This window comes from Mesoplodon bidens (assembly GCF_964165515.1).
Source record: "Mesoplodon bidens genome assembly, chromosome: 8".
NCBI classification, from domain to species: domain Eukaryota; kingdom Metazoa; phylum Chordata; class Mammalia; order Artiodactyla; family Ziphiidae; genus Mesoplodon; species Mesoplodon bidens.
The window spans coordinates 69,598,395-69,670,483 of record NC_138165.1 but is presented as its reverse complement, the minus strand read 5'-3'; the positions used below and the strand labels follow the sequence as shown (position 1 = coordinate 69,670,483).

The 72,089-nt window shown below is 39.9% G+C and overlaps 1 protein-coding gene across 1 annotated transcript; it reads right to left on the bottom strand.

Annotated features, from left to right (window-relative positions):
* Positions 1 to 23,127: 23,127 nt before the first annotated feature.
* Positions 23,128 to 38,663, bottom strand: LOC308621317 (endonuclease V-like; the record flags this gene model as incomplete). Its single annotated transcript, XM_081241754.1, has 3 exons — positions 23,128 to 23,502; positions 23,638 to 23,853; positions 38,370 to 38,663. 3 exons carry the CDS (start codon positions 38,661 to 38,663, stop codon positions 23,128 to 23,130), a joined length of 885 nt encoding a protein of 294 aa, XP_081097880.1.
* Between the last annotated feature and the right edge of the window lie 33,426 nt (positions 38,664 to 72,089).

Here is a 72,089-nt window from a genome sequence, read left to right as displayed (position 1 = left end):
TCTTATTCAACATAGTTTTGGAAGTTTTAGCCACAGCAATCAGAGAAGAAAAGGAAATAAAAGGAATCCAAATCGGAAAAGAAGAAGTAAAGCCGTCACTGTTTGCAGATGACATGATACTATACATAGAGAATCCTAAAGATGCTACCAGAAAACTACTAGAGCTAATCAATGAATTTGGTAAAGTTGCAGGATACAAAATTAATGCACAGAAATCTCTGGCATTCCTATATACTAATGATGAAAAATCTGAAAGTGAAATCAAGAAAACACTCCCATTTACCATTGCAACAAAAAGAATAAAATATCTAGGAATAAACCTACCTAAGGAGACAAAAGACCTGTATGCAGAAAATTATAAGACACTGATGAAAGAAATTCAAGATAATACAAATAGATGGAGAGATGTACCATGTTCTTGGATTGGAAGAATCAACATTGTGAAAATGACTCTACTACCCAAAGCAATCTACAGATTCAATGCAATCCCTATCAAACTACCACTGGCATTTTTCACAGAACTAGAGCAAAAAATTTCACAATTTGTATGGAAACACAAAAGACCCCGAAAAGCCAAAGCAATCTTGAGAACGGAAAATGAAGCTGGAGGAATCAGGCTCCCTGACTTCAGACTATACTACAAAGCTACCGTAATCAAGACAGTATGGTACTGGCACAAAAACAGAAAGATAGATCAATGGAACAGGATAGAAAGCCCAGAGATAAACCCACGGACATATGGTCACCTTATCTTTGATAAAGGAGGCAGGAATGTACAGTGGAGAAAGGACAGTCTCTTCAATAAGTGGTGCTGGGAAAACTGGATAGGGACATGTAAAAAATGTATGAGATTAGATCACTCCCTAACACCATACACAAAAATAAGCTCAAAATGGATTAAAGACCTAAATGTAAGGCCAGACACTATCAAACTCTTAGAGGAAAACATAGGCAGAACACTGTATGACATAAATCACAGCAAGATCCTTTTTGACCCACCTCCTAGAGAAATGGAAATAAAGACAAACATAAACACATGGGACCTAATGAAACTTAAAAGCTTTTGCACAGCAAAGGAAACCATAAACAAGACCAAAAGACAACCCTCAGAATGGGAGAAAATATTTGTAAATGAAGCAACTGACAAAGGATTAATCTCCAAAATTTATAAGCAGCTCATGCAGCTCAATAACAAAAAAACAAACAACCCAATCCAAAAATGGGCAGAAGACCTAAATAGACATTTCTCCACAGAAGATATACAGAGTGCCAACAAACACATGAAAGGATGCTCAACATCTTTGCTCATTAGAGAAATGCAAATCAAAACTACAATGAGATATCATCTGACACCAGTCAGAATGGCCATCATCAAAAAATCTACAAACAGTAAATGCTGGAGAGGGTGTGGAAAAAAAGGAACCCTCTTGCACTGCTGGTGGGAATGTGAATTGGTACAGCCACTATGGAGAACGGTATGGAGGTTCCTTAAAAAACTACAAATAGAACTACCATATGACCCAGCAATCCCACTACTGGGCATATACCCTGATAAAACCATAATTCAAAAAGAGACATGTACCAAAATGTTCATAGCAGCCCTATTTACACTAGCCCGGAGATGGAAACAACCTAAGTGTCCATCATCGGATGAATGGGTAAAGAAGATGTGGCACATATATACAATGGAATATTACTCAGCCATAAAAAGAAATGAAATTGAGCTATTTGTAATGAGGTGGATGGACCTAGAGTCTGTCATACAGAGTGAAGTAAGTCAGAAAGAGAAAGACAAATACTGTATGCTGACACATATATATGGAATTTAAGAAAAAAAATGTCATGAAGAACATAGGGGTAAGACAGGAATAAAGACACAGACCTACTAGAGAATGGACTGAGGATATGGGGAGGGGGAAGGGTAAGCTGTGACAAAGTGAAAGAGCGGCATGGACATATATACACTACCAAACGTAAGGTAGATAGCTAGTGGGAAGCAGCCACATAGCACAGGGAGATAAGCTCGGTGCTTTGTGACTGCCTGGAGGGGTGGGATAGGGAGGGTGGGAGGGAGACGCAAAAGGGAGGGGATATGGGAACATATGTATATGTATAACCTATTAAATTTGTTATAAAGCAAAAAATTAAAAAAATAAAAATAAAAATAAAATTAAAAAATTAAAAAAATAAAATCTTCCAACAAACAAAAGCCCAGGACCAGATGGCTTCACAGGCGAATTCTATCAAACATTTAGAGAAGAGCTAACACCTATCCTTCTCAAACTCTTCCAAAATATAGCAGAGGGAGGAGCACTCCCAAACTCATTCTACGAGGCCACCATCACCTTGATACCAAAACCAGGCAAGGATGTCACAAAGAAAGAAAACTACAGGCCAATATCACTGATGAACATAGATGCAAAAATCCTCAACAAAATACTAGCAAACAGAATCCAACAGCACATTAAAAGGATCATACACCATGATCAAGTGGGGTTTATTCCAGGAATGCAAGGATTCTTCAATATACGCAAATCAATCAACGTGATACACCATATTAACAAATTGAAGGAGAAAAACCATATGATCATCTCAATAGATGCAGAGAAAGCTTTTGACAAAATTCAACACCCATTTATGATAAAAACCCTGCAGAAAGTAGGCATAGAGGGAACTTTCCTCAGCATAATAAAGGCCATATATGACAAACGCACAGCCAACATCATCCTCAATGGTGAAAAACTGAAACCATTTCCACTAAGATCAGGAACAAGACAAGGCTGCCCACTCTCACCATTCTTATTCAACTTAGTTTTGGAAGTTTTAGCCACAGCAATCAGAGAAGAAAAGGAAATAAAAGGAATCCAAATTGGAGAAGAAGAAGTAAAGCTGTCACTGTTTGTAGATGACATGATACTATACATAGAGAATCCTAAAGATGCTGCCAGAAAACTACTGGAGCTAATCAATGAATTTGGTAAAGTAGCAGGCTACAAAATTAATGCACAGAAATCTCTGGCATTCCTGTACACTAATGATGAAATATCTGAAAGTGAAATCAAGAAAACACTCCCATTTACCATTGCAACAAAAAGAATAAAATATCTAGGAATAAACCTACCTAAGGAGACAAAAGACCTGTATGCAGAAAATTATAAGACACTGATGAAAGAAATTAAAGATGATACAAATAGATGGAGAGATATACCATGCTCCTGGATTGGAAGAATCAATATTGTGAAAATGACTCTACTACCCAAAGCAATCTACAGATTCAATGCAATCCCTATCAAACTACCACTGTCATTTTTCACAGAACTAGAACAAAAAATTTCAAAATTTGTTTGGAAACACAAAAGACCCCGAATAGCCAAAGCAATCTTGAGAATGAAAAATGGAGCTGGAGGAATCAGGCTCCCTGACTTCAGACTATACTACAAAGCTACCGTAATCAAGACAGTGTGGTACTGGCACAAAAACTGAAAGATAGATCAATGGAACAGGATAGAAAGCCCAGAGATAAACCCACGCACATATGGTCAACTTATCTTTGATAAAGGAGGCAGGAATGTACAGTGGAGAAAGGACAGTCTCTTCAATAAGTGGTGCTGGGCAAACTGGACAGGGACATGTAAAAGTATGAGATTAGCACTCTCCCTAACACCATACACAAAAATAAGCTCAAAATGGATTAAAGACCTAAATATAAGGCCAGAAACTATCAAACATAGGCAGAACACTCTATGACATTAATCAGAGCAAGGTCCTTTCGGACCCACCTCCTAGAGAAATGGAAATAAAAACAAAGATAAACAAATGGGACCTAATGAAACTTAAAAGCTTTTGCACAGCAAAGGAAACCATAAACAAGACCAAAAGACAACCCTCAGAATGGGAGAAAATGTTTGCAAATGAAGCAACTGACAAAGGATTAATCTCCAAAATTTATAAGCAGCTCGTGCAGCTCAATAGCAAAAAAACAAACAAGCCAATCCAAAAATGGGCAAAAGACTTAAATAGGCATTTCTCCAAAGAAGATATACAGACTGCCAACAAACACATGAAAGAATGCTCAACATCATTAATCATTAGAGAAATGCAAATCAAAACTACAATGAGATATCATCTGACACCAGTCAGAATGGCCATCATCAAAAAATCTACAAACAATAAATGCTGGACAGGGTGTGGAGAAAAGGGAACCGTCTTGCACTGCTGGTGGGAATGTGAATTGGTACAGCCACTATGGAGAACAGAATAGAGGTTCCTTAAAAAACTAAAAATAGAACTACCATATGACCCAGCACTCCCACTACTAGGCATATGCCCTGAGAAAACCATAATTCAAAAAGAGACATGTACCAAAATGTTCATTGCAGCTCTATTCACAATAGTCCAGAGATGGAAACAACCGAAGTGTCCATCATCGGATGAATGGATAAAGAAGATGTGGCACATATATACAATGGAATATTACTCGCCATAAAAAGAAACGAAACTGAGCTATTTGTAATGAGGTGTATGGACCTAGAGTCTGTCATACAGAGTGAAGTAAGTCACAAAGAGAAAGACAAATACCGTATGCTATCACATATATATGGAATTTAAGAAAAAAAAATGTCGGGCTTCCCTGGTGGCGCAGTGGTTGAGAGTCCGCCTGCCGATGCAGGGGACACGGGTTCGTGCCCCAGTCCAGGAAGATCCCACGTGCCGCGTCACGGCTAGGCCCGTGAGCCATGGCCGCTGAGCCTGCTCGTCCGGAGCCCGTGCTCCGCAATGGGAGAGGCCACAACAGTGAGAGGCCCACGTACCGCAAAAAAAAAAGACCCCCCCCAAAAAAAAATGAGATTGTTACAAAAGAAAAAAAATGTCATGAAGAGCCTAGGGGTAAAACAGGAATAAAGACACTGACCTAGTTGAGAATGGACTTGAGGATATGGGGAGGGGGAAGGGTAAGCTGTGACAAAGCGAAAGAGAGGCATGGACATATATACACTACCAAATGTAAGGTAGATAGCTAGTGGGAAGCAGCCGCATAGCACAGGGAGATCAGCTGGGTGCTTTGTGACTGCCTGGAGGGGTGGGATAGGGAGGGTGGGAGGGAGGGAGACACAAGAGGGAAGGGATGTGGGAACAGATGTATATGTATGACTGATTCACTTTGTTATAAAGCAGAAACTAATTAAAAAAAAGACTACATTATGTGAATTTGGGAGAGGACACAATTCAATCTGTAATAAAAGTATGTGTATGTGTTGGGCAGGGTCTGAGGGAGAAAGTATGTGAAGATACTTGAATACAGAACTTAGCTAATTCACATTATGCCTTTGGTTGGCCCTGCCTGTTCAGTGACCTTGTGCATGAAGAAGCTTAGCTAGTTTAGGTGTGACTCGTGAAATCAAGAAAGTTAGCTGATCAGGAGGATCATGTGAATGTCAGAACTAAGAGAGTCAGGCAGCAGTCACATTCAGAGCAGTCAGGAGGTCAGGAATCCAAGCAGATAAGACAAGGGTAGAGAAACAGAGCTTTTAGAAGACATGAGAAGGCAAGAGATAAGATATCTAAAGAAGCATTTTTTCTCATCTTTTATTATGAAAATGTTCAGACATATAAAAAAACTTAAAAGAATTGCACAAGAAACACCCATACACCCAGCACCTAGATTCTACAGTTAATATGTTTCTATATTTGTTTTATCACCTCTCTATGCATCCTTGTATCTATACTAATCGTGCCTTTTTATTTTCTGTATTTCTGAAGCTTTGACTAACAAATTCCTAGAGATAGTACGTGACTAGTCTGCAAACTTGCCTTTCGTTTGCTAACTAACCAATCCAGAGCCCACATCCCCACCACCTCCTCTGTGGGGCTTTCACCCTCAGGGCTGCTATTTCCCTGTCATAATCACCCCAGGGCCAGGTACCAGGCAATTAGAGCCCCTACATCTCAGAGGATGCTGAAATTAATCAAACCAGCAATCCTAAACCTGCTTACCCTTCCTCGCAATTCTTTTCCGTGGAAGCCACAATCAAGGCTCTTGCCCACGTTTTCCCTGGCTCTGTCTGCCACCTAACCAGCCCTGGTACTTCTCCTTGTGGCCTGTGTGGCATGTCATGTCCCCTCCTCTTAGGAACTGTAAGGAGCAAACTATTTTTTCAGTGGCAGTTATCTCTTGGTCTATTGGCCTCACCATACCTGAATAATAATAAAACTTACATTTTAAAACAATATTCATTAATCTTACTCATTTGATGCATTTGCTTGTTTTTTTAAGTCATCTTTATTGAAGTATAATTTACCTTCAATAAAATTCACCTATTTAAAGCATACAATTGAGTTTTGTTAAAAACAAAATCAAAACCAAAAAAACTGTCCGAAACTACCACCATGATCACAATATAGAACATTTATGTTACCTAAAAAATGTACTCATATTCCTTTAGAGCCAATCTCATCTTCCCCATCAGCCCCTGAAAACCACTCATCAGCTTTCTGTCATTTATAGTTTTGCATTTTCTAGAATTTTGTATCAATGGTGTGTGCTCTTTTCTGTCCAGCTTCTTTAAATGAGCACAATAACACTTTTTTTTTTTTTTTTTTTTTGCGGTACACGGGCCTCTCACTGTTGTGGCCTCTCCCATTGTGGAGCACAGGCTCCGGACGCACAGGCCCAGCGGCCATGGCTCACGGGACCAGCCACTCCACGGCATGTGGGATCTTCCCGGACCGGGGCACAAACCCGTGTCCCCTGCATCGGCAGGCGGACTCTCAACCACTGCGCTGCCAGGGAAGCCCCCAATAACACTTTTGAGATTCATCCATTTTGTTGCTTGTATCAACAATTTATTCCTTTTTATTGCTGTGTAGTATTCCTTTGTATGGATATACCATAATTTATCCATTCACCAGTTGATAGACATTTGGATTGTTTCCAATTTTGGGTTATTATGAATAAAGTTATAAACACTAAGTACAAATCTTTGTATGGACATAGTTTTTCCTTTTCTCGTGAGTATATAAGACTAAGATTGCTGGCTCATATAGTAAATGCATGTTTAATGTTACATGAAACTGTAAAACTATTTTCCAAAGTAGCTGTACCATTTTGCATTTCCACAGAAATATATGAGTTCCAAAGACTCTGCATTATTGACAAGATTTGGTATTATTTGTCTTTGTAACTTGGGCCTTCTGATGCATGTGTAGTGCTGTCCTGTTGTGGTTTTATTGCATTTCCCTAATGACTAATGACGTTGAGCATCTTTTAGATGTACTTATTTTCCATTAGAATACTTTTTTGTGTGAAATATGTCCATTTCTTTTTCCATTTTTCATTTTTTTTAAAGAGAGGCATCTTTTTTAAATTAATTAATTAATTTATTTATTTATTTTTGGCTGTGTTGGGTCTTCGTTTCTGTGCGAGGGCTTTCTCTAGTTGCGGCAAGTGGGGGCCACTCTTCATCGCAGTGTGCGGGCCTCTCACTGTCGCAGCCTCTCTTGTTGCGGAGCACAAGATCCAGACGCGCAGGCTCAGTAGTTGTGGCTCATGGGCCTAGTTGCTCCACGGCATGTGGGATCTTCCCAGACCAGGGTTCGAACCCGTGTCCCCTGCATTGGCAGGCAGGCTCTCAACCACTGCGCCACCAGGGAAGCCCTCCATTTTTAAATTTGGCTCTTTGCCTTATTAAGCTGTAAGAGTGCTTTGAATATCCTGGGTAAAAATCCTTTATCAGATATATGTTTTGCAAAAATTTTTTCCCAGTTAAGAAGCAATTCTTAAGTAGGAAGTATCTGAGTTCAGAGGCAACAAAGTGTCCCAAGTCCAGTCAGTTGGGTGACTGAGGTCAACAAGTCAGCAATGAGAGTGCTGAATTATGAATCTCATTCAGAGGCAGAAGGTCTGGCCCTGCCATGGTTCTTTTACATACTTCTGGTTAGGAAGAACCACTTGCAGTGTATGAACAGCCCATTGTACATAGTTTGGGGTGACTCTGTCTGGAAGGAAAGAAATTATATGGAAAGGAAGGTAATGTCCATTTGCAGCAACATGAGTGGACTTAGAGATTATCATACTAAGTGAAGTAAGTCAGAAGGAGAAAGACAAATACCATATGATATCACTTATATATGGAATCTAAACTATGACACAAATGAACCTATCTACGAAACAGAAACAGACTCACAGACATAGAGAACAGACTTGTGGTTGCCAAGGGGGAGGAGAGGTGGAGGAGGTATGGATTGGGAGTTTTGGGTTAACAGATGCAAACTATTATGTATGGAATGAATGGGCAACAAGGTCCTACAGTATAGCACAGGGAACTATATTCAGTGTCCTGTGATGAACCATAATGGAAAAGAATATAAAAAAGAACGTATATATACATACTGCTGAATCACCCTGCTGTGCAGTAGAAGTTAACACAACGTTGTAAATCAACTATACTTCAATAAAAAATAAATAAATAAATAAGGAAGGCAATGTCAATTCTGGCCACCAGCAAGGATTAGAATACCCTTTTATGGCATTTGCTGCAGGGCATTTGGGGAGCAAGGAGAAAGAAGAAGTCAGGAAAAAGAGGGGATTGGTAAGAAACTAACAGGAACTTGGGGGGAAATGGGAATGCTGGCCACAGTATCCATGGAGAAGGTTAGCTTTCAGAGAGCAAGTCCTAATAAGAGAAAAGCAAATTCAGACACATTCTGGGCAAACATTGGTAGTCCAAGGAAAGGCTAAGTCCAAGGTTAATGGAATGGTTAGATGAGGGAACATATTCAGAAGTCTAGAACAGAGAAGGTAGAAGGATCAAGGAAGACAGGATACTTCCAGGAAATCTGTGGGGAAACAGAGCAGGAAGGAAGAAGAGGAAGACTTAGCTTCAAGGCACTAAAACACTGGTAGAAGGAAGAAGTGTTAGTCAGGTGGCTCAGAAAAGAAAGGGCCCCTCCTCGGGTACCTGTGATCTTGAGAAATACAGAGAAACCCCTGGCAGAAGATCCTAGAGAGGTAACTTTACCTTCCCACAGTGGTATTAGCCTGCTTCTCAGTTAAGTGACTTTTCAGTTAAGTCACTGCCTATTATGACTGTTTCCAAACCCCATTACTTTGTGGGATTAAAGAGGACTATTGGGCTTCCCTGGTGGCGCAGTGGTTGAGAGTCCGCCTTCCGATGCAGGGGACGCAGGTTCGTGCCCCGGTCCGGGAGGATCCCACATGCCGCGGAGCCACTGGGCCCGTGAGCCATGGCCGCTGAGCCTGCGCGTCCGGAGCCTGTGCTCCGCAACAGGAGAGGCCACAACAGTGAGAGGCCCGCGTACGGCAAAAAAAAAAAAAAGACTATCAGTGTGCAAATTTACTGACTTTTTAATTCCAGGAGAGGGGCAGTGACAGGCTAACTATTTGCCTGTTAGAAACGTCAAGAATGAGGCCAGGGTCTGGGGAAGAAACTGAATGGCAGTTTGGGACAAGGGGAGCAAATCCATGACAGTGTGCTGGCCAACCTGGTCTTTTATTACGACGTCAAGGAAGGATGGACCCTGAGGGGTCATAGCTCTGTGACTAGCATTCGTATGCTACTTGTATGTTTTGATTCACCTTCCAGAAATGTTTTAATAGAAAACTTAGTGAGTTTTGTAGACAGAGCCTTAGCAAACATCCTACTCTGCAGTGTCTTAGGGCTGACTTTGTACACATGGAAGTCAGCCAGATCTCATGGGTGGGTCATTAAACTAGAATTATTTTCTTGGCACACTAGTACCTTAATGTGTGACCTTTACCTAAGGCAAGCCATCCACCTGTCAAGAGGAATGACCCCAGGGGTAAGGCCTTGCTGCCTCCACTTAAAAGGCTATTCTTCAAGAAAGAGGCAATATAATCCCTTCTTGTTTCTACTTGTTTAAAGAGAATATTATGAGGATTCTAAAGATAATATCTGTGGAGGACTTTGAGCTGTTTCAATAAAAATGTTGTATAAATATAACTGAAGGAATTGTGGTAGACAAACATTGCGATATTGTAGATCAGCTTTGTATCTATATTCAGAATTTTTTAAACTTGGTTTGTGTTCAGAGGTCTGCACAGGTATAGATAGCAAGTGCGTATTTAACTCAGTCCCATCCTTTAAAACAAGGGCATGGAGCAGATTTTCATCAAAGCTCAGGGACCTGAACTGTAGGCTTCCCTCACAGTGAGAAGTAAAGCTAAGTGATTCCTGTGTGACAAATATTCTAATGAGAACTTTATATGTAGTTTGAATTATTATAATACATCTTTCAGTGAAATGATTGTCAACCAATATTATTTCAAGTGTTATTTCAATGTTACTTCAAGTTCTATACGTTTTACATAATTATCAATATAAAGGGCTTGGAATTTTCATGAAACATTCTAAGACATGATTTTGGTTCTAACAGTTTATCCTTGACATTAGTATTTAACTCAGAGAATGAGATCAAAGTGCTAAAACGGGATGTTCATGAACTTTGAAGGAGAAAAGATCATTGGGATTTCAAGTGTATGTGTGTGTGTGTTTCCTTTAAATTTTAAACATGAGGTGGTTATATAAAGGAGATTTCTAAAAGAGGAAAGGATGAAAATGGGCTGAACATTTCAAACAAAGTTCAGTGTGAAATCAGTAGTATATTCAGTGGGGCTGACAGGGCACAAAGTTGTGGAGGAGAAAGGAGAACAAGAAAATCAGGAAGCAGTAAAAATAATGATTGGTGTCAGGCGGTAACAATAAAATAAAAAAACTTGAATCTGACGGAAAAAACCATAGGTAGCTATAAAAGGGGCATTTGAAATAGGAAATGATGTGAGAGAAGAAGATAATTTTAGTATAGTTAAATGAGGTAGCAGCTATTGGTGTGAAGAGAGAGGATTAATTTTAAATGTGTCTCAGAAGTAAGAGAAAAAATGTTTTGAGGGGTGGGGGAGGATTGATGAGAAAAACCTGTTTGACTGTTATATGGTTATTTCAAGCAAAAGTTTTCCTAGAGTGTTATGGCCATTTTTGGACACGGGGCTCTCATAGGAGCATTGATGAACTGGAGGTCATTCAAGACATCAGTGTGGTGAAAAATGCGTCAATGGTGCCTCCACCTAGGGAGTTAAGGTGACATGGCAGCTCTTCTTGAACACCTGCCAATGGGAGAAAGATCACACTTGGCTCTAAATTGTTCAAAAGAAAGAAATAGACCCATGGAAAGTTAGAGGGAAGCAGATCTTGCTGAATGTAATGTTCTGCCAATTAGATGTGCCCCTGTAACAGAATGGGCTATTATAAAGTAATGTTTCCCATCTTTGCAAGTATTCAAGCAGAGGATATTCAATAACCCGACTAACTAATAATAGAATGGTTTCTTTTATCTTAAAATGTCCTTTCTGACTGGAGGAACATGTGGTTTGTGGACAGTGAATTCAGGTCCTAACAGCCATGATGCTGTGCTCTGATCTTCTTCCCTGGGGACTACTTTCCCAGCACCCCACCCCCACCCCCGGCCAGGAGGAAAGGAAGACAGACATGCTTGTGATGACTGTCATTTTGTCACATTCCACTGGCTGGTGTGTTCAGTGTCAGCTACTGCTTTTTATTTCTCCTTACCTATTATTAATTCTGGGCCCCCAGCAAAAGTTTCTGAAGGCCTTTTCTCCTCCTTATTAATTATAACATGATATCAGGCAGGGTCCAAGCAGAAACAGACAAGCAGTCAAACTGGGTAATTTGAGGAGAGTTTAATAAAGGACCTGCTTACAAAAGTGTGGGCAGGGTTTACAGAAACTAGCAAGGTATGGTGCAGTCCCCCAGGACTTGTGTAATGGGAGCCTTTACCACCCCAGGCCTGAAGATCAAGGGCTGGAGCTGTTTCAGACCCTGGAGAGGGTGGTTATATGGAGAGGACTGCCTGAAAGGAAAGTTTGCAGCCAATGCACAGCAAGAGAGCCAAGGGAAGAAATAGCCCAACCTCACTCTTCTGCTGCTGCCTCCCACTGCCAAACCTGACAATGAACTGGGCAGGAAGGGAGTAGGCTGACATCTGTATGGGTTAGCCTCCTGGGGCACAGAGCAGGGTGGAGCTGAGGAGAGACTGAGTCTGGAGGGGCTAATGGAAGAAACCACAGAAAGTAAATTCTTTTTTAAAGTATGGCTGGTGCTTGAGCAGTATTTGTACTGTTAGGAATGCAGCAATGTGTCTTGGAAGAGCTCAGGACCTCAACCCTCTGCTAACCACCATGAGCCCATGCCTGCCAAGGTTACAGCTCTCTGCAGGGATTTTCCTGATAGTCAGTGTTTAGTGCCCTCCACCTTCAAGGAAAGGGCACATAGTGATTTTATAGAAAGGAGGACATGCATGTAGAAGTCCTTCATTTTAGTTAAGTATTGGTTTCCCCATCTTGGAGCAGAAGAGAAATGCCTAGACAGAAAGGCAGGCTTTCTATGAAGTAATTGAAGCCAAAGCTTGAGACCTCTTGCTTGCTTGGATCTCTGTGAGCATTGGGCGTTGAGAATGTTCTAAGTAGAGAGAGAAGTCAGATTGCGTTTCTATGTAAACTTTTCTGGTAAATTGCCTAGAGAAGTCGGAAAAAAGGGATCTTGGGCCTCCCTGGTGGCGCAGTGGTTGAGAGTCCGCCTGCCGATGCAGGGGATACGGGTTCGTGCCCCGGTCTGGGAGGATCCCATATGCCGCGGAGCGGCTGGGCCCGTGAGCCATGGCCGCTGGGCCTGCGCGTCCGGAGCCTGTGCTCCGCAACGGGAGAGGCCACAACAGTGAGAGGCCCGCGTACCACAAAAAAAAAAAAAAAAAAAAAAAAAAAAAAAAAGGGATCTGGACTTCCAAGCCTCCTGTAATTTGTCAAGAATCCTTTTCTTATCCTATAAATATTCAATTTTGTACCTAACTTTCTATTTGTAATTTTATATTCTTTTTCTTAAAAAGGATCAACCAAATAATATCAGCTTTAGCCCCCAGAAGACTGGGATCCACTTTACCTGCCTGGAATTTTAATTATACTCAAACTAGGTCAGATGTCAGTTTATAATGTAGGGATGTGGGTGGCTTCGGTATGGAGAGTCAAAGGGACTTTGTATGGAAGCACGTGGAAAGTATATGCACAAGAGAGAACGAGCATATGTGCAGGTGGTACCTGTGGATAAAAGAGTGGCTCCCAGCTACTAGCAAATGAGCATCGAGGAATCAAAGTTTACCCTTTGCCACCTTTTCACTGCTGCTCCATCTCTCCCTTTCACGTTAGTGTTCCTTGAACACACATTTTACCTGAGACATCCATCTCTTAACCACATCTAGGGCTTTGAGTCTCTTTACAACTTTGTTCCCCTTCCCCTTGCACCACTTCCATCCCTAGAAGCTGCCATTCTCAACTAGAGAGGGCAAGTAAATTGCCCAAGGTTATAGATTGGTAAGGGTCTCAGCAGTGTTTGAACTCAGGTGTCTCTATCTTGGAATCTGTATTCTTAACCACTGTGCTAGTGCTTCTCAGAACATGGCCCATTGACCAGCTGCATCAGGGTCACCTGGGGGTGCCTGTTAAAGTGCAGATTCCTGGGTCCCACTTCATATCTGCTTAAATGATGAAAAACAGCCTGTTTTATGAAGATCTAGTGAAGGAATATTCTAAGCAGAGAGAACAGCACCTGATGAGATGGGAATCAGCAAGGACCAGAATGAAGGCCAGTGAGGCTGGAGCACAAGGAGACCAGAGAGACGGAGAGGGCCAGATCATGGGGATCCAGAGGCTTTGGATATTTCATTTAGTTAAACAGGAAGCTCCAGGTCAGTTGTAAGAAGAGATGAGTAATAATCCCTGCCTTACATTTTAACAGATGGCAGCTGCCCACTAAAGAGCTGTAGAGTTGTGGAGTTGTTGCAGGGAAGCAGCTGCCCAGCCAGAGCATCTCTCTGCATCAAGAGAGGCCATGGATGAATTCTTGTCATTGAAATGGGAGCAGGAGCAATTTATGCATCACTCTTGGGCAAAAGTATCAAAGGAGTAGATGTGCCTGCTTCATTTCCTCTTCCCCCTTCTACCAGCTAGATGGATGTTAACTTCATGTATTGAAGATAATTGTGCTTTGCCCTGTCCCCACCTGGCACTGACAAGGAACTCTTATATGGGACTATTAGGTGAGCTAGAAATAAAACGCATGTTACTCAGATTTGGGGGTTTCCTTGTTACAGTAGCTACTGTTACCTTAAACAATGCAAGTCACATGACTTACGCTTTGCCAGGATCATGTTGGCTGCTGTATGGAGAACAGCTTGGAAGTGCTAGGGGGTGGCAGCAAAGGTGGGAGCAGGGAGACCAGTTAAGTAGTCCTAATGGGACTGATGATGACTTAGATTTGGTTGGCGGCATCGGAGTGGTGTAAAGTGGAGATACTAGGTATATTTTGGAAGAATTTTCTCTGAAACCAGCAAGGTATATGGATGGATTGGATGTTGGGTGTACCAGTAGAGCAAAACCAAGGATTGTGTGGTTTGTAGCTTGAACTCGCTGAAAAAACAGATTCCATTTTTTCAGATGGAGACCAGAACTCTCAAAAATCTCCTCTGCTTACAGTTCTCTTAGTCAACTCAGTTCGCTCTGAACGATCCAGCCGTGGCCCTTAGACCACATTATTTATCACTTGTGGTCTCATCCATACTCTAAAGACCCCACGTATATTTCATGTGTTGATGCTAAAAGAAAAACTTGGCCTACACTCTCTCAGCCTGAACAACTGACAACTTGATTAAAAGAAACTTGTAAACATGAAAAATGACAATTTTAACCTCACATGGGTTTGATTTACTTTTCTCATTCTTTTTTTTTTCCCGGTACGCGAGCCTCTCACTGCCGTGGCCTCTCCCGTTGCGGAGCATACTTTTCTCATTATTATCATGCTGGAGGACAGATAGAGAAGGATTGTGTCTTTCATGTCTGCAGTTGGGAAATAAGGTAATGGTGCTAATCATAGGGTTTCTGTTAGTTCTGGGCTGACCTTGAGTGGAGCATGGTTACAACACACTTTATGACCATAACAGCTCTGACAGGATTTATGTTTATTGCTTCCTTTCCCCTCTGTGTCCTCTGAATGTGAGTCTACTCAGTGTCACAGTGTCTCAGGGCAGGACTCTGTCTATCTCATTCTGCACTGGGCTTCCCTTGCCATGGTGCCTCTGACAGAGCTGAGTAACTAGGACCTTTGAAAAAAAATGCCCTGTGAAAGAGAGACAAGGTACAGGAAAGAGAAGTAATATGAATGAAAGAGAGAGATGAGTAGGTGTGAAAAAAGGGGGAAAAAGATATGATAGTTGGTCATTTATTTATCAGTTAACCAAAGAGAGTATATATCAGGGTTTTACTTTAAGACCTTTGCTTCACTGTTGTACGAGTTCAGTCGGGAAGCATTAGATACGGCCCTTAATCTTAGGAGGTTTGCCGTCCAATCATGGATACTCAATGCAGATGGAACAATGATTCTCTAACAGGATTAGACCACACTAGTAATGCTTTAGGGCTTGGAGATGAAGCTGCTTTGTCAGCCCGGAGTGGTCAGCCTATGATAGTTTTCCCCATGGGCCCCAGGAGGGATGGCTATTTCATTTGGAACATGGTCATGGGAGGAGCCCTGTGTCTACCTGGGGACAGTAAAAGAGAACCCCTAGAAAGGTCAGATACCTGGAGCTGGTCCCAAAAGACAGGATTTGCATGTGAATACATATTATGTTTTAGGGGAAGTCCTGTAGTTTGTTCCTTCACTTCCGACTGCCATTATTAGCACTTGAGTCCTCTGTGATCATCACTGCCATCCATAAGCATGTGTAAGTGGAACTAAACCAAATCCCTAGCTGTGAGATAGTTTGTCCCTTCAGTCATAGGGAAGAAGAAGATTGAGGGTGAAAGGAGAAGGTAAAGAAAGGGGAAGCTCATTAAATATCCCTTGAAAAGCTATTTCTGCTGATCCATCACTTCCTATTCTCCCATCCATGCCCTTGTCTCTTCCTTTCTCATATACTCTATAATTCTCTGTTTCTAGCCCAGTCACTGAGAATTGAATATGAGTGGTTCTGTAACCAACCAAGTGAGAGAAATGAGCAGTAGTATTGACTATATAAAGACTTTTGTTCATTCATTCATTCACTCATGGTGTCTAATCCAAAGATGAAGACACAATCCTTGTCGTCAAACTGCTCTCCCTGTTAAAACCATAATAGTTAATGAGGTAGCAGAAGTGTGAGAACAAGGTACTCTGGATGCGACAAGGAGTGACCAATTAGTCCTATGGGTGTGTCTTTTCGTTTGTGTGTCTGTGTGTTGTATGCAAGCAGACTATGACAAAAGGCAAGTTTCACAAAGGACATGATATTAGAGGACTTTTGAAAGACGGGTCAGAGGAGGAAAGGCAGAGGAGAGGAAGGATAGGAAATAGCTTGTGAAAAGACATTATAGTCTATTAAGTCAAGGAATTCTGTCCTTAGGATATTCTTGGCTGAAGAAATCAGGATGTATCATCATACCATAATATAATGATCTACCAATAGCAGTAATGACCTATATTGTAACCGTGGAATCTCCCACTGGTGTCATTAGTGATGTGAGCTGGAAACCTGAACATATCCTGTCATAAAGTTATTTGTAACATAAGGCAGGGTTTACACTTTTTTTTATCTGCTTTAGTTTTATTTTCAACCAATAATTTGTTAAATGTACCATTTACCAGGTATAATGTAGTTGATTTGCTACAAATGAAAAGTTGGAAAAATTGATGGTAAATAATCTACACAAAACTCAGATAAAACCATTTGAGTCTCCCACTAGATGGCATAGGAAGAACTTAGAATAGCATAATACCTAATTCTCATACTAGGCTCAATAAAAAGTTTTTATTTCTACGGTTGCATAATTCTGAGCATTTACTCCTAAAAGCAAATACTCTATAAATAATATCTCTATAATTATATTTCTTTATTAACAATGATTTAAAGTAGGTAATAAATGTATGTGGTTTAAAATTCATAGCAAATAGGAGAATATGGTGAAAGTTTATTAAACTCTTTTTTGAAATAGATTAAGACCATCCTTTTTTCATCAAACTGCTTTTTTTAATTCATTCTTAGTTTTTGTAGGCTAGCATTTTTCGAGATGGGTTCTTGGGAAGCCCAAGTCAGAGTTTATCTGAGTGGCATCACTCTCACAGATTCCTGACTTGGGAAAGAAAATAAAAGTTAATAATTCTGTATTATTGTGACCCTTGAAGACAAGGCACTATCATCCATGACCTACAGACTTTTTAGAGCCATCAAGAGTGAAGCAATACATATTTACTGATTAGGAGTAAGGGATAATTATCATGTGACCTGTGTAAGTCAGTCCACATTACTTTAAGAACACTAATAATTATTGCCCAAGGTAAAAAGAAACCCTACCAACACTATTCTCTAACACTTGGCCGTTAATAACAGTACCTGTCTAATCCCCATACAATTACTCAAAACATGGAGTCCTAATAAATTTCCTCTTCACATGAACCTCACCCAAACCCTAGTCTAACTCTACGAATGTTGATGGAATGTGATGTTTGATAAGCTACCATAAGTGAATTGTGTGTAGCCAAAGCTGTATCTGGAAAATACACATCAGGGCACAAACTTCTCCAAACTCCTAGTCCTGAGTTACCTGGAGTAGAGCTACATTGGATGGGAACCCAAGTCTTGGAATGACTTCTTAGTCATGACTACAAAGACAAATAAATTTATCTTCCAATTAAACTCCAATTAAACTAATCAATTGATATAACTGGTAGTATAGCACCACAAGGATTCCATTCAATACATATTTATTGAATGCCTTCTTTGTGCAACACTGTGCTGACTCCCGAGCTAACTTCAACAATCTGGCTCTATAACGTTGGGGCAGCAGATAAGGAGGAAGGAATAGTGTCCCCTTCAATAGTGGTCTTTTACTGCAGCAAGAGCCTCATAAATCACTGTGGTTTGTCACACTAGAATCAAAAGGCCACTTAACTTGAACCACAGTGCCCCCTGGCCATTATAAGTGATATTCTACTTAACCAGTGAAGAGTTCTCACTGAATGTAGAGTACTGCTCAATTCTATTCCAGTAGTTACAGCAAGTGGGAGCAGAACAACTGATTTCTGCTGGATCTCAGGGCAGTGCTCCTAAAGCAAGATTTTTTTCACACTGTGTTAAAAAATGGATCCCTTATCGAATCAAGTATCTTTTCCAACCACAGTGCTATAAGACTAGATATCAATTACAGGAGAAAAAACTGTAAAAAATACAAACACATAGAGGCTAAACAATACACTACTAAATAACCAAGAGATCACTGAAGAAATCAAAAAGGAAGTCAAAAAATACCTAGAAACAAATGACAATGAAAACATGATGACCCAAAACCTATGGGATGCAGCAAAAGCAGTTCTAAGAGGGAAATTTATAGCAATACAATCCTACCTCAAGAAACAAGAAAAATCTCAAATAAACAACCTAACCTTACACCTCAAGCAATTAGAGAAAGAAGAACAAAAAAACCCCAAAGTTAGCAGAAGGAAATAAATCATAAAGATCAGATCAGAAATAAATGAAAAAGAAATAGAGGAAATGATAACAAAGATCAATAAAACTAAAAGCTAGTTCTTTGAGAAGATAAACAAAATTAATAAACCATTAGCCAGGGTCATCAAGAAAAAAAGGAAAAAGACTCAAATCAACAGAATTACAAACAAAAAAGGAGAAGTAACAACTGACACTGCATAAGTACAAAGGGTCATGAGAGATTACTACAAGCAACTATATGCCAATAAAATGAACAACCTGGAAGAAATGGACAAATTCTTAGAAAAGTATAACCTTCCAAGACTGAAACAGGAAGAAAGAGAAAATATAAACAGACCAATCACAAGCACTGAAATTGAAACTGTGATTAAAAATCTTCCAACAAACAAAAGCCCAGGACCAGATGGCTTCATTGGTGAATTCTATCAAACATTTAGACAAGCGCTAACACCTGTCCTTCTCAAACTCTTCCAAAATATAACAGAGGGAGGAACACTCCAAAACTCATTCTACAAGGCCACCATCACTGATACCAAAACCAGACAAAGATGTCACAAAAAAAGAAAACTACAGGCCAATATCACTGATGAACATAGATGCAGAAATCCTCAACAAAATACTAGGAAACAGAATCCAACAGCACATTAAAAGGATCCTACACCATGACCAATTGGGGTTTATCCCAGGAATGCAAGGATTCTTCAATATATGCAAATCAATCAATGTGATAAACCATATTAACAAATTGAAGGAGAAAAACCATATGATCATCTCAATAGATGCAGAAAAAGCTTTTGACAAAATTCAACACCTATTTATGATAAAAACCCTCCAGAAAGTAGGCACAGTGGGAACTTACCTCAACATAATAAAGGCCATATATGACAAACCCACAGCCAACATCATTCTCAATGGTGAAAAACTGAAACCATTTCCACTAAGATCAGGAAGAAGACAAGGTTGCCCACTCTCACCACTATTATTGAGCATACTTTTGGAAGTTTTAACCACAGCAATCAGAGAAAAAAAAGAAATAAAAGGAATCCAAATCAGAAAAGAGAAGTCAAACTGTCACTGTTTGCAGATGATGTGATACTATACATGGAGAATCCTTAAGATGCTACCAGAAAACTACTAGAGCTAATCAATTAATTTGGCAAAGTAGCAGGATACAAAATTAATGCACAGAAATCTCTTGCATTCCTATTCACTAATGATGAAAAATCTGAAAGAGAAATTAAGGAAACACTCCCATTTACCATTGCAACAAAAAGAATAAAATATCTAGGAATAAACCTACCTAAGGAGACAAAAGACCTGTATGCAGAAAACTATAAGACACTGATGACAGAAATTAAAGATGATACAAACAGATGGAGAGATATTCCATGTTCTTGGATTAAGAATCAACATTGTGAAAGTGACTATACAACCCAACGCAATCTACAGATTCAGTGCAATCCCTATCAAACTACCACTGGCATTTTTCACAGAACTAGAACAAAAAATCTTAAAATTTCTATGGAAACACAAAAGACCCCGAATAGCCAAAGCAATCTTGAGTAAGAAAAACAGAGCTGGAGGAATCAGACTCCCTGACTTCAGACTATACTACAAAGGTACAGTAATCAAGAAAGTATGGTACTGGAACAAAAACAGAAATACAGATCAGTGGAACAGGATAGAAATCCCAGAGATAAACCTATGCACACATGGTCACCTTATCTTTGATAAAGGAGGCGAGAATATACAATGGAGAAAAGACAGCCTCTTCAATAAGTGGTGCTGGGAAAAATGGACAGCTACATGTAAAAGAATGAAATTAGAATACTCCCTAACACCATGCACAAAAATAACTCAAAATGGATTAAAGACCTAAATGTAAGGCCAGACACTGTAAAACTCTTAGAGGAAAACATAGGAAGAACACTCTATGACATAAATCACAGCAAGATCTTTTTTGACCCACCTCCTAGAGAAAGGGAAATAAAAACAAAAATAAATAAATGGGACCTAATGAAGCTTAAAAGCTTTTGCACAGCAAAGGAAAACATAAACAAGATGAAAAGACAACCTTCAGAATGGGAAAAAATATTTTCAAACGAAGCAACTGACAAAGGATCAATTTCCAAAATATACAAGCAGCTCATGCAGCTCAATATGAAAAAAAAAACCAACCCAATCCAAAAATGGCAGAAGACCTAAATAGACATTTCTCCAAAGAAGATATACAGATTGCCAACAAACACATGAAAGGATGCTCAACATCACTAATCATTAGAAAAGTGCAAATCAAAATTACAGTGTGGTATCACCTCACACCAGTCAGAATGGCCATCATTAAAAAATCTACAAACAATAAATGCTGGACAGGGTGTGGAGAAAAGGGAACCCTCTTGCACTGTTGGTAAGAATGTAAATTGATACAGCCACTATGGAGAACAGTATGGAGGTTCCCTAAAAGACTAAAAATAGAACTACCATATGACCCAGCAATCCCACTACTGAGAAAACCATAATTCAAAAAGAGTCATGTACCACAATGTTCATTTCAGCACTATTTACAATAGCCAGGACATGGAAGCAACCTAAATGTCCATCAACAGATGAATGGGTAAAGAAGATGTGACACATATATACAATGGAATATTACTCAACCATAAAAAGAAATGGAATTGAGTTATTTGTAGTTATGTGGATGGACCTAGAGTCTGTCATACAGAGTGAAGTAAGTCAGAAAGAGAAAAAAAAATACCGTATGCTAACACATATATATGGAATCTTAAAAAAAAAAAAGTGCTTCTGAAGAACCTAGGGACAGGACAGGAATAAAGACGCAGATGTAGAGAATGGACTTGAGGACATGGGTAGGGGAAAGGGTAAGCTGGGACGAAGTGAGAGAGTGGCATGGACATATATACACTGCCAAATGTAAAATAGATAGCTAGTGGGAAGCAGTCGCATAGCACAGGGAGATCAGCTTGGTGCTTTGTGACCACCTAGAGGGGTGAGATAGGGAGGGTGGGAGGGAGATGCAAGAGGGAGGGGATATGGGGATATATGTATACATATAGCTGATTCACTGTTATACAGCAGAAACTAACACACCACTGTAAAGCAATTATACTCCAATAAAGATGTTAAAAAGAAAAAGATGCCTTTCTTCAGAATCTCCTGGAGTACTTGTTTTAATGCAGATCCCCGGGCCCAACAGGATATCACTGAATCACAACACTGGATTGCTTGACCAGGAAGCCAGAGCCGAAAACATGAGTGAACCCATTTCCAAGCACACTTGAGACCACCACGGACACTCCACGAATCACAGGGAGATTTGAAGAACTCAAGATGTGAGTTCCTAAGCATGTCCAGAAACATCACAATTTGGGCCTTGTCATTAATGTGATCTCATTTTCTGTTGTTTATCTTAGACAAGGATCAATTTATAAGTGTCTTCTCTGAGAATGAACAGAGGGAATTAATTGACTGAAGGCACTGAGTATGGTTTCTACTTAAACAATTTTTTTACAGGAAAGTACTTAGCTGAGATGCTTCATTTAATCATTAAGGTTTTTTTTTTGTTTTTATTTTTATGGGAGTAGTGGCTCTGTATTAGTTGTGTTCTGCTGCATAAAAATATTATTCCAGAACAAAGGTGAGATACTCAGAAACCGTGAGATAGGAACCTGGAAGCAGACTGGCTAGGTGGTTCTGTCCCAGGGTCGCTCCTGAGGTTTCAGTCAGATGACAGCCAGGGCTGGGGGCATCTAAAGGCTTGAGCAGGGCTGGAGGCTGTCCAAGATGACTTCCTCACATGGTGACTGGCAGGTGGGCTCAGTTCTCTGCCATGTGGACTTCACAGAGCAGTTTACAGCACAGCAGCTGACTTCTCTCAAAGTGAATGATGAGGGGGGAGAAAGAAGGAGGGGGCACCATCCAGACAAAATTCCCTATGTGTTTTAGGCCTAGTATCAGAAGTGACACACCCTCACATACCCACACCTCCATTGGTCATACAGATGGACCAGGTTCAGTGTGGCCATAGGGCTACACCAGCCCTAGGAGGCCATCTTGGAAGCTGGCTACCACAGGCTCTGAGAAAAAAATAAATTCAAGATGGCCTGACGCTTTTAATGTACCAATTTATATTTCCATTGCAGGGTTTGGTAATAAGGAATGGATACAGAGAAAATAAACCAAACCCAAAACATGAGGCAGTTATCAAGTGCAGGAAAAATAAGAGGTTGTACAAAAAAGGAGAGGTAATCACATTACATTACTCAGCTATGAGTAGTATGTGCAAAAAAAGAATAACGCAGACATTGAATTCTGATTCAATGAAAATGAGAAGATGGGTGGAAGGAAAGTGTATAAGAGGCTGTGTGAGAGGGAACAAACTCTCAAGCCCCATGATAGAAAGTCAATGGATAATTTCTAAATCTGCGGGCTCTTCTGAGAGTCCCTGGGGGCACGGCTTTGGCCTCTGTGCTTTCTTGCTCCTTTCGGCCGCAAGGCAGGGGCCCCTTGGACTCCCAGGGTCCTGCGGATCTAGTCTGGGGAGCAGATGTCAGCCTGGTGCAGGGGCTCCAGGATCTGAAACTTGCAGCAGCCATGGGTCAGGCGCACGGCTGCCTCCAGGCTCATTTTGTGCCCCACAGAGACATAGAGGGGTTTGGTGCTGTGGTCGTGGCTCTTCAGCGCCATGCCCAGGATGGTCCTGGAACCTCCCATCAGAGGAAATGAATCTCCTCCAGCCTTTAGGAGCCGTATCGTCTCCTTGTGCAGAGCGTTGTTCTCCAGCCCGTCCACCTGCAGGAGTTTCTTGGCCACCCCGATGCTGGACAGGTATGTGAGGACACCAAGGTGGCAGGCCACCCCAAAGCCTCGGTGGTGGAGCACCCCATTTCCATCCACAAAAAGGACCTGGGGCATGAGGCGGGACTCCTTCTGCTGCAGGCACTGTACCACGTCCACCAGGAAGGGCACCTCTTGGAAGGCCAGGAAGCCTGACACATAGGGGTCTGTCAGGCTCACCATGCGACAGTTCTCATACATCACCTCAAGCTCAGGGTAGCTGAGCACCACCAGGGAGGCACAGGTGCTGACACCGTCGCCCTTCACAAAGGACACGTCCACGCCCTGGACCCTCTGCAGGCCCGAAAAGGCGGGGTCCCATTGCCACGCCTCCGTGTCCCAGTCCACGACAAGGGTCTTCAACAGGGCTTGCTCCCGTTTCCAGAGAGACAGTGTTTCCTCTGGCAGCCTCCCAGCTGCCTTTCAGGCCGTGGCGCGGCCCTCCATCATTATGTTTTAATACCAGCAAAGGGTGATGAGGCTCTTCCACTGCCTGGTTTTCCCTAACTCATTAAAGCATGGAACTATCAGAAGTCAAAATGCAGAGAAACACCAACATGGAGTCCCCACATGTGCTGGTAAATGTTGTTGCTTCAAAGCAGAATTAAGTTTAGGGAACTTGTATAGAAAGAAGGTCAGAAACTGAGTTTTTTTCTTTTATGTTTGTTGGTGTGTGTGTGTGTGTGTGTGTGTGTGTGTGTGTGTGTGTGTGTGTAAAGGACATAGTTTCTGCAATAAGTCCAACATTATGCTGGAAATTTAAATGTTTTATTTCCTAATTGTCATAATAGCTCTGCTGGGTAGTAATTATTGTGTTACCCCATTATACAGTGTAGGAACCTGAAGCTTGAGTAACTTGCCCAAGGTCATATAGCAAGGAAGGTCACAAGGCAAAGAAAGATCTTGAACCTCCAAAGTTCATGATGTTTCCATTATACCATGCTTATAAAGAAACATGGAAAGAAATTAATACATAAAAGAAAGATATTAAATATTAAAACTCCCATGACAATTTTTTCCTTTGCAATCTCAGAATTATCCAGTAGGCTGTACCCCTGAATCAGTTTTCTACCGAAACCCCAAGCCATTAAACAGTGATTTTCTTAAGTGCTTCAGGGTTTTTTTTTTTTTTTTTTTTAATTTTATTTAGTTTTGGCTGTGTTGGGTCTTTGTCGCTGCGTGCGGGCTTTCTCTAGTTGCGGCTAGCCGGAGCTACTCTTCTTTGTGGCGTGCAGGCTTCTCATTGCGGTGGCTTCTCTTGTTGTGGAGCAGGGGCTCTAGGCACATGGGCTTCAGTAGTTGCAGCACACTGGCTCAGTAGTTGTGGCTCGCGGGCTCTAGAGCGCAGGCTCAGTAGTTGTGGCGCGTGGGCTTAGTTGCTCTGCGACATGTGGGGTCTTCCCAGACCAGGGCTCAAACCCGTGTCCCCTGCGTTGGCAGGCGGATTCTTAACCACTGCACCACCAGGGAAGTCCCCAGTTGTTTTTTTTATATATAAATTATTTTAAATGAAGTCTGTAACAATAATTTACAAATTTTTATATGTACACCTGAAAGTCAAAAGAAAATATTGTTTTTCATGCATTGGTTTTAGGTCCTTAACTGATATTTTAGATTAAAATAGTACCCTATTAAAATTGTTTGTGAAAATTACTGATGCTTCCACAGCTAGGGACAAAGGTTTATTTTATTCCACCCCTGTGAAAGCCAAGCCCTTTTATCACAGGCTGCCATACAGGCTTAGCTTGATTTGCAGAATTGTGATAAGTTTATCAGTATGGCTCCAAATGTAGCCAAGGCACAGTTATTTTAGAATCACGTAAGACTGTGGTTCTCAAAACATGGTCCCCAACCAGCAGCATCAGCATCACCTGGGATCTTGTTAGGTAAACTCTCAGGCCCCACTCCAGACCTGTGAATCAGAAACTCTAGATTCTGAGGTCCAGAAATCTGTATTTTAACAAGCCCTCAGAGTGATTCTGATACACACTAAAGTCTGAGGACCACCAAACTAGGATAGTTATTGAAAGTAGAGATTTCTGCTTCTCACCCAGACTGAATCAGAATTTCTGGGGTCTAGAAATTTATATTTTAAAACAAATATACTAGTGATTCTTAGACACAAAAAAGTTTGAGAACCACACTGGTCCATGTGGTGTGATTTGAGAGAACAAGAAAGGATCCTTCCCTTAACATCTCTCTCCACTTATTGATCAAAAGTTAATTACTTTGTAGAATTAAGCAAGGATATCTTCATTAGTTTCTAAATTCATTAAGTCATAAATATTTTAGAGTGAATTTATGTTATTATCTTAATGGGAGAACTAGGAGAGTGGGCAATTAAAAGGGAGGATGTTACAAAGAGAGGCTACAAAAGCATAACTTGAATACTTTGCCTTATAGTCACCTAAGATCTGAATTCAGATACAGTACCTCATATTTTTCATTAGGGGGATGTCAGTTTCTGTGTAACATCTTCAGCATCACATCCTTTGGCCAATTCCCACCCCCGAAAAAGAGAACCTAAGTCTACTTGGCAGTAATCAAGCAATACTTATATTCTGAGTATAGGTAATAATGTATTGTGGTGTTTATTTGGTGTGGGGGTTTTTTGTTTTTTAGTGTAAATAGAACCTATATATTCAAGGGCAAAAAAACCAAAACATAAGCACATAGGGAAATTAATCTCATTTACTTTGTAATATCACTTAAACTCTTTTCAAACAGTATATACTCAGCCAACTGACCAGACTAGGTTCTATTTGACTTCCTGTTGCTTCAAAACAAATACAGATACAACATGGATGATCCTCAAAAACATTACATGTGAGAGAATGCAGACACAAAAGGACACATGTTGTATGGTTCCGTTTATGTGAAATATCCAGAATAGGCAAATCCATAGAGATGGCAGATTAGCCATTGTCAGGGGCTAGGGGAGGGGGTAATGTGGAGTGACTGCTTTTTGAGCAGGGGTGATGAAAATGTTCTAGAACTAGATCGGTAGTAATGGTTGCACAACATTGTGAAAGCACTAAATTGTACACTTTAAAATGACAAATTTTATGTTATGTGTGTTTTCCACAATAAGAAACAAATACATACACAAAATAAAATCTTCCCTCAAAGGATGAAGATTGATAGTACTCAGGATATAGAAAAAGATGAGCCGTTGGAGTAGAAGGGAATTCTAATAATATACGCCAAAGTGTTTTAAGCAGTGACAGTAAATTTGGGAAGAGTCAGGTTACAATGTTAAAAGCCAGCTCTCACTTAGATATATCCTTTGGCTTGCCAAAATCTAAAGTAAAAGCAAACAAAGCTAAAAATCCCTTAAAATCTCCCCACAAACAGCTACAGCACAGCATATGTTGATATAATTGTGATTAACACATTCATAGGCCAATCAGAGTCCCAAGAGGTCTTCTTACTGGGTGGGGCTTCCTAGGCAGCAGCCCACAACTGGTTTCTCACGTATCTCCACGGAAGGACATGGAGTGGGTTTCATGACTTATCCCTACCCTGACCCCTTTGCCACCAAGCCCCCAGGGCAAATATGGTCCCTCCTATGAAGAAATGTAAGAATGAAATCTTACACTGGCATTAATATAATGCCTATCAGTGTCTATGTAACTAAAAATAAAGGCTATTCTCACTTTAATTTACTCCTTCAGAGAACTCAGAGATATTTACAGCTGTGACCTCAATTCTTGCCCTTTTCTATTCTCCCTCCTACTGTCTAGAAATCAAATTGCCCTCCTAAAAATTCATCATGTCCCATCAGGTTTAGATTAAAAACTTTGTGTCTGAACGCTTCAACTGAAAAACTGGAGAAGGTTGTGAACTGCTTTGGAATGAGACAAAATGGTGTCTGCTGTGCCTTCTGAAGAAGGGCTGCTCTTTGTGTGGGCGATTTTGTGAAATTCTGTGTCACCCACGCTACCCATTACAATGCTCAAAACATTCACATATCTGATGCAGAGGAAATGTAGCTGGTGCTGTATTTATTCCTGTTACCTCCTGTCTTGAAGCAAAATGCCAGTGCTTCATGCAGCCCGGAGTGGTAAACATCAGCTGGGAAGAAGGCTTTATTTAGGGAATTTATCACAAAATGAATTTCTGAAGACCAATATTAAGAAAGTGGAAGCACTGTTTACAAAGTATACCATTGGTGAAAATGGATATTTTTAATGGTGAATTTCTGATGCATTCATGAGCAGCATCACTTCTATTGTGGTCTCCTATATTTGTAAATGATACACAGATTACTCCACTTTGGATGCCCACCAACTGTGTGCATTCATAAAACAGATTTTTGTGCTGTTAAGGAGACATAATACAGGCTGAGGATTTGATACAGTGCTAATAAAATTAAATTTTTAAAAAGACCTGCCAGATGGGTAAGATGTTTGCCCTATATTAGTGACTATCATTTTGATGTGAAATCCACTTTAATGAACACCTGACAAAGAAACCTTTTAAAGGAATGATTATCTTTGACATGAATATATTCAGCTACTGTTTATACAATGAAATCTTAACTAGCTGGTAAAAATGGCACAATATTACGATGAGTATAGATAACACTATATAAAGAAAATGTAAAGGCTGCCTGAAGAGTTAATGACTAATTCTCTTGTCTGAGCTGGTGCTTCAGTGACGATTTGCTCTGAGAAAAGCTTATGTTTATGGTATTTTGGGTGCAGTCTGTACATTTGAATTATACCTAGGGCCTCATCAATGCTGTGTATAAATTACAGAAATTACCAAAGCAAGAAAGCTTTATGTTTGCATTCTATTTTCAAATACAAGGTAAGATAATTATAATTTATTACCCAGTAACTGTATTTTATGTCTTAAAATTGAAAAATAAGGTATAAAATGGAAAGTATTTGAGTATGAAGGTAATGATACTTAAAAATGTTGACCTCATTGCATTTTTCACCTTTAGATGACATGCTAAAGCAAAGGTAAATGACTATTTTATTACATAGTGCTCTAATTATGTTCAGAGGGAAGGAATGAAAACTATAAATGGTTATAAAATATAGGCCATAATGACAGGTTAAGTTATTATTAGCCTGAAGAAAAGAAGGCTAAGTTTCGAATTTGTGAGTCCACAACTAAAGAAAAGATATGTAAGCAGGCAATCTATTCATTGTTCTTCATTTCCACAGAAGACAGCAGTTACATTAAATTGGTTAAGTAAAGAACATTCTCAGCAGTGTGGCAAAGAATAACAAAAGAAAATACAAAATACTTCTCCTTGATGATTTTGAACAAAGAGGACATGTACTATAGGTAAAAATTTCCCTAGTGGCTGAGATTTGAATGATATGCTTCTTGCTGATCATGTGATTCTATGGAAACCTATTCTCTAAAATAATGCAATACTGTGTTGTCCCAAGCAGGTGGAAATGTCTTTTGTGTTTAATGTAAATTAAATGGTTTTAGCATTGAACTACACTAATTTAGGAAGTTCCCACTGGTCATCAGTGAAATCCAAATGAGGACTGTGCATTCTCATTGTCTCCCAGTTAATCATAGAGGAGGACATCCGGGAGAAGTTGGGAAATGTAAACAAAAAGATTGAAAAATGGATAAGGACATTAAATAAAACTATTTTAGAACAATGATTTTCAGTCTTGGTTGCAATTATAAACATTTGGGGAAGGTTTTTCAAAAATACCAATGCCTGAGTCCTGCTGGCTTGGGCTACGACCCTGGCATAGGTCTTTTTAGAGCCAGGTATGAAAATCACTGTTTAGGACTTTTAAGGATCTTCAGTGCTCATAAAATCAAGCAAAGTATGATGTAATAAAATCTCAACACCATCTATTGTTTCAGAGTATTTTTTAAACATAAAATACAAATAAATTCTATCAACTGCCCATCTAGCCACAGACCCATGATTGGTATGATTTAGTAGAAGTGTATGATGTAGTACTAAGAAGAAGAGCAATGAATCAGAACAGGTGCAACCTAGCCCTGGCTCCACCATTGGTGGGATGTGTGACTCTGGACAAGTTACTTTTTCACTCTGGACTTTAATTTCTTCATTCATAAAGTGAGGGAACTAAATGGCCTTCAGGTCTCTTCTGGTTTCCTGATTCTCTGGCAATATGTGATGATTGTGCAGCTTTTTGCAGGAATCTGTGCTTAAAACATATTTTCCAGTTTGAAAGTTATAGCAACAGCCTTACAATAGAGGGTATCAAGGTATCTTACTAATTCTATTTCAGTATATTTCTAATAACCAGTTTTTTAAATTGAGGTATTGTTGGTTTATAATATTATATTAGTTTCAGGTGTACAACATAGTGATTCAGAATTTTTATAGGTTATACTCCATTTAAAGTTATTATAAAATATTGGCTATATTCCCTGTGCTGTACAATGTATCCTTTTTCTTATTTATTTTATACATAGTAGTTTGTACCTCTTGAAACCCTACCCTTATCTTGCCCCTCCCCACTTCCCTCTCACCACTGGTAACCACTAGTTTGTACTCTATATCTGTGAGTCTGTTTCTGTTTTGTTATATTCATTCATTTGTTTTATTTTTTAGATTCCACATACAAGTGATAACATACAGTATTTGTCTATCTCTATCTGACTTATTTCACTAGGCATAGTACCCTCCAGGTCCATCCATGTTGTTGCAAATGGCAAACTTTCATTCTTTTTGTATGGCTGAGTAGTATTTCATTCCGTTTTGGGGGTGTGTGTGTGTGTGTATCACATCTTCTTTATCCATTCATCTGTTGATGGATACTTAAGTTGCTTCCATATCCTGGCTATTGTAAATAATGCTGCTATGAACATTGGGGTGCATGTATCTTTTTAAATTGTTTTTGTTTTCTTCGGATATATACCTTGGAATGAAATTGCTGGATCATCTGGTAGTTCTACTTTTAGTGTTTTTGAGGAACTTCTGTACTGTTTTCCATAGGAACTGCACTAATTTGTATTCCTACCAACAGTGTACAAGGGTTCCCTTTTCTCCACATCCTTGCCAACATTTGTTATTTATGGTCTTTTAGACATTCTGACAGGTGTGAGGTGATATCTCATTGTGGTTTTGATTTGCATTTCTCTAGTGATTAGCAGTGTTGAGCATCTTTTCACATGTGTGTTGGCCATCTGTATGTCTTCTTTGGAAAAATGTCTATTCAGGTCTTATGCCCATTTTTTAATAGGGTTGTTTGAGGTTTTTTGATATTGAGTTGTATGAGCTGTTTGTATATTTTGGATATTAACCTCTTATTGGTCATCATTTGCAAATATTTTCTTCCATCCAGTAGGTTGTGTTTTCATTTTGCTGATGGTTTCCTTTGCTGTGCAAAAGCTTTTAAGTTTAATCAGATCCCACTTGTTTATTTTTGCTTTTGTTTCCTTTGCCTTAGGAAACAGATCCAAAAAATATTGCTACAATTTATGTCAAAGAGTGTTCTGCCTATGTTTTCTTCTAGGAGTTTTTTGGTTTCCAGTTTCACAACCAGTTTTAAATGACTATTGACCTAAGTCAACTCATCAAGTTGAAGACAATATTATGACAGACTTTATGCATGTGTAACTCAGCAAATATTTTTTTTTTTTTTTTTTTTTTTTTCTTTTTGCGGTATGTGGGCCTCTCACTGCTGTGGCCTCTCCCGTTGCGGAGCACAGGCTCCGGACGCGCAGGCCCAGCGGCCATGGCTCACGGGCCCAGCCACTCCGCGGCATATGGGATCCTCCCAGACCGGGGCACGAACCCGTATCCCCTGCATCGGCAGGCGGACTCTCAACCACTGCGCCACCAGGGAGGCCCTCAGCAAATATTTTTGAGCACCTATTGTGTTCCAGACACTGTTCTAGAAACTGTGATGATGCAAAGATAATAGAGACACAGTCCTTATTGTCAATAAGTTGATGGTTCTGTAGAAAAGACAAAATGAAGAATGGAGTCCAAGTTTTTTAACCTTTAAAAAGCACATACTTTTCTATCAATATTCCCACAAACAATAGCAATAGCCCTTGGGGAGAATTGTGGGAAATCTGTTCTTTTACTGGATTTGCTTCCCAAATAAGTTCTATAAATCTCCAAGGAACACTTCCATGTTCCACAATCTGTCCCAATGATCACTGACCAATTGACTAGCCATCTTGATCTGGACGTTATAGCTCCATATTCCACAGTTTATTTTTTGATGTCCTGTAAGTGCCTTTTAGTGCTGCTGCTGCTCTTCTTTGCTTCACACTAGATGTGTGCACAAAGTTCTCCCTTAATTCCGCAGAGCACAGCCAAGCCTACTGAAATACTTAACGCTTAACTGAAGGCTTAGGGATAATTCAAGCACAACATAGAAAGTACCTTTTAACTCAGCTGCCATTAAAAGAGACCTGCTACTCTTAGGATCTTCCATCAATATTAAATATAAATAAATTGATATTGTATGTCAGAGACTGTTCCATGTGGCAGGTCACCCCAGGCATCTACACATTGTGGAGTTTCTACACTTACCTCTCCTTTGTCTATTAACTAGGAAGAAGTCTGCCCTCTCCCAGTCCATGCCCAGGCCTACCTCATCTCCCACCCAAGGATGATTGACAGTGGAAACACCCAATTCCTTCATCCTCACCCAGCAGGTACTCTTTAGCCTCAGGGGAATAGACAAGACAATGCCACAGTTTAGAAGACATACTTCAAAGTCTGGGTTATTCAATAAAAAAACCCATGGGTGCATTGCCAAGAGTTCAGCCATGGTAAAGCTGTTCCAAGGCCATCCCAGATCTTCACTCTAACATGACGTTAAGTGAAAGCCCGAAATGGACTGTTCCAAACCAGTCTGTGAGAAAAAAATTCTTTTATAAAAGATATACATATCTCCTGGGTCAGGGGTGGGAGGTGGGTTCAGAGGCAAGATTAAATACTTAGGAAAAAACTTAACATTATCTGTCTCTGTCTCTGCAAGGGTGTATTTATGCTAAAGACAACAGAATGTACAATGATCAGTGGCTTGTTTCACATCTCTGTCTGAAGTACTAGCTTTCAGATTAAAGATGACTTAATATTTTTCTCCAAGAACAATGGTGGTTATTATGTTTATAAAAGTATTCTAGTGATTTTCCTAAAGCAAAAGAATCTGCTTCAAAGGTGAATGATTGTTTCCACTACTAACATGTTTTAAATGATCTTTCCAGTTAAGAAAAAACAAACTTGATTTCATTTTAATACCCTACTATAAGGGTGAGAAAGGCCCCTATTTAGACTGGGGACAGTAGGAGTGAGAACAGAGGAGCCATCCAGGACAGAGAATGACTGAAGAGAGTGCTGAAGTTTGGGTAGGAGCCAATGACCTGAGATAGGGAGTCAGGAGAGCATGATTCAGACAGGTGGAGCAGCATTTGTGAAATCTTAGAGACCAGAGAGGAGGGTGCCTTCAAGAGGAGGTGACATTTTGGGTGCGAGTTCGCAGAGGGGGTGACATTTTAGTTGGGCAGTTTTGACATTTGCACCTATTTCGTGACTCTAAAAGTACCAAGCCATTAAACTTTAATTTTTGAAAATCACTAGGTAATTTGTATTGTAAAGTGTAAAACAGACACTCTCACTCCCTCTCTTATTCAAAGTTGGGAGGGCGGCACTAGGGAGGGATGGTTAGGTTGAAACTACAATGAATTGTTGCAGACTCTATCAAAGACTACGTAGTTTGTAAACTATGTCCAAATGGACATATAAAGTCCTCTTTCCTAAGGTTTTATCATGGAAGATTCTCTGTACCTAATACTGTACCTGTAGGTATTCTATATACTTTTAATGAATGAATGAATGAATCATTATGGGGAGTTTATGAAGGATTTTAATACAGTTCCTTAAATAAGTGTCTCATTTCTAATCCTCCCAACCCCAAATAAGAGATTCAACTACTTTAATGAGATAATCTCACTTACATTATCTCATTTAATCATCATAACAACCCCATGAAGTACATAATGTGATTTTCATTTTATGGATGTAGAAACCTAAGCTCAAGGTAAGTGATCCACGGTCACAGGTTAGAAATGAAAGAAAGTGGGTTTTGAATCCAGGTCTGTTGCTTCTGGTTCATTAATTCAATAAACATCCACTGAAGTATGTCCACAATTTCTCCTATTGAAACCTCAGTCGAAGCAACCCACTGTTGAAACTCTAAGCCACATGAGGGCAAGTACTTAGAAATAGACCCCATTATTGACTAGAACCATTTTGTGAACTATATTAAAACCTCCCAATATCTGTCACAAATAAAGAATTTGGAGGGATTCTGGTTGATCAATTGTATTCTATGCCAAACTGTTCTACTCTGAGATATAAAGAAGGGTTGATTGCCTTTAGTGGCCTCAACCTCTGTAAAGGTTATGATGCCTCCCCGTCTCCTCAACCTCTCAAACATATTTCAAAAAAATGTTTTAATCTGATTTATAAAATCAGTGTAATGTAGTTTATTAAAGTATACTTCTCTCTCCTAATGACAGCTTACATGCTATTTTAACTTTTTGTGGTACCCTAAGCACATACTTAAATTTGCTCTTTGCTTAATCCAGTCTGGGATACCAGATGCATTTGTACATTTTCTTTGGCATTGTGCTCTACTTGTATACTTGTTGATTAATTTGGAAACCAGAGATCAGTTGATAAACTAACCTACTGGATAAAGGCTATAATTTTATTCTCAAGTGGAAAGAGATTATGGTCTCCTGGGCTTCGAAGGGAGTAATACAAGCTATAGAAGCTTCTTTGCTTCTGCTCCAGGTGGGTGGAATGGTTGATGTGGTGTGGTGTGGTATGTAACTTGTGTGCCATAGACATCTTGTTCAAAAATTGTGGCCTGTGTATTTTGGTATAGGAAATTTTGACACTTTTGAACATAAAATGTCTGAAGAGGTTCTTGCTTCCTCCAGTGAACTAGAAATCAACATTTTTGAAATAATGTCCTTGCCATCTTGAAACTTGAGCCTTGTTGGAAGATGGAGGGAATGAAAGTGTCCACAGAACTGAGAAGTCATTGTGAGACCAAAAATTGAGGCAGGCAGCTCCATATAATCAATGGATCAGTTTATCATAGGGTAACTTACTCACAGGGTAGGATCTGGATTGGGTGGACAACAGTCTGGAAGCATTCACAGCTGCACTCCTCACCACTGAAGGGCCATTGGATAATTTTATAGTTAACCTGGGGTATGAAAGTAGGTGCTTGGAAGCAGGACATGCATTCCTAAATCAAGATTTATGAGTGGGTAACTAGTCTCGTGCTCACCAGGAATATGTCAGCAAGGGTTTCCATCATTGTTTTGGGACTAACAGAGCATAGAGGCCACCTGGTCCTAATGATTACTAAACAATACCTGTTAACTGCAAAGCCCTTGACGACAGAGAAGTGATTTACCACACAGTACAGTCCTGGGTAGGGTCAGTGAAAGGACAGGAGGAACTGTAAAACACAAGGTTGTGTCAGTTATGCTAACAGCCATATAAGCCTTCATTAATTATTTTTAAATCAGTGGTGGGAACTGTATAATCTTATAATTGTAACCTACGAATAAAGCTGTCTATACTCTTCTTAAAGAAACATACTACAAGCAATCTGAAATATATAATTAATCAGCAATTAACTAGAAAAATTGTTAGACAACTAATACTCCATTGTATCGATAAAGACAGATAAATCTTGAGTTACAAATTAAGTCTTGTGTTAAATTTCTTTTCTTTCTTGAGGGTAAGGGGAAATCAGAACACAGAAATATTTTAAAATATCAGAATCATTATATTATGGAGGCAAGGAATCCAGATATTTTCCTGACATTGAGCAGTGCAAAATTTGGTTTGAAATATCCTGAACTCTGTGGATGTCCTGGCTCTGCCATTTTCTAATTGTGTGACCTTAGGTAAGTCACTTCTTTAAACTTCAGTTACTTTATCTATAAAACAAGTATAATAATAGTACCTACTTCTAGGGCTCTTTTAAGGGTAAAATAAGAAATGCAGTCAAGTGTATAGCATAATGCTAGAATCTTGGACATTGTGTATGTTCAATAAATTAAATACTATTATAATTATTTTATTAAAAACATTTTACAATTCGTAGCACTAGCTGTTCTAATCAGAACCATCTGTCAAAATTGAGAGTCAAGTGAGATCTGTATTTTCCTCCACAGTACCAGAGGTAACGACCTCCCTCCACAGATTCCCCACACAGCACTTCACTCATACTTAAAGACTAGCATCTGATGTCTATAGTCAGAAATGACTATGGCTAGCTAGAAATGTCTGAGCCTGTCTTTCCCACTAGATTATAAATTCTGAAGGATACGGACCATATATTTTGAATTGAATTTTAATTGCATCCCCAACTGCAATTACACTGCCTGCATATAGTTTAATGACCAGCAAAGATAAAATTTTAGTCAGCAGTCCATCTCTGCAATCTTGAGTTGTACAATGGAACAACTGGGAGGGAACCTCCACCTGACCTGTCTCTAGTCGGGGACCCAGCGCTCTAGGATGAATGCTAATGGGGGTCCTATATGGAGCTGCAGGGTGAGAACCTTCAAAGGGTGGGAAGAGGACCTGGGCTTTGCTGGTCTCCAGGAGGAAAGGAGTAACCAGAACTCCTGATGTTAACATGGTTGCTGGCACCCTGTGTCTTCCTAGGGGCCAGCCACCAGACCCCACTTTGCCCCAGTCACTGTCTGCTCTTGCAAAGAATATTTGTGATGGTATTATGAGACCTGAAGTCCTATTTCTGCTAATAAATCTGCTTCCCTTCTAAACATACATACTCATGCACAGGTACACACACAACCACATGCAACCACATGCACCATCCTCCTCATTCAATGTTAGTCCTGACCTGAACTATAATTGGGCTCTTTATAATACCACTTGAATTGTGTAAAACTCCATGGAAATAAAATTAGAAAAGCCCATCATGTGGTGTGTTTATTGTAATGCATAGGTATATCCATTTTAGAAGTGAGTGGTATTTTACATGGCTTTTTGGTATTACTTGAGGATAATGATTACTTCAGACCTTTTTGCTGATTTCTCCGTAGTGTTCTGGAGAGAAATTTTAGACATAAGTTATATAAAGATCTGAACACAATTCTGTCAATTCAATTCACCATATCTCTTTTGAGCTTCTGTTACAAAGAATTGAACTAGGCAATATTGGGGATACATAAACAAGTAATAGGGCATAGTCCCTCGTCTCTAGAGAGGCCATAATTTAACATCATCACCATTGTCGAAGTGTATTTCTTAATGATTCCATCATACACAGTAAGCTGGATGGGGTATGAAGCTGGTTAAGCAAACGTCAAAGCCTCCTCAAATCCTCTTGAAAAAGAAAATGTATATAAATAAATAAATAATAATATGCAAGTTCCCAAGACTTACTCTTGACAAGCAACACAAACACCAAAAATATTAAATACGTTCAGTTAAAAATTATAGTGAAGCCTAATTTATCCAGTATTATCAAAGAATGAAAATATTTATGTTTTAATTTTTCTGATAATGGAAATGTTATTCCTTTTAAAGCACCAAATCTTTTAAAATATTAACCAATGAAAGGTGTTTTTCTTTCTAAAATGTATGATCTATTTCCCCTGTGTTGTAAAATTATATATCCTGAACTAAATCTAATATTTTCTTAGTGAGACTGGAATATCATTGTGAGCATAGTATGCTGTACTGTAAATAGGGAACTTTTCAGGAACAATATTGAGGTGTGCAGAGCTATTTTTCCATACTAAATGGACTCAGACTATACTTTTTTGGTTCATCTTTTTACTTATTATAAGTATTTTTAAAAATCTTGTTCCCTTAGTGGTTTAACTGTCCCACTAAGTTACTATTGCTCTGCAGTAAACCACCCCAAATTTAGTGGCATAAAAATTATTTTATTATGCTCTCAGATACTGTAGATCCAGAATTAAGAAAGGGTGTGTGGAGACAGTTCTCTGCTCTACCACACCTGGCCCCTGAGCTAGGAAGACTCAGGTGACTAGCAGTGACTTTAATAGAGCTAGGAAGACTCAGGTGACTAGCAGTGACTTTAATAGCTGGAATCTGGAACAGCTGGGACTGGAGGCTCTCTCTCCATGATCACTCACTCACCTGTCTGGCACCTGGGCTGGGACATCTAAAGGCTGGTCTCAGCTGCAACTATTGACTGGAACACCTCTACACATGGCCTCTTAACATGGTTTAAGATTTGCACAGCATGGTGACTGAGTTCTGAGAGGGAAAGCCCCAAAATGGGGCTTCCAGAGGGTGAGAAACAGGTGGAAGCTTCACGGCCTTTCCTCTTGGCCTCAGAAATCATACAGCACCATTCTTTAGCAACAAATGAGTCATGAGTTCAGCCCCAAATTCAAGGAAACAAGATTTAGAGTTTACTTACTAATGGTGCAGTGGCAAGGTTACAGTGCAGGAGAGCATGAGGGATGGGAGAGATTGCTGGGACCATCTTTGAAAAATACAATCTGTCAGCAGCCATTTCTTATGGTTATTGACATATCTCCCCTGTAGGCTTCCCAAACGCTTAAGGTTTCACTTCTAAACTTCTGAAGTGGCAAAACAAACTAGCTTTCCAAAATTGAATGTAAAATCAAATATGCAGTCATTTAGCTGAGGCAGTCATAAGGGTTCTCTTATGAATGAGGTGACTGAGTTTTAATATATGCACCTGATGGTAGCCACTCTGGCTGCCCTGAGGCTTTTCCTCACTGTTTTCCAAATAGTGCAGCCAGTGACAGAGGCCTCAGGAGAAACCAAACCTGCCAACTCCTTGATCTTGGACTTCCAGCCTCCAGAACTGTGTGAGGAAATAAATTTTTATTGTTTAAGCCAGCAGTCCCCAAACTTTTTGGCACCAGGAACCGGTTTCGTGGGAGACAGTTTTTCCACGGACCTGGGGGCGGGGCGGGGGGCAGTTCAGGCGGTATTGGGAGCGATGGGGAGCAGCAGATGAAACTTCGCTCACTCTCCCGCCTGGTGCTGACCTCCTGCTGGTTCCTAACCAGTAATGGTCCTCAGCCCGGAGGTTGGGGACCCCTGGTTTAAGCCATCCAGTTGTTGGATTTCTATATGGCAGCTCCAGATGACTTACACTGAATGACTGACTTCTCAGAGGACGTGGTCCTTGTCCTACTGCTCTACTGCTCCTCTCATCTGTGCTCTTCTTTCTCTGCCCATGTATTCTCATGCTCCTATGCCATTGCTTATGCTATTCCTTCTATGTAGAAGGTTCTTTCCTCTGTGTCTGGGCCTATTAACTCATCTCTCAAGGCTCAACTCAGATGTCATCTTTTCTGTGTTTTACTTAACCATAATCACTACATCTCTGTGCACATACCTTGATTTCATCATTTTTGATATTGAATGATAATTAGCCATATCCGAGCCCCTCCCCCTTGCTATAGAATAAGGTGTTTGAGGGGAGGGACTGCATTCTGGTTCCCCCAGTTTCTTATACAGAGCCTGACATTAGTAGGTGCTCAATACGTTTGTTGATTTAATACATTATACTAGAAACCTATAAAATTTAAGACCTGGACGACACCTTGCTGATGATCTAATCCAGACTCTCATTTTACAAGTGAAGAAAATGCAGTCTGAAAAGGTTATTCAGACAGATATTCTAAAGGAAATTACCATCATGCTTCTAGTTAATATCAAAAAGCATCCTGAAAGGTAATAATTTGGGGGGATGATTGAACAATTGAAAAGGCACGAGCTCATACAGCTGAGAATGGGAATGTGTTCTAGACACTGGGTAGGGCATCCAGGAAGGTTTGGAGACAGAGATGGATGACTGAGCCGATGTGTGCACATTAAAAATTTGTTACTGTGATTTGGAAGGTCTGTTCACAAATCAAAAAAACCTACACATTAAATTTTATTATTATTATTATCTATATCCCCCAATTTTTCCTACCTAGTTTTTGATGAATAGGTTGTAGGAGACACAAGCTATAGCTTTATTTAAACATAAATTCCTTTATTTTCTGAACAAACCATTGAGAATTGTGCTGCATGTATATCCTGGTAAGTGCAGATAAGTTAAAATAATAAAAGCACATTTCCTCTCTTATCTCAGTATTCCCACCCAATTAAACCTTGAGTAAGAGCAAAGATATCAAGCATCACCTTACAGTTTATTTTTCCTGACAAAATTCCAAGGATAGGTGGGGCTACCATTTTTGGTCCCTCATCCATCTTCCCACAGAAATACTTTACATTCAATCCATAGGGGAAAAATGCTAAGAGCTGTGAGAGTATGATTAGTCTCTTGTCTCCTAAAACCTATTGACTATTTGGACTCCAAAAAATAATATGTGAGAAAAACCCATTTGTCTTCTGTTCTTTGAATGGTCTTTATGTCTAAAGAGATAAACAAAACAAAACAAAAAACATAACAAACAGCAGAAAAGGCACAAAAGAAGTCTAAAATTCCATGTTTTCATTATGGAGATGATATTATCAATACATAAACATCACAAGGGGCTGTTGTGAGACTTTAGTCAGGTGACATAGTAATGAGCTTATTTCAATGCGTGGCACTTCCTGTGTGAGTGCTCACAAAGCTGTAAAATGCTTGCTGCAAACATTTGCTAGAAATTCCATGTGGCAGTATCACTTTCCAAGTGGGTGAACTTGTGATAATTACTTAGGTTTATGACCCTCAGTTTTCTTACCTGTTAAGTGGGGGAAATGATGCCTTTCTGTGGCGTGGTTGTGAAGATTGGGTGAAATGATAAAAGAGAAGGGTACACTGCCAGGCACTTCACAAAGGTAGGCTTTTTTTTTTGAATTTTTGAATTTTATTTTATTTTTTTATACAGCAGGTTCTTATTAGTTATTCACTTTATACATATTAGTGTATACATGTCAATCCCAATCTCCCAATTTGTCACACCACCACCACCCCCCGCCACTTTCCCCCCTTGGTGTCCATACATTTGTTCTCTACATCTGTGTCTCAACTTCTGCCCAGCAAACCGGTTCATCTGTACCATTTTTCTAGGTTCCACATATATGCGTTAATATACGATATTTGTTTTTCTCTTTCCGACTTACTTCACTCTGTATGACAGTCTCTAGATTCATCCACGTCTCTACAAATGACCCAATTTCATTCCTTTTTAGGGCTGAGTAATATTCCATTGTATATATGTACCACATCTTCTTTATCCATTCGTCTGTCGATGGGCATTTAGGTTGCTTCCATGACCTGGCTATTGTAAATAGTGCTGCAATGAACACTGGGGTGCATGTGTCTTTTTGAATTATGGTTTTCTCTGGGTATATGCCCAGTAGTGGGATTGCTGGGTCATATGGTAATACTATTTTTAGTTTTTTAAGGAACCTCCATACTGTTCTCCATAGAGGCTGTATCAATTTACATTCCCACCAACAGTGCAAGAGGGTTTCCTTTTCTCCACATCCTCTCCAGCATTTGTTGTTTGTAGATTTTCTGATGATGCCCATTCTAGCTGGTGTGAGATGGTACCTCATTGTAGTTTTGATTTGCATTTCTCTAATAATTAGTGATGTTGAGCAGCTTTTCATGTACTTCTTGGCCATCTGTATGTCTTCTTTGGGGAAATGTCTATTTAGGTCTTCTGCCCATTTTTGGACAGGGTTGTTTGTTTTTTTAATATTGAGCTGCATGAGATATTTATATATTTTGGAAGTTATCCTTTGTCCGTTGATTCATTTGCAAATATTTTTGCCCATTCTGAGGGTTACCTTTTCATCTTGCTTGTAGTTTCCTTTGCTTTGAAGTTTCATTAGGTCCCATTTGTTTATTTTTGTTTTTATTTCCATTACTCTAGGAGGTGGATCAAAAAAGATCTTGCTGTGATTTATGTCAAAGAGTGTTCTTCCTATGTTTTCCTCTAACAGTTTTATAGTGTCCGGTCTTACATTTAGGTCTCTAATCCATTTGAGTTTATTTTTGTGTATGGTGTTAGGGAGTGTTCTAATTTCATTCTTTTACATGTAGCTGTCCAGTTGTCCTAGCACCACGTATTGAAGATACTGTCTTTTCTCCATTGTATATCCTTGCCTCCTTTGTCATAGAGTAGCTGACCATAGGTGTGTGGGTTTATCTCTGGGTTTTCTATCCTGTTCTATTGATGTATATTTCTGTTTTTGTGCCAGTACCATATTGTCTTAATTACTGTAGCTTTGTAGTATAGTCTGAAGTCAGGGAGTCTGATTCCTCCAGCTCCATTTTTTTCCCTCAAGACCACTTTGGCTATTCGGATTCTTTGGTGTCTCCATACAAATTTTAAGATTTTTTTGTTCTAGTTCTGTAAAAACTGCCACTGGTAATTTGATAGGGATTGCATTGAGTCTGTAGATTGCTTTGGGTAGTATAGTCACTTTCACAATGTTGATTCTTCCAATCCAAGAACATGGTATATCTCTCCATCTGTTGGTATCATCTTTAATTTCTTTCAACAGTGTGTCTTATAGTTTTCTGCATACAAGTCTTTTGTCTCCCTAGGTAGGTTTAGTTCTAGGTATTTTATTCTTTTTGCTGCAGTGGTAAATAGGAGTGTTTCCTTAATTTCTCTTTCAGATTTTTCATCATTAGTGTATAAGAATGCAAGAAATTTCTGTGCATTAATTTTGTATCCTGCAACTTTACCAAATTCATTGCTTAGCTCTAGTAGTTTTCTGGTGGCATCTTTAGGATTCTCTATGTATAGTATCATGTCATCTGCAAACAGTTACAGTTTTACTTCTTCTTTTCCAATTTGTATTCCTTTCATTTCTTTTTCTTCTCTGATTGCCATGGCTAGGACTTCCAAAACTATGTCAAATAATAGTGGCGAGGGTGGACATCCTTATCTTGTTCCTGATCTGAGAGGAAATGCTTTCAGTTTTTCACCATTGAGAATGATGTTTGCTGTGGGTTTATCCTATAAGGCCTTTATTATGTTGAGGTAGGTTCCCTCTATGCCCACTTTCTGGAGAGTTTTTATCATAAATGGGTGTTGAATTTTGTCAAAAGCTTTTTCTGAATCTATTGAGATGATCATATGGTTTTTCTTCTTCAGTTTGTTAATATGGTGTATCACATTGATTGATTTGCATATACTGAAGAATCCTTGCATCCCTGGGATAAATCCCACATGTTCATGGTGTATGATCCTTTTAATGTGTTTGCTAGTATATTGTTGAGGTATTTTGCATCTATATTTTGGGTGATATTGGTCTGTAATTTTCTTTTTTTGTAGTATCTTTGTCTGGTTTTGGTATCAGGGTGATGGTGGCCTCATAGAATGAGTTTGGGAGTGCTCCTTCCTCTGCAACTTTTTGGAGGAGTTTGAGAAGGATGGGTATTAGCTGTTCTCTAAATGTTTGATAGAATACACCTTTGAAACCATCTGGTCCTGGACTTTTGTTTGTTGGAAGGTTTTTAATCACAGTTTCAATTCCATTACTTCTGATTGGTCTGTTCATATTTTCTATTTCTTCCTGGTTCAGTCTTGGAAAGTTATACCTCTCTAAGTATTTGTCTGTTTCTTCCAGGTTCTCCATTTTATTGGCATAGTGTTGCTTGTAGTAGTCTCTTAGGATGCTTTGTATTTCTGTGGTGTCTGTTATAACTTCTGTTTTTCATTTCTAATTTTATTGATTTGAGTCCTGTCCCTCTTTTTCTTGATGAGTCTCGCTAATGGTTTATCAGTTTTCTTTATCTTCTCAAAGAACCAGGGCCTCCCTGGTGGCGCAGTGGTTGAGAGTCCGCCTGCCGATGCAGGGGATGCGGGTTCGTGCCCCGGTCTGGGAGGATCCCATATGCCGCGGAGCGGCTGGGCCCGTGGGCTATGGCCGCTGGGCCTGCGCATCCGGAGCCTGTGCTCCGCAACGGGAGAGGCCACAAGAGTGAGAGGCCCGCATACCGCAGAAAGAAAAAAAAAAAAAAAAAGAACCAGCTTTTAGTTTTATTGATCTTTGCTTGTTTTCTTTGTTTCTATTTCATTTATTTCTGCTCTGATCTTTATGATTTCTTTCCCTCTACTAACTTTGGGTTTTGTGTGTCCTTCTTTCTCTAGTTCCTTTAGGTGTAAGGTTAGATTGTTTATTTGAGATATTTGTTATTTCTTGAGGTAGGATGGTATTGCTATAATCTTCCCTCTTAGAACTCTTTTTGCTGCATCCCATAGGTTTTGGATCGTTGTGTTTTCATTGTCATTTCTCTCTCAGTATTTTTTGATTTCCTCTTTGATTTCTTCAGTTATCTCTTGGTTATTTAGTAACATATTGCTTAGCCTCCATGTGTTTTTTTTTTTACATTTTTTTCCCTGTAATTGATTCCTAATCTCATAGCATTGTGATCAGAAAAGGTGCTTTATATGATTTCAATTTTCTTAAATTTAACGAGGCTTGATTTGTGACCCAAGATGTGATCTATCCTGGAGAATGTTCCATGCACACTTGAGAAGTAAGTGTAATCTGCGGTTTTGGGATGGAATGTCCTATAAATATCAATTAAATCTATCTGGTCTATTATGTCATTTAAAGCTTGTGTTTCCTTATTAATTTTCTGTTTGGGTGATCTGTCCATTGGTGTAAGTGAGGTGTTAAAGTCCCCCAGTATTATTGTGTTACTGTTGATTTCCTCTTTTATAGCTGTTAGCAGTTGCCTTATGTATTGAGGTGCTCCTATATTGGGTTCATATATATTTATAATTGTTATATCTTCTTCTTGGATTGATCCCTTGATCATTATGTAGTGTCCTTCCTTTTCTCTTATAACATTCTTTATTTTAAAGTCTATTTTATCTGATATGAGTATTGCTACTCCAGCTATCTTTTGGTTTCCATTTGTATGGAATATCTTTTTCCATCCCTTCACTTTCAGTCTGTATGTGTCCCTAGGTCTGAAGTGGGTCTCTTGTAGACAGCATATTTATGGGTATTGTCTTTGTATCCATTTGGCAAGCCTGTGTCTTTTGGTTGGAGCATTTAATCCATTCACGTTTAAGGTAATTATCGATATGTATGTTCCTGTGACCATTTTCTTAACTGTTTTGGGTTTGTACTCTGTATTTCCCACTTAGAGTAGTTCCTTTAGCCTTTATTGTAGGGCTGTTTTGGTGGTGGTGAATTCTCTTAGCTTTTGCTTGTCTGTAAAGCTTTTGATTTCTCCATTCAATCTGAATGAGATCCTTGCTGGGTAGAGTAATCTTGGTTGTAGGTTCTTCCCTTTCATCACTTTAAGTATGGCATGCCACTCCCTTCTGGCTTGTAGAGTTTCTGCTGAGAAATCAGCTGTTAACCTTACGGGAGTTCCCTTGTATGTTATTTGTCATTTTTCCCTTGCTGCTTTCAATAATTTTTCTTTGTTTTTAATTTTTGCCAGTTTGATTACTATGTGTCTCAGCGTATTTCTCCTTGGGTTTGTCCTGTATGGGACTCTCTGTGCTTCCTGGACTTGGGTGGCTATTTCCTTTCCCATGTTAGGGAAGTTTTTGACTATAATCTCATCAAATATTTTTTCAGGTCCTTTCTCTCTCTCTTCTTCTGGGATCCCTATAATGCAAATGCTGTTACATTTAATGTTGTCCCAGACATCTCTTAGGCTGTCTTCATTTCTTTTCATTCTTTTTTCTTTATTCTGTTCCACAGCAGTGAATTCCACCATTCTGTCTTCCAGGTCACTTATCCGTTCTTCTGCCTCAGTTATTCTGCTATTGATTCCTTCTAGTGTAGTTTTCATTTCAGTTATTGTATTGTTCATCTCTGTTTGTTTGTCCTTTAATTCTTCTAGGTCTTTGTTAAACATTTCTTGCATTTTCTTGATCTTTGCCTACATTCTTTTTCCGAGGTTCCGGATCATCTTCACTATCATTATTCTGAATTCTTTTTCTGGAAGGTTTTCTATCTCCACTTCATTTAGTTGTTTTTGTGGGGTTTTATCTTGTTCCTTCATCTGGTACATAGCCCTCTGCCTTTTCATGTTGTCTATCTTTCTGTGAATGTGGTTTTCATTCCACAGGCTGCAGAATTGTAGTTCTTCTTGCATCTGCTGTCTGCCCTCTGGTGGATGAGGCTCTCTAAGAGGCTTGTGCAAGTTTCCTAATGGGAAGGACTGGTGGTGTGTAGAGCTGTCTGTTGCTCTGGTGGGCAGAGCTCAGTAAAACTTTAACCAGTCTGTCTGCTGGTGGGTGGGGCTGAGTTCCCTCCCTGTTGGTTGTTTGGCCTGAGGCAACCCAGCACTGGAGCCTACCCAGGCTCTTTGGTGGGGCTAATGAGGACTCTGGGAGGGCTCATGCTAAGGAGTACTTCCCAGATCTTCTGCTGCCAGTGTCCTTGTCCTCATGGTGAGACACAGCCACCCCCCGCCTCTGCAGGAGACCCTCCAACACTAGCAGGTAGGTCTGGTTCAGTCTCCTATGGGGTCACTGCTTCTTCCCCTGGGTCCCAATGAGCACACTACTTTGTATGTGCCCTCCAAGAGTGGAGTCTCTGTTTCCCCCAGTCCTGTTGAAGTCCTGCAGTCAAATCCTGCTAGCCTTCAAAGAATGATTCTCTAGGAATTCCTCCTCCCATTGCCGGAACCCCAGTTTGGGAAGCCTGACGTGGGGCTCAGAACCTTCACTCCAGTGGGTGGACTTCTGTGGTATAAGTGTTCTCCAGTTTGTGAGTCATCCACCCAGCATTTATCGCATTTTATTTTATTGTGATTGTGCCCCTCCTATCTCATTGTGGCTTCTCCTTTGCCTTTGGATGTGAGGTATCTTTTTTGGTGAGTTCCAGTGTCTTCCTGTCGATGATTGTTCAGCAGTTAGTTTTGATTCCGGTGCTCTTGCAAGAGGGAGTGAGAGCACGTCCTTCTACTCCGCCATCTTGAACCTGGTATCTAGGCTTCCTTTTGTCTAGTGGACAAACTTGGGTTCTACTCTTAGCTTTTTTTTTGTCAACTAATTCCCTAATGACTTTGGGCAAGTCATATCAGGCCTTTCGAGCTCATTTTTCTCACACAAAGTGAAGAGTTGGAACAAGTGTATCTCTTTTAATTGTAAACTTCTTAGCAAAAGGTGACCCCCTCAATGGGGCCATCAGTGATCATTTGAACTTGCCTTCCTCTTTTCTCCCATTGCTTGTTGGGGTCGCTGTGAGATCTGTGTTAGGAATCTTTGTGAGATGATGATGAGTGACTTGTCTACAGATAGGGAGAAATTTATCTACATGCATGGATACTTCCAGAAAATGTTGAGATCATTATAAGTCAATAACACATAAAGATAAAATGTTCAGTTGTGTCTTCATGGCCTAGCCTGGTAGCAGCACAATATTTCTCTTGGTTGGTCAGACTCAGATACCTTCAAGTACCCAACCCTAAAACCCCCAACTTCCCACACTTTGTAGGAGCCATTGGGTCAGCATTTATGCCTGAGAAAAATGGAGATTCGAGAGTTAACTTGAAAGGACTTAACTGTAACATTAAAAAAAAAAAATCAACGAGAACAGAATGTTGAAAGCAGGAATCTCAACCTCTAGGTTGACTGTTTAAATTGCCCAGGCTTGGGATTTCCTGTGTCTCTGCCAAGGTGGAAACTTATGAAAATGACTCCATTTTCTCCTTTGTATTTTGGAGGGAAGGTGATAAAATGTCCAGGGTCTCAAATCCTACTTTTCCCTAAAGTATGCAAGAATTAATGGATAGCTAATGAACACAGATTCTATGATATATTGAACACGAGTTGTCTTCAGTGATGGGAAGAAAATTCCTTAAGAGTTTTCGTTTTCTAGAATATAAAGGGGACATAATACAGAATGAAGAAAAAACTTCCGAAAAGTAAGAATGTCCCTCTACAAAGAACACTGAAGTGAAAAGGAAACGGCAGTGAGAAAGGATGGGGGTGGAAGATGATTCAGCCAGAGGGGGCTGGGTGAGTACTGTGGGCTGGCCTGCCGAGGTGTGAAGTAGGCGGGCAGCTATGACTAGCATTGAATGGAAGATAATTAAGAACAAGTTGGTACCAGTAACTGCCAGGGAAGGGAAGAGAATATATCTAGAAAAAGCAGCTCTTTATTTCAATGCTGAATTAAAACACCTACCCATTAGAGGCTTGACAATTTCATTTTGAAATGAAAAAATATTTGCTGTAAACAGAATGCAGATGATTGTGAAATTGTACATGCTTGCTTCTAATGTTGTGATGGAAAAGTTTTTAAATGGCATAAGTGTGCTGTATACTTTCTTAGAAAGAAACATATACGTTAAAATATCAATCATTTTTTCAAAGGAAAAAGCATTGCTGTTCAAAGCCATTCATCACACAAGCTATCAAGTTTCAGTTTGGGATCAGCTACACATATATATTTCTGAATCTTTTTCAAGAGAAAGGACTGCAAATTTAGCTTCCATTGTCCTTTAAATAGCTTTCTGGATTGAAGAGCATTATAATTAAACTGCACCAAGTGTCACTGCAGAGAAGCTTCTAAATTATGGGTCTGAGTGGGGGTGAGAAATGCTATTTGATTGCTTGACAATCAAAATCAGAAGATGTTCAGATATGTACAACCCACATTTACTGTAATTATATCAGATGGAGGAGAAGTGGGAGGAATAGGTGTAGCCTTGAATTCAGTAATCACTTGTTTATCTCTCTTTTGAAAAAAATTTTAAAGAAAAACTATTCATAAATACTCAAACTGCATAGTCATGAATAGTTTTTTCTTTTTTTTTTCTGTACGCGGGCCTCTCACTGTTGTGGCCTCTCCCGTTGCGGAGCACAGGCTCCAGATGCGCAGGCCCAGCGGCCATGGCTCACGGGCCCAGCCACTCTGCGGCATGTGGGATCTTCCCGGACTGGGGTACGAACCCGCGTCCCCTGCATTGGCAGGCGGACTCTCAACCACTGCGCCACCAGGGAAGCGCATGAATAGTTTTGTGAAACAAAAGACATATTAGCAAGTAATCAGTCCTTTCAGTGTGTCCCAGAAATAGGTTGTGAAATAAATGGACATGGATATCCTCAAAGTACTCTCAAAGTTTTAAATCTAGTACATTTAACTCTCCAACAATTACTTTATTTCAAATATAATGTCAGAAGGGATATTCATAAGAGCTCTGAAATCTAATTGTCACACTATTTTGCACTGTATTTCGCCCAGCTCTTGGTTCCCCTGAAACTCTCCTTTCTCTTAAAATGGGAAGGAATGTGTAGGAGATGCTCTCAGGACACTGCTCAGACATTTCAGAACCATTTTTGCCTCTTAAAGAAGCCCAAAAGTTGCCTCTTGGAAAGAAGCTGAGAATTTAATACTATACCAGCACGCTTACACAGTGTGTGACACCCTGTTAGGTAGTATATACGGGAACAAACGTTAAACATTTGACTGGGAAATGTAGAAGCCTGAAAACTGTCAGGCTGAAAATGAAGACATAGTACATTTTTCATGATCCTTTCCCAAGTGAAAAACTAAAACCATAAATTTTCCATATAATACATATATTATATGTGTAAACAAAATGATCCCATGTCCTTTGGATTGATCCTTTTTTTAACCTTTAACTAAAAATGGCTCTAGTTTCCATCTCACATAAAAGGGAAAGTCCAGTCTCCTCCTACACCCCCCAGATTTCTGGGGGTTTTCCTTCTCCTGGGCATTTTTCATTCCAGATTCTCATTAGTGGTTTTGTGTACCAGTTGACAATTTTCTTCCTAAATAAGGTGAGTGAAATGTTGGACTTATTCAAAGACAATTAAGCAGTTTAAGAATTGGATTGAATGATTCTTTCTAAAAAGGGAGATTTCTAGACAGGTTTACACGACAGTATATGGTCCCATAGAGTGAAGCTTTAGATGCCATAGAAAGACACTTTCATCTCAGTAAGGGGAAGATATTTCTGTGGGTCAGAGATTTCTCAAGATATTCTCTAGGGTTTAGGAATGCAGTAAGTCCCTCATCTCTGGCGTTATTCAAGTATTCACTGGCTTCATTAACTTGAAATCAACTCTCAGAAGCAGAACCTGAGATGAAGATTCACATACAAGTAGCTTATCTGGCAGGTGATCTCAGGAAAGAGTGGTAGGAGATGAAGAAGTAAAACAAAAAAGGATGTTGGAAATAAAGGATATACTGTCACACAAGAGTCCACTGTGATAAAAGGAACTCTAATTTCACTTGGGAATTCTGGTGGCCAGTGTAAAATACTCACCTTAGTTAATCCCCCAACGAGCTGAGAGAGCTGGGATATTTATACACGAATTTCCATCAATGGTCGTTGAAAGCTACTCCAGGAGGGTATCATTCTCCTGCCACTTCCGGCCTGCCTGGTGGGAGGGGGGCAAAGCCGGCACTGGGGTTTCAAGAAATCCTACAGCAATTAAATGCTATGCTGGCAATTGAAAGCCAGACTGGCACATACTGAACTGGTAAGAGTGAAAGGATGTGGGTCAGGGTCTCAGGAGTATCTATTATACTAGCTAAAAACTTGGGAAGGCTATTATAGAAGAGACTGCAATGTGACCACCCAAGGACTAAAGCAAGCCCAGATATATGTACTTACTGTTTTTTCAGTGTTTGTTTTTAAATTGAATTTGAGTGGCTGTGGGTACTACCATGCTCTCTCCAGTTTGCCTCAGGCCCCATCAGTCTCTCCTGGCTAGTTTCATACATTTACATTTCTCATCCACTCTTGGAGTTTGCCACCCCTGGAGGAAATTCAAATCTAAGATGATAAGCAGGTGTGAAGGTCACTGCCAACTGTGAAAATCTGTGATGCTATGACTAGATGATCCCTTAAACTCTTTGCAGCAATGAAAGTCTATAATTTAAGTATATGCTATCTTTTAAATTATCTCTGCAAGGTCCTTGAGGGCAGTAGCACAGGCCTGTAAATACTCTTGATTGATTAAAATGCAATTATGCATTTCTAAATGCTAATAAACAGAGATATTCATGTATAAATTCACTGTACCACTATTACTATTTGCACTATAAAAGTGTAGCTTGAGGGCTTCCCTGATGGCACAGTGGTTGAACGTCCGCCTGCCGATGCAGGGGACACGGGTTCGTGCCCCGGTCCGGGAAGATCCCACATGCCGCGGAGTGGCTGGGCCCGTGAGCCATGGCCGCTGGGCCTGCGTGTCCAGAGCCTGTGCTCCGCAAGGGGAGAGGCCACAACAGTGAGAGGCCCAAGTACCGCAAAAAAAAAAAAACGCTCTTTGCTTCTCAAATATGATAAAATAGGTCAATAAATGAAATAAGACTCGTTCTGTTGCTGCTCTCGACTTCCTGCAACAGTCTCTGCCTTAGTCCTTTTACCTCCAGTGTTTTTCTCTAGGTCCTATTTCAGAATTCACATTTTATTATTTCGACATATTTGTTCTTTTACTTGTTTAAAGGAGATTTACAGAAGCTTTCTAATTTCCAAGTGAAATCCTAGGCTATAAGAACCGTAAGTCAGGAGGAGAGTTAACATGGTTTGACAGAGCCTGTAGGACCCAAGATTCTACTTCAAAAACTGAAGGGCTTGTCTTCTCTGTCAAATCCACTTCTCTTTTCTTGAATTCCCTACGCACAGCACATTCTTAAAGGACCTTGACCTAGATTCTCCCTTGGGTAAGCCTCTCTCTGGATGTGCTTACATCTGGGGCAGCTTCCAAAGGCACTAATCCTGGGAGCAGGCCGCAGGACAGAGTGGCAGGTGCCGTTTGCATTTCCCTTTGTGACAAGGGAGAGCACTCATTCTGCTCTATTGAAGGGGGTGGGGGTGATGCAGGACGATTATAAGAACCTGGGGTGGGCACCAAGTGCTCTAGGTCTCTGTTTCCCTGTAGCATCTAGCACATTCCTCAGCCTCACGTTAGCTATTTTGGTGATTGTCAGTTATTTGACTGATCGACCTCCACTCTCTGTGCCAGAACTTCCCTCCCCTACTGCTCTTGAGTGAGCCTCATACTCATCCCTCATAGTTCTGCTCCTCCTTTTAAAGCTCCGGAGCCAGCCCTCCCCTCCTGGACAGCCCTGAAGTCTACACTAGGCGTCCCTTCTTTGAGCTTCCCTAAGACCTTCTGCTTATACTTATCATAGCCTAACCATTCTGTATTTTAATTGTATCCTGACTTCCCCACCTTGTTCCCCACCACCTCTCCCCCTACACTAGGCTATGAGCCTATAGAAGGCAAAGATTTTTTTATTTCTGGTGTCTGGAACATTATAGATTCCTTATAAATGTTTGCCAGTGAATAAATAAGAATATACTCGTGCTGGTTTTGGAAGTCTGCTTTATCAGGTGGAAATATCAACTACAAGTAAAAGAAAAGCTAGCTAATTTGTATTGGCTTGTATAAATAGACGTTTCTTTTTCTGGTGTAAAAAATTTTTTGGAGAAAAGCAGCTGCTGACTGTGGTTTAGAGGTGCAAGTGGTCAGGGTCAGGGGCTCTGTCATTCACTTGGTCTTTCCTTTATGGTCACAAGATAGTTCTTTTTCTTTTTTTCTTTTCTTTTCTTTTTTTTTTTTTTTTTGCAGTTTGCGGGCCTCTCACTGTTGTGACCTCTCCCGTTGCAGAGCACAGGCTCCGGACGTGCAGGCTCAGCATCCATGGCTCATGGGCCCAGCCGCTCCGCGGCATATGGGATCTTCCTGGACCGTGGCACAAACCCCTGTCCCCTGCATTGGCAGGTGGACTCAACCACTGCGCCACCAGGGAAGCCCTAAGTGCCCAGCTTTTGAGATTAAGTGGAAAGAGGTTGTATTCGTTTTCTATTGCTGCGTAACAAATTACCACAAACATAGCAACCTAACACCAGTTTATCTTGCAACTTCTATATGTCAGGAGTCTGGTCACTGGTTAACTGAGTTTTCTGCTCAAGAAATCGCCAGGTTGCAATCAAGGTGTCAACTGGGACTGCGTGTCATCTGAGGCGTAGGGTCCTCTTTCAAGCTCACTGGTTGTTGGTAGAATGCATTTCCTAGGGCTGAGGTCTTCGGCTTCTGGAGGCTGCTCCAAGGCAGTTCACAACATGGCTGTTTGCTTTCCTGTAAGAAGCCAACAGGAAATTGTCTCTCTTTTGAAAGATTCATCTGATTATGTCAGGCGCACACAGGATAATCTCCCTTTGATTGACTCAAAGCCAACTTATTAGTAACCTAATCATGGGGACAATGTCTCTTGATTCTGCCCATACTCCAAGGGAGGGGATTATACAGGGCATGTATATCAGGAGGCCATCTGAGAAGTCTGCCTTCCACAGGAGTGATGTCAACTGTGCCTTTCTCTTTCATCTGGAAAGCAATGGCTTCCCAGAATTCCCTTTTAATAGAGTTCTGCTTACATCTCATTGGTTAGAACTATATCACATGGCCACTTCTAGCTGTAAGAAAGGCTGGCAAGGAGGATATCTGGTTCTTCCAACTTCTATAGAGAAGGCAAGGAAAGGAGAGGGGATGGGAATGGGTATTGGATTAGTCTATTAATAGACAAAATCACCCCGTCAGATCTCCTAGAGACCTTAATTATACAATGTTAGATCTAGAAAACTAGAATCTTCAGAAACTAAAGGTCATTCAGTACAACTTTCTATTGATATTTTCTAGGTAATGAAGCCAAGGTCCCGAGAACTCATGCGACTTCCTTGAAGTCGTGTATTATTTCCTTTGAAGCACCAACCAAAATTTAGTAACCCTAGCATATTCAGCTTCTTAGGAGTTTAGTTTATCAAATCTCCAGGAAAAAAGTTATACAAATTAACTGATGATGGAATAATCTCTCTTGAAGTCGATCACTGAGCCACTTTCCTGTCACATAAAACTGGTTTCTATATTCTAATCATGATTGTGGAGCAACCAGCTTGGACAGGAGGGATGGCTGGTAAAGCATAGGTGCAGAGGATAAGTCTGCATGAATTCAGAGAAAGAAGACATATTCCTGGCCTGGGAAGTCAGGGAAAACATCAAAGAAGACTGGCATTTGAGATAGGCCTTAAAGGACAGGTAAAGTATAGCATAGGGAGATCAGAGGAGGGTATTCCAGGTAGAGAGAAACATAGAAACAGGAACAGATGTGTTAAACTACAAAATGTGCAAGGAGAAAAGAGATCAACTTCATTTGACCAGGCTAGCTTCAGAGAAATCTATAAAAGGCTGATTTATTAGCCTAGGAAAGAGGTAATGCTGACCTGAACTTGGAGGGTGACAGTGGGAATGAAAAGGATTGACAGTGGAATGGAAGGAGAGTTGTATGCAGTGATTGGACAGGACTTTTCATTGAGTCTGTAAGTAGAGTGTAGAAAGTGAGTCTTGTTGATATCCCAGTCCCATGGCCAGTGCCTGCATATGATTTGGGACAGAAGATAAAGGAAAGGATGGTATCAAGGACCATTTGAAGCTGGGTTGGAGGTTGGGAGGAGGTACAGAATTGAAAAGAATGTGTGGAATTCAGTTTTAGACATGTTGATCTCCAAGTGCCTGCTGAAACCCAGGGGTGCCTCTCTGATGTCTAGAGAGACACCCAAGAAGCAGATGTGCCTGGTTGTGTATACTGCAGTTTGCAGCTATGAGCGCAGAAAAAGAAGGTAGTGGAAAACTTTGGTGGAATACCTACATTGAAGAGGGAAGAAGATAAGCCAGAACACGAGAATAAGGAGCTGTAGAACTGACTGGAGGAAAAAGATTGTGGCTCCAAGAAGACAAGGGGCAAAGGTATTTAAAGATGGTAGCCAACAGTTTCTGAACAAGGAGTTTTCAGAGAGAATGGAGAGAGAAACAGCAAGAGTTTTAGGAATGATCAGGGAGGAAAAGAGGACAGCTAGTATAACACACTTTCGGAAGTTTAATGAAAAGAGGAAAATCAGAGATGACAGAGCCTGGGGAAGGTGGTTTGGTTTATTTGCATTTTAGAATGAGAGTGACTTAGGCAGAGCTTCTGTCTGGGAGAATGTGTTAGAGGAAAAGGGGAGGGTAAGTATAAAAGAGATCATGCTAATAGGGGAGTCATAGCATCTGGAGGGTGCTGAAGGCTGGATTGAGAGAGGAATTGTCTTTTGAAGCACGAGGAAGACAAGAGGTGAGAAAAGGAAAGGAAGGCTTTCTCCATTGACCACCATGTTACCTCCCTGAATCTCAGTCTCCTCATCCATAAAGTCAAGTCGTTGGCCTAGGTGGACACAGAGTATGACAAACTCTATAATTTTTTGCTCTAGACATTTTATTTGGTATTCTCTGCCCTCCCTTGCTGTCTTCAACCAGTCATTGCCAATAATGGTGATAATAGCAATAATGGCAGACACTATTTATTGCGTGCCTCAAAGATCAGATCCAGTTAGGATAAATTCTGAAAAGCTACATGGTGAAGAAATCATTTGACTGTAACTTGAAGGATGGCATGGATATATATGTATATATTTAAAATGTCTTAGTATGTATTATCTAAAATCTTACAGGTAATGCAGTATAATGTTTATTTTATTGTTTCTTCTATTTCTTTCCTGAGTTCAATCAACTCTCATTTTATTTCTTCCTTGGTTTTGTGTGTGTGTGTGTGTGTGTGTGCATTTCTGTACTTAGCTTCTGAATTTGTCATTCAAAGTGTTTTTCATTATTCTCAAAAGCTTGTTTGAGGATGTATAATTCAGTTTAGAGAGTTGTGTTACAGTTAGGGAGTTTTCTTCTATTGTACTCTGCCATTAGTGGGGGCAGAAATTTGTATCAGTTGAACTGGATTCTTTCCTATTTTAGTAATTAGATGGAGACTAATCTGCATTTCTATGGACAGAGCTGGAGGTGTGGGGTTGTAGGATTCCTAGATCAAGAGTGCCCTCTTCTGTCAGTGTAGCAAAGTATGATTTCTTTTTTCTTTTTAAAATTTTGTTTGTTTGTACGGTTTTTTCTTGTGGAAAAGAAATAATAGGGGTAGGGATTGGGTTTACCTCCATTTTGGAGGGAGAGAGGGTCTGACAGGTTCCTTAGTTCCCCCCTCAAGTTTTCACCCCCACCCTTCATGATTTCCAGAGGAGCCCTCTAGACCCTTTTCCTTTGGACCCTTTTCACTTGGAAGCTTTATTTTTCCAAGACTGTCTCCTTGCACCCTGCACACACAGTTAAGTGCCTTCCATGTAGTAAGTGCTCTACTTAGATGCAGACTTTTTCTTTCTGGTAGTTTTAAATCAATCCTAAGTCCACCACCATGGTTTTTCCCAAACTGACTTTGTTTACCTGAGAGGATTCATCAGCAGTATGGAAGGCAGCTTTCTGGGATTTAATGTTTGTTTTTCTATTTATAGTTAATTTGAAATTTGGACATTCTCTGTTTTCTAGTTATGCTGAAGACATGGGTTTTATGTAGTTTTATTTGATCTCTTGTTCTCTGTGTGTGTGTGATTGTGTGTTTTTACAGGGGAGGGCAGTATGTTGGGAGATTTAGATTTACGCCACCACCATTATCTTGGCTACCTAGAATTCCTCCACAATGTTCACTGTAAGTCTCTCTAATTTGCCAACAAAATACCTAGGAGTCCACTGACTCAGATTATCTCATTGAGCTTTTTAAGCTTTTATCAGTTAAGAATTAAATTGGGCTGCTGGTTAAGAGACCCAGAAAACAGTGGTTTAAACTAAATAGGGGTTTTTCTTGTGAAACAAGAGGTAGGTGGTAGTGGGCCTTGGTTGAGCAGCACAGTGATGTCAATGTTGATATCTCTGTGACATCTTAACCTTTCCCTCATGGTGGCCATAGTTATGAGGGCTACTACACTTTCATCATACATCTAGAAGCCAGCTGGGAAGAGGCAGAGTGCAAAGGGCAAAAAACATTTGTCAACTATCAACTCCATTTTAAAGATCTTTCCTGAAAGCCCCATGCAAAAATTTTTCCTTATGCCTGATTGTCCAGAGCTGGGCTAATGACAATCTCTAGCTGAAAGGAGAATGGGAAATGTACGGTGCTGTATTTTTTTGGTGTTTGTTTTGTTTTGTTTTTCCTAAGCACATTATTGCCCACAACAAAATTGGGGAAGTAGGAGAAGTGAGGGGGATATTGGGTAGGCAATTAGCAATTCTCCTATACAGCTCCCAAATTCCAGAGTCAGAGAGTTGCTGATCTCCCACCATTGACTCAGAGACAATTACTAGACTGATGGTTACTGACCATCTTTGAGAGGTCCTGGGAGACGCCCATGTCAGGAAAAGGAAGAGAACGACAGAGGGACTGACCAGCTATGAAAAAGGGCCAAAATAAAGCAACACTAAACCTCTGTCCCAGGCTGATTGACCCTTACCTCGGGAGGGAGCAAAAAAGAACCCAATAAGCAATTATTTTTTTTAAAAAGCACATTAAGGAATGTCCCAGTTTGTAAACAAGGACACAGTTCTTTTCTCTTTTCTCCACTCTTTCTCTTAATGGAAGTAATTCTATAATGAAATTAGTTTTTTAGGAGGTAAAGCCTAGTAGAGGGTCATCTGCTGTCAGTGAGGAAAGATCTAATGGGCTAAATTTATTTCCAAAATGACACTCCTGGAAACTCCCATATATGATGCCCTCATAGATACATATCTCCAGATAATCCATTTAAATTATCCATTTGAATTTGCTGAAATATGTACACCTTTGTGTACATATTGGCCACTTTTGTAAATATACCAATCCTCTGTGTATCCCAAGATTCATTTGAATCCTAAATGAGCCTTAAGGTTCATTTAAATGTATACAAAACCAGATACTGAAAAAATCTCCATACCCAAAGACAAGCATCCAAGTTTATAAACACACTCATTTATTTACTCCAGCAGACAGAATCTTGGCTTATAATGACTACATTTTGATCCACAGGAAAATCTTAGGAGATGTGAACTTCTGGTTCTACCACTAGCTAACTGCTATGTGGCACAATCCAAACAGAATTGTTATCTTCTCTGAACATTGTTACCTCATCTTTAGAAGAATAGAATTGGTATGAGTGTTTCCTCAAAGTTCTAAGAGCCTATGATTTTAAAGATCCTTTTATTCAATTAGCATTTGCTCAATGTCTGCTATGTGCTAGGCACTATTTTATGCACTATGGGCACATTATAGTCTAGTAATTGCAGTGGAGGATTTCAAGTCAATTAAAAGGAGAGGGTAAAAAAATACCTAGGAATATTAACCAAAAAGGTGAAAGACTTATATACTGAAAACTACAAAACATTGCTGAAAGAAATTAAAGACCTAAATAAATGAAAGGACATCCCATGTTCATGGGTGGCAAGACTTAACGTTGTGAGGATGGCAATCATACTCAAAGCAATCTACAGATTCAACAAAATCTCTATCAAAACTCCAACGGCCCTTTTTGCAGAACTGGAAAAGCCAATCTTAAATTTCATATAGAATTTCAAGGGGCCCTGAAAAACCAAAACAATTTTATTTATTTATTTATTTATTTATTTATTTATTTTTTTTTTTTGCGGTACGCGGGCCTCTCACTGCCGTGGCCTCTCCCGTTGCAGAGCACAGGCTCCGGACGCGCAGGCCCAGCGGCCATGGCTCACGGGCCTAGCCGCTCCGCGGCATGTGGGATCCTCCCGGGCCGGGGCACGAACCCGCGTCCCCTGCATCGGCAGGCGGATTCTCAACCACTGCGCCACCAGGGAAGCCCCCCAAAACAATTTTAAAAAGAACAAAGTCAGAAGACCCACATTTTCTGATTTCAAAACTTACTACAAGCCCACAGTAATCAAAACAGTGTGATTCTGGCATAAAGATAGACATACAAATCAATAAATAAGATTGATAGTTCAGAAATAAACCCAGACATCTACAGTCAGTATTTGACAAGGGTGCCAAGTCCATTTAATGGGAAAAGAGCAGTCTCTTCAGTAAATAGTTCTGGGATTTCCACATGCAAAAGAATGAAGTTGGACCCCTACCTCACACAATATACAAAACTTAACTCAAAATGAATCAGTGACCTAAATATAAGAGCTGAAAACATAAATATCTTGGGAGAAAACATAGTAGAAAATCTTCATGACCTTGGATTTGGCAATAGATTCTTAGATATGACTCCAGAAGCATGAGCAACAACAAAAGAAAATAGATAAATTGGATTTCATCAAAATTAAAAACTTTTGTGCCTCAAAGGACATTATCAAGAAAGTGAGAAGTCAGCCTAAAGACTGGGAGAATATATTTGCAAATCATATATATGATAAAGAATTAATATCCGGAATATATAAAGAATTCCTCTAACTCAACAACAAAAAACAAACAACCCAATTAAAAACTGGGCAAAGGACTTGAATAGACATTTCTCCAGAGATATACAGATGGCCAATAGGCACATGAAAAGATGCTCAACATCACTAATCATTAAAGAAATGCAAGTCTAAATCACAATGAGATACCACCTCAAGCCCATTAGCATGGTTATTATCAAAGAAGAAGAAGGAGGTGGGGGGAAGGGTGGGGAGTAAAGAGGAGGGGAAGGAGGGGGAGGAAAATAACAAATGTTGGCAAGGATGTAGAGAAATTGGAACCCTCATCCATCACTGATGGTAATGTAAAATGGTGCAGCCAAAGAGGAAACAGTTCGGTGGTTCTTCAAAAAGCTAAACATAAAACTACTATATGACCTAGCAAATTCAACTCATAGTTATATACCCAAAAGAATTAAAAACAGGAACTTGAACAGATACTCGTATGCAAATGCTAATTTCAGAATTATTCACAATAGCTAAAAGGTAGAAACAACCCAAGTGTCCATTACAAATAAACAGAAATAAAATGTGGTATATACATGTAATGGAATATTATTCAGCCACATAAAGGAATAAAGTTCTGATATATGCTCCAACAAGGATGAACCTTGAAAACCTATGCTAAGTGAAATAAGCCAGACATAAGAAGGACAATTATTATATGATTCCACTCATATGAAATATCTAGAATAGGCAAATTCGTAGAGATAGCAAGTAGATTAGAGGGTACCAGGGGTTGAGAGAAGGGGAACAGGGAGTTACTGCTTAATGAATACAGAGTTTCATTTTGGGTGATGAAAAATTTTGGAAACAGATAGTGGTGATTGTTTGTCCAACATTGTGAATGTAATTAATGCCACTGAATTATACATTTAAAATTGGTTAAAATGGTAAATTTTATGTTGCATGTATTTTACCACAATAAAAATAAAAATTTTTTAAACCCAGGAGGATAGCACTGCTAGATAGGGAAATTTGGAGGCAGATGGTCATACTTTATAGGAAGCTATTGGCTGCGCCTTAAGACACACATACAGATGAATACAGATGTGGACTTATACATACATAAACATAACCCAGGTACCTAAACACAGATACCCAGATAAACACAAGAGTTTATACCTCTTGGTATGCACATACCTACAAACATACAGTTTGCACTTTGTATATACAGAAGGTTGATTTAAACCATCATCAGGATTTAACCTTCTCCTCAGTAGAGGTGCACACACCTACACATTATGTCATGAAGCAATATAGCCACACAGGTTAACCAAAGAACCTGTTCAACTAAAGAAAATCATGTTTTAGAGGTGAAAGGAAACAAATGCCTACACATACAGAAAGATATTCCACAGAATACCCTGATGCATGATGTAACAGTAAAAGGGTTCAAGGGCATGTAAATGGGTTCACTGATTGGTAGGTGGGAGAAGCAGGGTAGTAAGCAAAAAGCTGAGTGTTGTGTGGAAGGGAGGATGACTGATATGGGTGAGCAGGAAAATGAGTGGGGATCATAAGAAAGCATTATGCAGCTTCTTTGCCAAAGAGATTCAAGACGATAAGCTTGAGTTGCCAAATTTTACTCTTCTATTTCTTACTATCCGATCTCTGGCTGTCAGAGAACAAGCTGTACACTTACTTACTTTTATAATTGCACTAGTCCCTTCAACTGGTCCCAACAACATTCCAGGATAGCTCTTAGGTGAAATCAGTGAGCTGCTTAGTATTTTTTCTGCCCTGTACAGTAGACCCTCCTCATACATTGTCTGAGTTCGGCAGTGGAAAATCGCCATGCCCATTGGCAGCCAGTCAGGGACCCAGAGTGAGGAGGGGCTATCCAGACTGACCAAGGTCTTTTTAATGATGGTCCAGCTGAGGAAGTGAGATGCTGGGAATGGTGAGTCAGGAGCGAATGATCAGCATTTACAGCTGGTGCTCAAAGGGGGTAGCCAATAAGGGGAGACAAGATCCTCCAGAGGAGCAGTAACATTGAGGTATAAGCGCAAGGCCTCCCCCAGAACACACCTTTTATGTTGATCCTGTTGTCCTTTGTGGTAACAAAAGCTGTACCTTAGAAAGAGACTTACTTATGGCAATACTAGCTAGAGTCTTGCAGGAAATCATGAAGGAGGCAAAGGGTCCTGCCACTAGTCTTTTCCCGGCCTTTTCACCTCAGCACTGACACTTTATCTCCTTACCCCTCGGGGAATAATTCCCTTCTACCTCCTATTAAAATCCTGAGTGATTATGATAATTAACATCTTATCCTTCTCTGTTAGGAAAGAGATTTCTTAACTTACTGCTAAGCAGTAAAATCAGAATGAGTTACATACAGTTATCAGTATTTCCTCTTTTTCAACCTGCTTCTGAAAACCAAAAAACAGCCTAGGCTAGTATAGGCTAATTATAATTATAATTCAGCAAACAAAGTGACATCTTGGTGTGTTCTGTTTTTTTTTTTTTCTGAGTTTCATAAGTTTTGGAAGAGAGTATACTGGTTAATAAAAGTTGGTCTTTAATAGAAAAGCAAGACTGGCTTTGATTTTTGAGTGTAGGTGTTATCTTTTTTAAAAGTATACTACTTTGAATTAATTTTTAAATGAATATAGCTGCTATAATTTTAACAAATATTAATAAAATTTGGGATGTGTGTTTGCATGTGTAAGTGACAGAGATATATGATTTTGCTGAGTGAAGTCTACAGGTCATAAAATCACTATTCTTAATATTGAAAGCAATTAAAAAATGTTTTCATCATTGGGCTGTTATAAATCCATATTACATTATTTGAACTGTAAAGGATGTTGATTCTTGGATAAAATTATCATGTTCTGGCTCTTCACTTACTTTGAATTCAATTGTGGTGGAATTTCTTTGAAAATAATTTAACTTTTGTAAGCATGCATGCATGTATAACTCCAAAAACAAATATGAACTTGAAAAGCTGAACCTCTTCTGACAGCAGCTTGACTTATTCTGGAATAAATTAAGTAAGAGAAATATCAGAAGCATGTGCTCTCTTTTAGGTGTAACAAACTGGAGACAAATATTCTTGACTTGTGCCATCTGAGAAACGATTCTTCGTATCTTTGCATATAACTCACATGCCTACACAAAATATCACAAGCCAGCTGCCTCTGCAGGTTTCCTACTCAGAGGAAAGAAAGCAGACCATTGTCAGAGTGAGGGAGGTGAGGAATGAAGAGCAGCAGCTATGTATGGACTCCACAGTTAGCTTAAGCCGGGCGCTGAGACGAGGGCCTACCGGGAATTTGGCTTCCCCCACCTCCCCACCACCCCCACCATGATGTCTGGGGCTCCATCAGGTGCTCAGGCAAGGGGGCTGTCTGGAAGACAGAGCCAGTGTGGGTAGCCAGGTGGTATTTTGTTTTGTTTTTTCTTTGAGATGCCTATGGATTAAAACTCTGTGTTTTTGCTTTAAACATTAGGGGTTTTCGTTTTTTGCTTTAAAATAAAAAAATAAATTTCTTTTTTTAGAAAAATATCACTTGTTTACATAGAAAAATTTTAAAACACAGGTAAATAAAAAATAGTATATGTAAAATATCAGTTTACAAACCTTCCATGTCTAGAATATTCCCATTCTGATTTTGATTTGATATATATTATGTATATAATCTTTCTTAAAATAAAAATGGGAATATTTTAGACATAGAGATTTGTAAACTGATGTTTTTACTTAATGTATAAGGAACATTGTTCAGCATTACTGAATAGACATCTATGGCATCGTTCACGACCACATGATATTTTATTAGAAGTAACATTATTATTATTATTATTTTATTTATTTATTTTTTGGCTGTGTTGTGTCTTCGTTGCTGCGCACGGGCTTTCTCTAGTTGTGTGGGGCTACTCTTCGCCATGGTGTGCGGGCTTCTCATTGCCGTGGCTTCTCTTGTTGCAGAACACGGGCTCTAGGTACACAGGCTCAATGGTTGTGGCTCACAGGCTCTAGAGCACAGGCTCAGTAGTTGTGGCGCACGGGCTTAGTTGCTCCGCGGCATGTGGGATCTTCCCGGACCAGGGATCGAACTCGTGTCCCCTACATTGTCAGGCGGATTCTTAACCACTGTGTCACCAGGGAAGCCCTAGAAGTAACATTATTAATTTACCTTCAATTGCTGGACATGTATCTCATGAAAGTGTTTCCCCATTATTAGCAATACAATGATAAACATACTTGTATATGCATCTGTTTATATTACCTGTTTATTTCCTCGGGACAAAATTCTAGAAGTAGAATTGTTGGCTATACTCTTAAGATTTTTGATTCATATAGACAAATTTCCCTTCAGTAAAGTTCTTTCAGTTTACATTCCAACCAGATGAGTGGCATCATGTTCATTTCTGTATACTCTCAAGAAAGTGGGGTATTCTTAAAATCTCATTTTAAAAGAAAATAAAAGGAAGAACTTGCACAGAAGCAATATATAAGTATAAATGAAGGAAATAAGAATAAGGCAATAGAAATAATGCTCTTTTCCTCCGACATATCCAACTCTGGTCAGATTCCTCTTTTATTTACTTATTTACTTAGGTCATGTTAGGGACATTGTGGTAGAGACAGTCACCAAACCTGTTTTCTTTTCCTCCTGTGCACACAGCTGGACTACATTTCCCAGGAACCCTTTGGGGGAAGTGTGATCATGAGTTCCAGCCAACAGAATGTGGGTGGAAATGATATATGCTGTTTCCAAGCCTGGGCCCTGATCCTCCCAGCTGTTCTCTTCCTTTGTCTGTCTGAGGCAGGGGAACCTGCAGAGGACTCTAAAACCCTGGAAGATGTCAGTCTCAGGAAGGAGGAGCCCAGTTCCCTGAATCGCCTTATGGAAGGCCACTCATCAAGTATGTACACAGAACTGTCACATATGCAATTAATAAATTCTATTGTCTTAACCAGAGAGATTATAGAAAAACTATAAAATTCAGGTATTCAAAAGAAAAAAAATACCCAGAATTCCAAAGACCAGAGAAAACTAATTGTTACAGAAATTACTCTACCCTGACAAATCCAAGCCTGTTGCTGCTTTTAGTCAACCCAAATTGGAATCAGTGGTTAAAAATGAGGGTTTGGTAATGTGTTCTCTTTCACAATCATCTCCCTCCTTCTCGAATACCTGTTATGGAAAATAAAAATCTATTATGTATTCAGTAATTATCTTATGTATAAAAAACTGTTTATGTGTAAGGTATAATATATTCTTCTTTACATTCTTCTCACACTCAAATATTCATGTCAAAGGAGTAAAAAATTGACATAAGTAGGGGCTTCCGTGGTGGCGCAGTGGTTGAGAGTCCGCTTGCCAATGCAGGGGATGTGGGTTCGTGCCCCGGTCCGGGAGGATCCCACATGCCGCGGAGGGGCTGGGCCCGTGGGCCATGGCCGCTGGGCCTGTGCTTCCGTGGCCTGTGCTCCGCGGCAGGAAAAGCCACAGCGGTGAGAAAACCCCAAAAAATTTGACATAATATCACTTATCTGATTTTGGATGATGTCAGCCTGTGTCAAAAATGCATACTTAGGTTTAAGGGAGAGACTAACTAATCATTCCGTCTGTTCCCCAAATTCCTCAGCTTTGAAGTTAGGAAGACCATGTGATTAGCTGCGGCCAATGAAATGTGAGCAGAAGCCACAGGTGGTCCTTCTGGGCAGAGGCAGTGAAAAACCCATCTGAGATTCTCCTCTCTCTCTATCCCTGCTGCAGTGACCAAGGAGCTGTTGTAGCCACAGATGGCAGAAACTCCATCATCATGGTCCTTGAATAAGATGGCCTCCCCATCTGCAATGGGTATGTAGCAAGAGCAAGAAGTAAACCTTTCTTGTGTTAAGCCACTGGGATTTCAGATTAGTTGGGTAACTGCAACACTAGCCTATCTTGTCCTGACTTACACAAGGCTCACACATTCTATGTATCTTGTTCAATCTCCACATCAAAAATTCCAAACGTTGTGGAGGCTCAAAGCTACCACTAATCATTCTCAGACTGGTTACATGGGATTTGATTTCCTAGCTATAAAGGTAAAGAATCAGGACCTTAGAGCAGGGACAGGTGAGAGCTCCCTTCTTGTGAGTGCAGGAGTGATATTAATGCGAATAAGAGGCAGGTATAGTTTTGGATATTTCCAGGCCTAAAGTTACTTATGAAAAAAATGTATATTATGCTTACAGTATGTGAGAACCAATAATGGTATATGGGCATATTGCTCTACTAGGCAAGTACATTGTATCACTTACTCTCCACCAGTTAATCATGAAAAGCGATGTATGGCAAGGAGTGGAGAAGTTAGTTTACAAAAAGGGAGTATGAGATGAAGCACAGACCCTTTATACTCCTTCGGTATCTAATGGCTTTAAATGAATTCTCCTTAACTCATTGAATGATGCTTTTCTCTTGTATCTGAATTTTTTATAATGAGCGTGTATATTTTTAATATATTTTTAAATTTATTTATTTTTATTTATTATTTATTTTTGGCTGTGTTGGGTCTTTGTTGCTGCACGTGGGCTTTCTCTAGTTGCGGCGAGCAGGGGCTATTCTTTACTGCGGCATGTGTGCTTCTCATTGCGGTGGCTTCTCTTGTTGTGGAGAATGGGCTCTAGGTGCGCAGGCTTCAGTAGTCGTGGCACGCGGGCTTAGTAGTTGTGGCTCGCGGGTTCTAGAGCACAGGCTCAGTAGTTGTGGCTCACGGGGGGCTTAGTTGCTCCGCGGCATGTGGGATCTTCCCGGACCAGGGATCGAACCCATGTCCCCTGCATTGGCTGGTGGATTCTTAACCACTGCTCCACCAGGGAAGTCCCTATTATTTTTATAATTAGAAAAAGGTATTTCTATTTGGGAAAAAAAAATCACTGTTGGTGAATGAAGAATTAATAATTGTTTCTGGGGCTTCCCTGGTGGTACAATGATTAAGAATCCGCCTGCCAATGCAGGGGAAACAGGTTCGATCCCTGGCCCGGGAAGATCCCACATGCCGGAGCAACTAAGCCCGTGTGCCACAACTAGTAAGCCTGCACTCTAGAGCCCATGTGCCACAACTACTGAAGCCCACACACCTAGAGCCTGCGCTCTGCAACAAGAGAAGCCGTGACAATGAGAAGCCCGCACACCACAACAAAGGGTAGCCCCACTCACCGCAACTGGAGAAACTGGAGAAAGCCCGCGTGCAGCAACGAAGACCCAATACAGCCAAAAATAAAAACAAATAAATAAATAAATTTATTTTTAAAAAAAAGAATTGTTTCCTCCATTGACCTGGCAAAAACAGTGCTTATCAGCTTCCTTAACTATAATTCAAGGGCTGAGTTCCTTGACGGCAGATGCAGGTTGTAATTCTAGAAGGAAGCACAGCAGGGAGGCACATCATAGAGGCTCAAATATGGGAGTTGCATATTGAATGACTACCTACCCTGTGCCTATTGATCCATCATCTCTGTCATTCTGGGATTATTTCATTTAGTTTCAAATGATATTCTTAGTAGCTTTTGTGGGCTCTGGACTTGCTCATGAATTCACACTTGCCAGGGTCTAGAGATGCAATCATGGAATTGCCCAAAACAGTGAAAATCTGTGAATTTCTTGTTAAGTAAAATCTCTGTGCATAGACTTCACTTCACCATCATCATTATTCTCCCAGGTTAAACAAGACAAGCAATTACATTGCCAATTCCCTATCTTTTTACATCTTTGTATTGCCTATTTACTGCATGTAGATAAGTATATCAGAAATTATCTTGTTATAGCTGTAAATAAAATTCTTCTTATCCTATTACCCATTTAGCTCCTTTTTCTGTGGCTGTCATTTGCTGTCATTTCTTGGTCTATGAACAGCTGAAGGTCACTTTTTAGATAAGAAATGCAGCCAAAGTATCTCAATTTTCCCATTTTTAAAAAGTTTTGACTATCAGGAATGTAAGATAGGGTTTAATTTGTGATAATTACCAAATTTCAAGTAAGTGGTAAATGACAATTGCCTGGTATTATGTAAGGAGGGGGTAATTTAGAGTCTTTGTGGGAAGCAATTGGTATTTTAAATAAGCCTGTCTGTAGACATCATGTGTCTAAAACTATTTTAAAGGGCTCTATGAAGCTCTATGCCTTTAAATTTACCTTACTATTATAGTCATTTTACTAGCTAAGGAACTGCAGCCATCTATCTCTGGCTGTCTCTTTCTGACACCCACAGATGTATATACACCCACACACTCACCCACACAAACCTACACTCTGACTCACATTCAAAACGATTGTCAAAAAATCCCCGCTCCTTGTCTAACTAAAGTGTTCCTTTCAAACACATGCTATTTGTCTGATCTATTTCCATGTATCTGTGAGTCAACTGAGTCTTGTCCGATCTACCCAGTAGACTAGAGCCTACATGTATGTTTTTTCATATGGATTTGGCAAACCCGATTCATATTCTAGCATATGGAAATCATAAAAGCCTGGTGAGCTATTTTTTTTACTGACAACACTTCTGACACCAAATGTATGGGGTTTTTCCTCACACCAACCAATTTTCAAACTCTCCAGACACCAACTAAGTGACCCACAATTCAGTTCTGACACTAGCTACCAGTTAGTGCAGACCCCATAGGTTAAGGACTCATTCCTACAAGACTGTCCCCACTTCAGACAACCGTCTCAAGTCCCAGGCCACCTGTACTTCTGATCAACAGGCTATAAATTGGGTGTTCCCATGACCCGCCTCAGGTTCCATAATTTGATAGAACAGCTGACAGAACTCCGAAATAGTTTACTTGCTATTACCAGTTTATTACTAATGATGCAACTCAGGAGCAGCCAACTGGAAGGAGTGCACTGGACAAAGTATAAGGTGGTGGGGGGGAAGGGGTGGCACAGAGCCCTCTGGGCATACTACCCTCCCAACACCTTGATGTGTTCACCAATTAGGAAGCTCTCTGAAGTTTATCATTTAGGGGTTTTTAATGGAGGTTCCATACATGGGCATGATTGATTAAATCATTGAACATTTGTAATTAAATCAATCTCCAGCCCCTCTCTTTCTCCTTTGGAGGTCAGTGGGGTGGGCTTGAAAGTTCTCTCTCTCTAATCATAAGGTTGGTTCCACAACCAGCCCTCATCCTGAAGCTATCTAGGGGCCTACCAAGAGTCACCTCGTTAGCATATACAATTCAGGTACGATTGAAAGGGGCCGCTATTGGTTTCTTGGATGCAAGACAAAATTCTAAAGTGCTGCTACTTAGTTCAATGAGTTCAATCATCAATGCTTGGTTGACTCAATGTCCTTTTTAAAATATGCCAACAAACCTAGGAACCCTAGTAGGGGTCATAGGAATAGGGTAGGCAGTTTGGTTTAGCAGGAGGGCTGGCCTCTTGACCTGATTACCTCCTGATCACCTGGTTCCCTTTCAAATAAGGACCAAATAGAAAAACACCAACCTTCCACCATTACCATCACCTTATCTTCAGAGACAACTTCTAACAGAGCTGACTCCCTTCCCATGGGCCCCAAATCATCTGAGTCATGGGCTCTAGGGCCTGATAAGTCTAACAGGAGCCTGATGTGTATCAAAAATATCTATCAGAATGAAAACAACTTTTTTATTAGATTGAGGGATAAAGAAGGGCATTTAAAACAATAGTCAACATCACGGTGCAGAATTTAAATATATGCTTACACCATTTGAGGTAAATGCTTGCTCAGCAAGAAACAGATTTCCATTTTTAACCACTCTTTTCTTGTGACCTTTGTGTAGATTGCAATTGAGAAACCTATCTATAGGAACCTTAACATTTTCAGAAGTAGCACATGAATTTTCAGTGCATTCAAAATACAGATTAGTCTGAGGTTATCAAAATAGAGTCATATTTCAAAATAAGAAGTACTGTGAGTCAGGACAGCCCTACCAATTATAGCCACCCTGTTTCTGAAAGGCTTAAGGCCTGGGCCAGCCTCCATGGTAGCAAAGCAATGTTTTATCAAAATGGTATAATTAGGAATGTGTGGCAGTATTTAAACCCCTCCTCCCAAGAGCTCCACCACACTTTTTTAACATGTTTATAAATATTTGCTTTTGTGCCATTTTAGGGGGAGCTTTCCATACAAACATTTGGCTTCCAGTGAGCCATCCCCAGTCTGGTTCACACCCAAAAGCTGCCTGCTTGGCTATCAATGAATATTGGGCTCAATAACTTGCCTTATTTTATAATTGACTTGAATGAAGATGGAGAAGGTGGTAGAAGGAGAAAGACATATTCAGCTAAATATAAGAACACTCTTGTTTCCTTACAAGAGTTTGACAACTATGCACCATAACCTAACTACCATTTAAGCTTACCTCGATGCCAGATTGTGATGAATTTGTATTTGGCCTTTAAAAAAACATCTGGATAATTTTACCTAATAGTGTTACATTTTTCTAGTCATCATGTGTATTTTCTAGCTAAGGACATCCCAGAATTCAAATTACTAATGAGAAATTTTACTTTTACTGTTATAATTACAGTTATTGGATCCTAAAGCCATCAACTTAAAAAGCAACTGGAAGAATAAATCACCTTTCCGCCCATATTAAAATTGAAGAAAATAAGTGTCCTTAGATGAGATTTTAATTCTTTTCTGAACTGGAATTGTAAAACTTTTTCTTTTTGTAAATAAGGAAGCAACAGTTATTAAGCATATGAACTAGCAATGATTTCTATTTCCATTCCCAAAGGGCAAAATTTGGGAGTTGAAGTGGGACAGTATATATCCTGGAGGGAGGATATCGACATGGAAAGAAAAGAAACTAAAATTCCTTTGCATAATAATGTGAATTATAGAATTTCTTTTAAAGAGAAATAAGTACCTTGCAAATTAAGTGGAATATACTATTTGTTCTTCTTTATTGGATTAAAAAGGATTGCAAACTCAGGCTCCCTATATCTTGAATTGCACACTATGTTCCCAGTCATATTTTGTTTGCATATTATGTATTAAATGCTTAGGAATGATCTTTGTGCTCTCTTACCTTCCAAAAACATTCTTCCCATTTTCTTGAAATGTATACTTCTCTCTGTCTACGTTTCATTCTTCCCAGTGTTTATATGGACTTGGATATAAAACTATATCACTTTCTTCTTTACTTTAAGAAAAATGATCCTATTCATACACTGATGAATGGCAACTCTCACTTAGCCTTAGTGTGAAAGAGACAATAAGGAGTGGTGAGGACTGTGATAAAATAGAAAAGCATATGCCCATCTGAAATGAGTATCTACTTCTAAGCACCAGAAAAAAATGGCAATAGCCAGATCTTCCAATTTGTCAAAAGAAGTCTGAAAGTATTTCAATGTTTTGTTGTTGTTTTGTTTTTTTTTGCGGTATGCGGGCCTCTCACTGTTGTGGCCTCTCCCGTTGCGGAGCACAGTCTCCGGACGCGCAGGCTCAGTGGCCATGGCTCACTGGCCTAGGTTCTCCGCGGCATGTGGGATCTTCCCAGACCGGGGCATGAACCCGTGTCCCCTGCATCGGCAGGCGGACTCTCAACCACTGCGCCACCAGGGAAGCCGCAATGTTTTATGAATAATTCGGTGCTTTAAAAACAAGCAACTCCATTCTAAGAGGCTCAGAATGTACTGTGGGATAAAAGCTACATTAGTGGGGAAGACCAAGTGGAATATCTGAAACATTTGCTCCCTTACCAAGATAGTAAATTAAAAATAATACCACATCCTGGGGGAAATGGCAGAGATTAATGCTACCCTTTAAGACCCAAAGAATGTAGGGTGATAATGCTCATTTATCCCCATTTAATTCACCAGTCTTGCCCTGACAAAAATGTCTGATCCTGGGGAATACGAAACTCAACCAAATAGTTGCCCTAATTGCAGTTGCTATGCCAGATGTATCAATAATATCTCTGCTGGAACACATTAATATGGCCTCAGGTACCTTGTGTTGATTAGCAGATGCCTTCATTTCCATTCCTATCAAGGAGAGGGAACAGTTGCGTGGAATAACACAGACATTTACAGTCTTTTTTTTTTTACAACTTTATTGGAGTATAATTGCTTAACAATGGTGTATTAGTTTCTGCTTTATAACAAAGTGAATCAGTTATACATATACATCTGTTCCCATATCCCTTCCCTCTTGTGTCTCCCTCCCTCCCACCCTCCCTATCCCACCCCTCCAGGCAGTCACAAAGCACTGAGCTGATCTTCCTGTGCTATGCAGCTGCTTCCCACTAGCTATCTACCTTACGTTTGGTAGTGTATATATGTCCATGTCTCTCTCTCGCTTTGTCACAGCTTACCCTTCCCCCTCCCCATATCCTCAAGTCCATTCTCAACTAGGTCTGTGTCTTTATTCCTGTTTTACCCCTAGGTTCTTCATGACATTTTTTTCTTAAATTCCATATATATGTGTTAGCATACGGTATTTGTCTTTCTCTTTCTGACTTACTTCACTCTGTATGACAGACTCTAGGTCTATCCACCTCATTACAAATAGCTCAGTTTCGTTTCTTTTTATGGCTGTGTAATATTCCATTGTATATATGTGCCACATCTTCTTTATCCATTCATCGGATGATGGACACTTAGGTTGCTTCCATCTCTGGGCTATTGTAAATAGAGCTGCAATGAACATTTTGGTACATGACTCTTTTTGAATTATAGTTTTCTCAGGGTATATGCCCAGTAGTGGGATTGCTGGGTCATATGGTAGTTCTATTTGTAGTTTTTTAAGGAACCTCCATACTGTTCTCCATAGTGGCTGTACCAATTCACATTCCCACCAACAGTGCAAGAGGGTTCCCTTTTCTCCACACCCTGTCCAGCATTTATTGTTTGTAGATTTTTTGATGATGGCCATTCTGACTGGTGTGAGATTATATCTCATTGTAGTTTTGATTTGCATTTCTCTAATGATTAATGATGTTGAGCATTCTTTCATGTGTTTGTTGACCAGGGTTAATTCTTTTGCCTTTGGTCATGATATAGCCCTAAGGAACCTGGACTGCCTGGACATTCTGCATATCATCACAGTGATCCACTATATTGGTGATATCATGTGTGGTGATTTTCAAGTATGCCCACAAATCCTTTGGTATTTCTTCCTTCAAGAGGTGGAGCTTAATTTCTCTCCCCCTGCGTGTGGACTGGACTTAGTGACTTGCTTCTAACAAATAGATTAGTGCAGAAGTGATGATGTGTGACTTCTGAGACATTACAGCTTCATTCCTTGCTCTCTCTTGGGTCACTTGCTATTAGGGAAGTCAGGTACCATGTGATAAGGACACTGAAATAGCTCTACAGAGAGGGTCATGTGGAAAGGAACTGAGGCCTCCTGCCAAAAGCCATTTAAGCCATCATAAAAGCAGATCCTCTAGCCCAGTCAAACCTTCAGATGACTGCAGCCTTGGACAGCATCTT